At 33.0% G+C, this 71766-nt stretch overlaps 7 protein-coding genes and 1 long non-coding RNA gene across 13 annotated transcripts; 2 read left to right on the top strand and 6 right to left on the bottom strand.

The window, feature by feature from the left end:
- Positions 1 to 426: 426 nt before the first annotated feature.
- LOC123684134 lies at positions 427 to 4541 on the bottom strand. Of its 2 annotated transcripts, none has more exons than XM_045623276.1 (2): positions 4376 to 4541; positions 427 to 1374 (listed from the first exon to the last, which is right to left on the bottom strand). In XM_045623276.1, the coding sequence occupies exons 1-2, from the start codon at positions 4506 to 4508 to the stop codon at positions 494 to 496; spliced, it is 1014 nt and encodes a 337-aa protein (XP_045479232.1). In that variant the 5' UTR covers positions 4509 to 4541; the 3' UTR covers positions 427 to 493. The 2 variants fall into 2 exon arrangements, with proteins under 2 accessions (XP_045479232.1, XP_045479233.1); XM_045623277.1 differs by lacking the exon at positions 4376 to 4541 and adding an exon at positions 1426 to 1584.
- A 6436-nt stretch (positions 4542 to 10977) lies between these two features.
- On the bottom strand, positions 10978 to 25225 carry LOC123684577. Of its 4 annotated transcripts, none has more exons than XM_045623872.1 (6): positions 25095 to 25225; positions 19070 to 19358; positions 16198 to 16424; positions 14966 to 15049; positions 14439 to 14689; positions 10978 to 12257 (listed from the first exon to the last, which is right to left on the bottom strand). In XM_045623872.1, exons 2-6 carry the CDS (start codon positions 19356 to 19358, stop codon positions 12131 to 12133), a joined length of 978 nt encoding a protein of 325 aa, XP_045479828.1. In that variant the 5' UTR covers positions 25095 to 25225; the 3' UTR covers positions 10978 to 12130. The 4 variants fall into 4 exon arrangements, with proteins under 4 accessions (XP_045479828.1, XP_045479829.1, XP_045479830.1 ...); XM_045623873.1 differs by having other exon boundaries at positions 16198 to 16397; XM_045623874.1 differs by lacking the exon at positions 14966 to 15049.
- Positions 25226 to 27190: 1965 nt separating this feature from the next.
- Positions 27191 to 28465, bottom strand: LOC123684418. 2 transcript variants are annotated; one of them, XR_006748146.1, is made up of 2 exons: positions 27826 to 28465; positions 27191 to 27385 (listed from the first exon to the last, which is right to left on the bottom strand). It is a non-coding gene; the product is annotated as an uncharacterized LOC123684418 (long non-coding RNA). The 2 variants fall into 2 exon arrangements; XR_006748147.1 differs by having other exon boundaries at positions 27191 to 27377.
- A 10800-nt stretch (positions 28466 to 39265) lies between these two features.
- Positions 39266 to 50803, bottom strand: LOC123684633 (ETS-related transcription factor Elf-5-like). The gene is made up of 8 exons (XM_045623953.1): positions 50502 to 50803; positions 50364 to 50442; positions 49713 to 49781; positions 46047 to 46355; positions 45005 to 45079; positions 44509 to 44577; positions 40869 to 41064; positions 39266 to 39869 (listed from the first exon to the last, which is right to left on the bottom strand). The coding sequence occupies exons 1-8, from the start codon at positions 50547 to 50549 to the stop codon at positions 39764 to 39766; spliced, it is 951 nt and encodes a 316-aa protein (XP_045479909.1). The 5' UTR covers positions 50550 to 50803; the 3' UTR covers positions 39266 to 39763.
- A 1373-nt stretch (positions 50804 to 52176) lies between these two features.
- On the top strand, positions 52177 to 53087 carry LOC123683783 (ribose-5-phosphate isomerase). The gene has a single exon (XM_045622674.1). The coding sequence runs from the start codon at positions 52294 to 52296 to the stop codon at positions 53041 to 53043; it is 750 nt and encodes a 249-aa protein (XP_045478630.1). The 5' UTR covers positions 52177 to 52293; the 3' UTR covers positions 53044 to 53087.
- Positions 53088 to 53158: 71 nt separating this feature from the next.
- LOC123683784 (caltractin-like) lies at positions 53159 to 54286 on the bottom strand. The gene is made up of 2 exons (XM_045622675.1): positions 54112 to 54286; positions 53159 to 54044 (listed from the first exon to the last, which is right to left on the bottom strand). Exons 1-2 carry the CDS (start codon positions 54112 to 54114, stop codon positions 53523 to 53525), a joined length of 525 nt encoding a protein of 174 aa, XP_045478631.1. The 5' UTR covers positions 54115 to 54286; the 3' UTR covers positions 53159 to 53522.
- A 1902-nt stretch (positions 54287 to 56188) lies between these two features.
- LOC123683781 (chromatin-remodeling complex ATPase chain Iswi) lies at positions 56189 to 64026 on the top strand. Its single transcript, XM_045622672.1, has 8 exons — positions 56189 to 56445; positions 56514 to 56707; positions 56793 to 57174; positions 57231 to 58004; positions 60259 to 60500; positions 60830 to 61064; positions 62349 to 62591; positions 62955 to 64026. Exons 1-8 carry the CDS (start codon positions 56392 to 56394, stop codon positions 63867 to 63869), a joined length of 3039 nt encoding a protein of 1012 aa, XP_045478628.1. The 5' UTR covers positions 56189 to 56391; the 3' UTR covers positions 63870 to 64026.
- Positions 64027 to 66512: 2486 nt separating this feature from the next.
- LOC123683782 (protein cornichon homolog 4) lies at positions 66513 to 67631 on the bottom strand. Its single transcript, XM_045622673.1, has 4 exons — positions 67493 to 67631; positions 67250 to 67441; positions 66849 to 67171; positions 66513 to 66795 (listed from the first exon to the last, which is right to left on the bottom strand). The coding sequence occupies exons 2-4, from the start codon at positions 67325 to 67327 to the stop codon at positions 66729 to 66731; spliced, it is 468 nt and encodes a 155-aa protein (XP_045478629.1). The 5' UTR covers positions 67328 to 67441; positions 67493 to 67631; the 3' UTR covers positions 66513 to 66728.
- Positions 67632 to 71766: the final 4135 nt, after the last annotated feature.

The raw sequence follows: 71766 nt of genomic DNA, 5'->3' as shown, positions 1-71766 counted from the left end.
TTTCCTTATGAGGTGATAAAGAAAAAAATTAAGAATTCAAAAATGTATCACACTTTACAAAAATATGGAGTCTACCGAGTAAATTTAAATTTCCTTTTTATTTTTCTGTTTAAGTAGTAGGCTGGTGCCAGAATTGTCAAATAATTTGTTACTTCGTTCAGTTGTTATGTGAAACCATCACTAAACCCTGTTTGATAAGTAACGTCCTTTTAATTACATAATCATACTGATACCAACATTCTACATAGCGTACAACTGGCAATGAGATATTTCGGAGCTTTCAACACCAACACACTAATCCAAAAATAACTTTTTTGTAATTTAAGCAACCGTGTATCTCTAAAGGTTTTCGATATCCCTGTAGTGCCCCTCTGAATAGTTCTAACCCTGATGTATATTTAAATATTTTCAGAGATGAACACTGAATCTCCTGAGGAAGCTGTAATTTTTCATGTATATTCGATCGGATTGATACAATTAAAAAAAACATCCCTCAATCTTGCATAATATCAAGATATCTCTTTAGAGATTCAGGTAGTGGTAGTTCTCGTATTCCTGCAGGCAATTGATGATTATACCATAAGTTCTTTCGAATTTCACATCTGCAAAAATGTTTCAATTCAGGAGGTATCAAACCTGATCTTCCAATTGGTATCAAGCCATCCTCCATAAGTGAATAATATCTCTCAACCAGAATTTTCCTCTGTTGTTCATCTGAGCAATTCAACAAATTATTGAAGTGGGGGGGTATCAATGAAGGTATTACCCTAAGAATGAGTTGTAAAATACATACGTAATTGAAGGGGTACTTTCGATCTGATTCAGATAATTTTGAAATTATAGTCTGGACAACACCAACATTTTCTTCTTTTTCACTTGCTCGAAGTAGAGCACCAAATCGGAGAAAAATATGTACCTTATCGGCAAATCCTAATTGCACACAGACCATCAAGGGTGTTGAAAATCCACAATTTTCTAAAGGAACATCAATCATCCTCATGAGGCCTGTATTACTCTGAAAATCTAAACTTGCTGTGCATGCATGATCCAAGAAATAAACAACAGCTCTCAAATTTTCTTCAGGGTCGTAGAAGTCACTCTTCCAACCAGCTATCAAATAGGGTGCTTTCACTCCAAATATAGCACCTAGGAATAAACGTTCAAATGTTTTCTCGCAGGAATAAATCTGCTCCAGAAGAGTTGCAATAGTTCCTGAATCTTGAACCTGCCAGTCGAAGGCCAACTTCATTGCCACGTAAAGTACGTTGTGGAATTTGCCCATGAGACAAATTGAGTTGTTAGTTTCCTTCATAATATCATGGTAGCGCAAAATACAGGTGACAGCTTCTTTCGCTGTTTTTTGTCTTGATCTACCTGAAAACAAAACGATGAAAAATATTATATTATTTCGGAATATTTATAAACCTCTGTTTGATTTTTCAATAATATTGGTGATATAGTTGACAATCTCATTACGTTTCTGACGATCATGTATGTTATTTTTTGAATAAAATATTAATTTATCGAGGGAACTTTGTATAATTACATCCATCACCTAAATGACATTCACCAGTTGTCAAAATATAATCGAACAAATAATTAAAGGATTTTAATATTTCTATGCAAAGTGAAAAATCATACGGCGAATGAATGACGAGCGCTCAAAGCTCCTGACTTCAAATCACGGCTTTTCTCGCTCTTTTATTCTGTTTTGATATTCGCGCAAAGGATGGAGATAGATTAATCGTGAATCATCAAATTCTGGTTAATTCCTTTTTCGGCAACCATCCGGAAAGTACGTACTTCCCGGACTAGGCCGGAAAAGAATCATAGAATCCATAGCAACCGAGATAACGGCTGACAGTTCATATGAAATTAGTTGTCAAAAATTTGCATGTTTTTTGATCGCAATCGCAATAAAATATGGAAAGCAGAAGCGATAGTGTTATTCTACACGGTTGCCTAAAAAATATTGTACGCAACACGCCCGAAAATGTTTTTTTTTGACTCACAGACTTCCAGGACTCGCTTACGCTCGTCCTGGAACTTTGTCTATTCGTCCAAAAAAAACCTATTTTCCGGACTTGTTACGTAATAGTAATTTACGTAACAAGTCCGGAAAATAGGGTTTTTTTGGACGAATAGACAAAATTCCAGGACGAGCGTAAGCGAGTCCTGGAAGTCTGTGAGTCCAAAAAAACCATTTTCGGGCGTGTTGCGTACAATATTTTTTCGGCAACCATGTAAAATAACACTATCGCTGCTGCTTTCCATATTTTATTGCGATTGCGATCAAAAAACATGCAAATTTTTGACAACTAATTTCATATGAACTGTCAGCCGTTATCTCGGTTGCTATGGATTCTATGATTCTTTTCCGGCCTAGTCCGGGAAGTACGTACTTTCCGGACTAGGCCGGGAAATGCTACTTTCTCAGAGACAAAGCGTCCGGGAAGTGAGCACTTCCCGGATGGTTGCCGAAAAATTACTATTTTCCGCAGTAAACTCAAAAAAACTGTTGGATTTAAAGAAAAACAAATCCGCTAAAGTTCGAATAGTTGAGTTGAATCGAATAATCCTCACCTAAACTGAACATCAATCAACATCGAATGATGCGAGCAACATGTCGCTGTGATCGTTATTGTCGAGATAATATTAATATTTATAGTTTAGGAATAAGCAAAATTGTATGCATCAAGCAGAGTGGTCACAGTCAAATATTTTTGATTAAGTTAAAGGTTTGATAGAGTATGGTTATGTTATCTTTTTGGTTATGCAAAACAGAGTGGTTTCGAATCTCTTGTCCAAGTACAAAAATTTTGATTTGAGGTTTAACTTCGTAAAATCGACCTAAATATAAATTGGTAGCCCCATAGAGTAAAACTCACACCTAACACAACTGATCTACAGGGTGGCCACTTTTTCAATGGGATTGTATTGGTAACTTTTAAACTATAAGAGTTAGAAGGTCCGTCAAATGGAGAAAAAGTTGCATGCATATGCATAGAAGCATTATCAAGCAGTTCAAACAAATTGTGTTTATCAGGGCCGGTTATTGAGATATCATAAAAAAAAGTAAATTCTGTCATTTTGATTTTTCTTTTTTTCCCACTTTATTTCAAATATTATCAAAAAATGTTACAGGAATTATTTATTCGACAATGAATTGTTCTCAATTTGACGTAATCAGATTTCGTATCCAACGTTTCGTGCTCTCTGGGGCCACCCTCAACCTCATTTTTTTCAATACGGACCTGTATATTTTATGACACTTTTCGAAATAACTTTTAACGCTAAATTCAACGATATATCATACAATGTCATTCAAAGTTGATTTTCAGACCCTTATCCAATTTTCTTTGGGTCGGATCTGTAGTGAATGCAATTTATCAAAAACTGCTGTTAATAAAATAGTCAAGAGACGCGAATACAATGGTTTTAAATTTGAATACCAAGCCTTGCAAAACTTATATCGTAATGATATCAAAATAAAGTTCGATTCTGGAACAAATGACAAATCCAACAAAAGTGATTTCTCGCGAGAAGATTGAGAATGTATTGGAAGGTATTCAAGAAGACGAAATAAGCAAATGTATAAGAAGTATGGGTTCCAGAACCGTTAAGTGCATTTTACAAAATGGTGGAAATTTTGAACACTTACTTCATTCATTTTCATTTACTTTCGAATAATCATTCGATTTTTCTTTCATTAAGTGATAATTCGTTTAATTATTATGAATTGAAATACGTAAATAATTATTACTTGTTTCTTGATTTGATTCTGATATGTTTCATATAGTTCAAGATGAGTAAGTTGATTTTCTCATCGAAATGTATTGCTTGTTGTTAATTAAACTAAAGGTACCGAAATGTAAAACAGATCCGACCCAAAGAAATTTGGATATATCGTTGAATTCAGCGTTAAAAATTATTTCGAAAAGTGTCATAAAATATACAGGTCCGTATTGAAAAAAATGAGGTTGAGGGTGGTCCAGAGAGCACGAAACGTTGGATACGAACTCTGACTACGTCAAATTGAGAACAATACACTGTCGAATAAAAAATTCCTATAACATTTTTTGATAATATTTGAAATAAAGTGGGAAAGAAAGAAAAATCAAAATGACAGAATTTACTTTTCTTATGATATCTCAATAACCGGCCCTGATAATCTCGATTTGTTTGAACTGCTTGATAATGCTTCTATGCATGCAACTTTTTCTCCATTTGACCGACCTTCTAACTCTTATGGTTTAAAAGTTACCAATACAATCCCATTGAAAAAGTGGCCACCCTGTATATCCTGAGCCCTTCAGAAGTCTCTCAGAGTGAAACTATGGAAAACATAATGATAATTGGCTCAGAGCAATACTACCTTGATTGCATCCTTCCACAATTGTATTGAAATATTCGATTATTTCACACCTTTTTCTACGGTCATTCAAACCGTCCCTAGCTAATTTTCCAAAATCATTTTCGAAATAACACTTCAGAAATGTATCAATCATAACTTTTGCTGTGAACAACGCAAATATGAAATAGAACTGATATAATATGCTAACTGAATTGATACATAATCAGGCTTCCTAATAGGATCAATTTGAAAGGCTTCCCTAATTAGTTTCATGAATCGTTGAAGGAAATTATTGAAATTGTCTTTTCTTATGTCAAATGAAATAATTTCAATCATCATATGAGAAGACAATTGGAAATTAGAATTGAAATTGAAAAGTTCAAAAAGGAATTAAAATTATTACATATTTTCCTCCAGAATTTTTTTTACGAAATCGTCTTCTTCTTCTTCTGATGTAATGCCTTAGGCCTATTTTTAATCGATCTTTATATTTCTTAGTTCCATAATAGATTAGATTAGATTTAATTAAGGAGGTTATGTTTCACTGCGACCTAATGGTCTATTGTGCACCCCATCAGAGCTATTCTCTCAATAACGTGATCTACAACTCGCCTTCCAGTTCCAGAGTTCTGATGGACTCCAATATCTGGGATGGATTCAAGGAGGCTAATTCCTCACTTCTATAAGTTTCGTGTCCAAGTCAGGTTTTGTAGTTCCATAATAAACAATTATTATTATTATCGAGACAAAATATAATAGATCTTATGAATCTTGAAAATTGAAATATTCTAATTGAAAGCAGGAAAATAATATAAGACTTAGTTCCATAATAAGTCTTATATCATTTTCCTGCTTTCAATTAGAATATTTCAACTTTCAAGGTTCATAAGATCTATAGTATTTTGTCTCAATAATAATAATAATTTATTGTGACATAAACATGAATCGCAGAGGCGGAAGCCTGTAGGCGATGAAGTATTATATTTAGGTACATATTAGTTGTAGACAAAAATATAAAAAACGTGTCCATGATGTTAGCACCCACTTTTTCGGAAATGAAGAATTTTTTTTGCATTCGTTAGTAACTCGTTAATTTTTTCTGCATTTTGTGTTGGCAGGCTGAATAAGTATCTCCACGTGAGTTTGGGTGAAATTTACAAAGAATCGCTTTTGAATTTGAGTTTTTCCTTTTTCTATATTTATTTCTGATTGAATATAATATCTGTTTTTGCATCAATTAGAAATCAGTAAACATACGTTTTCATTGCATGTTCTGATAAGCACATTCAATCACTATTCCCTGAAGAGAAGCACACACGTTAAGATATCATGCAATTTCATAAAGGGAAGTATAAACATTGATATTTCATTGTACGTTTTGTAAAAACTATAGAGTTGAAGGTACCATCCTCTGTAGGGTATTCCTCGTTTTTTCTTAGGCCTACCTGTTTGCGTCTATTGCGGAGTCTTTCTGGTCGGCCTCAGAAAGTGAAGAGTGTTGATCCTTTGTTCTAATTATCATTATTTCATATTGATTTTGCTTCACTGTTCAAGGATGCCTTCTTATAGCTCAGTTTGCTTAAAGAATGTTGGAGCTGAAGATAATAAGATACCGTGTACTGTTTGCTGCCGTACGTGTCATGGACAATGTGTCAACTTAAAATCTGAAGATATAGAATTAATGTCAGAGCATAATGAAAAATTTGCATGTCCCTCGTGGCAGGCAAATATCAGAAAACTGCGTAGCAACTCATGTGGTGATGGCTCGATTCTAAGATGGTATTGGAGTGCTGAAGAAAACTTAATGAAATGGGTAAAACTTAGATATTTCGTATTCAACACCAGTAACTATACTTTCTTTTTAACAAGATTTTTCGAAAAACACGTGAGTTACATCCACCACTTTCAGTCATCGAATGCAGCATGGAATTCACGTAACGGTCGTCAACCGTTCCTTTAACTCCCTTGACCACCAGATGGACTAATTGTCCTCTATATGAGTTTCTCTATAGGCGGCTAGAAGGACTGATCGTCCTTCATACGCGAGTTCGTCTATTCACCGCTAGATGAACCAATTGTCCTCTATAATCAAGTTGCACAGGATGAACTCTAACAGTAAGAATAACATGGTCTTTTTGGTCTGGGTTCCCGGCCACTCGGAAATCAGAGGGATTGAGGAGGACAACACACTTGCCAGTAAAGGAGCACAAACTCCTTTCATCGGCCCGGAACCTTTATGTGGTGTAGACAAATGCACCTACAAGAAAGAGTTTCAGGAAAAAGAGGTAACCGAAAAAGAAAAACTCTGGCGGAATTTTCCTGGTCTGGATCACTCCAAAAAGTTTCTTCGAAACTTTGACTCTACAAGATCCAAGAAGTACTTGGATCTTAGTAAGAATATGCTACACCTCCGCACTGGATTCTTCACAGGACATTGCCGCCTTAGGAAACACCGCATGAGAATGGGTCTAACAGAAAATGACGAGTGCAGATTCTGTGGGGAGGAGGAAGAAACTCCTAATCACTTGGTGACGGAATGCCGCGCCATCGCTAGCCAACGCAAAACCTGCCTTGGACACGAAATTTATAGAAGTGAGGAATGAGCCTCCTTGAAGCCATCCCAGAAATTGGGGTTCATCAAAACTCTGGAACTGGAAGGCGAGCTGTAGATCACGTTATGGAGAGAATAGCTCTGATGGAGGGCACAATAGACCATTAGGTCGCAGTGAAATGTGACCTCCTTAATTAAATCTAAATCTAATGTGGTGATGGCAGTTTTCAGTCCGCTGGAGTTGAGAGAACAACTGGTACCTTGGCACTTTCTAGAAAAACTGTCTTAACTTGACAAAATTGCGCGGAATATTGAATTGATCAAATATACTCAGTCATACTTATGTGAACAGCTATAAAGTGCTCAGAAAAAATCGAACATCATTCTGAGCTGCCTCATGCGCAGGGACTTGCGATTGCTGAGTGTCAGTGTAACATTATGGACTTGAGAACTGCTCAAGAATCCGTAGCGGATGATGTGATGGAGCTTCGTAAGAAAGCCTATGACATTGAAAGTCAGGTGGCTGTTTCCGTTGTAGTTGCCGGCGCTATGGATGTGGGCCATCCCGAACCATGTACAGTACACGGAAGATGATGGAGAGGATAAAGGGGTCATACAATATTACTGTAAGGAACAAACCGGAGGTAAATGATATAGAGGATGCATTAATCGTTGAAAAACTTGTGAACGAGGTTTAAAAATCTGCCTTTTAATAACATCACAGCTATATCTAGAGTGGTACGGTGAAGAAATTTGCTGTTCCCAGTCCAGTAAAGATTTGTTTCAACAATTTGAATACCTCTCTCAACATTCTGAAAAATAAGAAGGTAATCGGCCGCAATCCTGTGCTGAAGGGTTTCGGTATTATTGAGGATTAATCACACGAACAGCTTGAAACTCTCAATCGCATGCGAGATGAACTCAAGAACAGAATTGCTGGGGGTGAGAAAAATTTTACTATCAGGTATATGGGAGGCGAGCCTACCATTTTTTCCTCTACTGTACTTGATAATTCTCCTCCAAAAAACTAACATTAACTGAAAAATGGAAAATAATGTATACAAACCTAGCTTCTCTATCCGCAAAGCAGAATGAATTGATGTTAGATAGTCTATTGGGCTAATTCCATCATCTGTTCTCACAAATTCGTATTATGTTAGCCTTGTTGAACCGGTGATAGTTGAGCTTTTCTCTTATAAGTGCTTGGCATGCTCTATTGGAGATTATGTCTGCCCTTCTGCCTCTTATTGGGAGTTTTACTCTAAGACCCCCAGAAACAAGGTTACGGTCTCTGGCAAGGTGTAAAACCTTAGGTGGTTAGTTTCTTTGGCAAGTTCAATTGATGTTTTCTCATATTTCCTGACCTGTTTATATACACTGCTCAACAATTGATAGGGATCACTTACTTGTTCTGAATTTATTTCTGAAATATTCGCTCCAAGATTATAAATTTAGTCAGATATCAGAGTATTTTCAGTTGATAATATGGTTCACTTGAGAAAAGAATGAAAAAATGGAAAGTTGGAGAGAAAAAAAGACTTTATTAGGAACACTCAAAATTCTGTGTTTGAATAACATAAACATTTTATGATGAAACCACAAGAAGGCTGAAGTTTCGGTTAAGCTAGCACCTAGTTGGTCCCCCACGAGCTCGTCTCAAGCATTCTACCCTACGAGGCATACTTTCGATCAAACGATTTATAAAATTTTGGGGCAAATTCGTCCAAATATCCCGTAAAGCGTTAGAAAGGTCCTCCAGGTTATTGATCGGTTGTTCTAAGGTTGACAATTGTCTAGACATCTCAGACCAGACATGTTCGATGCAATTCATGTCTGGAGAGCGAGCTGGTCAGTCCATCCTATCAATAGCTTGAGTTTCTAGCGCTTCATTAACCAGACGACTACGGTGTGGACGGGCATTATCGTCAATTAAAATGAAATTCTCGCCCACGGCAGCCGCAAACGGAACAATTATGAGTTCAATAATCATATAGTGATATTTCTGGCTGGTCATGGTGGTGTTCTGCAGAACAACCAACTCTGTGCGTTGGTTCAAACAAATGCCTCCCCATACACATATAGAACCTCCGCCAAAAGCTGTTGTGGGTATCATAAACTGTTCTGCACGCCTTCGACCTCTTTCCCTCCAAGCAAGAATACGTCCATCGGAGTTGACCAAACGAAATCTAGACTCATCCGTAAATAAACATCGGCTCCAATCTTCAAGTGTCCAATTGCGGTGCTCCTCAGCCCATTGCCGTCGATGAACCCGGTGTTCCCTATTCAAACGGGGATGTTGTACCCTCCTACGTGCTCTCAAACCACGAACAAGTAGTCGTCGTCTTACAGTCTGGTTCGAAATTAGAACTCCTGTTGCAACTCTCAGTGATCTATTGAGCCGCGACGCCGGGTAAGTGGGATTTCTCCTAGCATTGAGGATCAAAAGACGATCTTGGGCAGCTGTTGTACTGCGCTGCCGACCTCCCCCATGGACATAAGCTACTGAGTCGTTCTGGATGAACCTATTCCAAGCCCGACTCACGACACTTTGCGAAACATTCAACCGCCGGGACACTTCTCGCTGGGACAAACCTTCCTGTATCCACCGTATGATTTGGTCCAGTTGCACAGGAGGCAAACGTCTTCTCGGCATGACTGATAAGCTGATATTGTTCTCATTTCTTCAATTATTGTCACCTTATGTGTTTGAACGAGAGAAAAAAACAGATTTAATAACAAATACCACATTGCTTTTCACTCCACCTGTAACAGCCTACAGATAATAATCGATTTTGTGAACAAGAGCCGATGAAGTGAGGAAGACTTTGATATAATCAACTCAAAACATCTTACTTTTTCCTTAGAGAACATATAATGTACAGATATTCATGAGATAACTTGAAAAAAATACAAATGAAGAGAAGTTCATAAGTGATCCCTAGCAATTGTTGATCAGTGTATTTCAGGCCCATACCGAATTTCTAATTGTTGTCTAGATATTGATGATGGACTATTTGTTATCATCATCTGTAATAATGGAAATAACCCAATAAACTATCTAACTCCGTTCCATATGTGGCTAGAGCAACTCGAACATTTATTAACAATACTTTCCGCGTAGGTACATGCAAAAATTTTGTTGCATATACATCTTTATTGTTATATTTTTGTTTAAAATGATAATTTGAATTCTTTTCTTGAGATCAGGCTTATATTAGTTGGGTTTTCATTTAATTTCTCAATTAAGCTATCTCGATTAATAGGTTCTGCATTTATAATTCTTTAGATCTTTGAGTAGTTTATTTTTCCCCACGATACATTAGCAACACAATTCAATTTTTTTTTTATGAATTGTTGGTTTATGCACAAATAATAAATAGTATTCAATATTGGGATTCCTCGTTAAACTCAATAATATTTGATTTCAACTGTAGGCATAAATGTAAATGAAAGCCGGCATTCATACTAAACAAGGTACCTGTGCAAAGTTAATTGAATATCTTATTTCTGAGAATAACAACCCTAATTAATATATATAATAATTAAAGCGCTTCAATCTTCGTTAGAAGGGTGTTAAACTCTCCGTATGAAAGAATCTGCTCCCCTATAGCTTTGAGGAGAAATTTTCTCATACTTTTAATGTTGCTTTCTCACAAACCGCCCATATGTGGAGAGAGAGGCGCATCGAATTTCCAACTAATATGTGCGTTCAATAACTCTTTCTTGAGAGCATCACTATATTCTGACGAAACTATAAATTTTTCTAACTCGTTGAGAAATCTAGAGGCGCCAATAAAATTGGATCCTTCATCAGCATTCACTGGACCTCTACGACTGATAAATCTCTTTAAAGCACCTAAAAAGGTGTCAGTTGTTAAGTCAGAAGCTAATTTTAAATTAATACATTTTGTTGCTAGGCATATGAATAGACATACTTTGTGTTTTGACTCCTTTATGTCTAGTTAAAGAGATCTTGAAGGGTTCCACATAATCAACACCAACAATGTTAATTTTGTTGATATGCTTTCTACTTCTTGAGATAACTTTCAAGACAAATAAAACAAAATAGAGATACACTCGTCATTTTTCATTTTTTCCAAATAAAATTTCTTACTTTCTACTATAGTTTAGCTGTTAATATTATACAGTATTGTGTAGGTTCAAATTCATCACAGAACGACAAAAATTATTTTATTCATATTCAGTATATAAAAATGTATTACATATACTCATTTTCAAAAAAAAAAAAAAAATCGTCCCATTCTCCATGACATTACCAAACGGTAGGAATACAACAAGCAACATTTTTTCTTTCTTTCTTCGCATTTCAAAATTTTTGGTTTATATTTTTAAACACTCATAAAAAATATAAATTTCTTTTTTACTCCATTGACATTTGTCCAATTATCAAAAATAAAAAACATGTCATATCCTAATGAATGAATACAATAGTATATTTTATTAACAAGAAGGGTAAGCATGTGTCACCGATCGAAGAAAATTTTTTAAACAACTTATCATTATTATCTGAGGTCGGTAATTCTTAACGTTTGTAATGCTTCTTGTGTTTTTTGCACGATCCCATTATTTTTTCTCGAATTAAATATAATAATGTCCATCTGATTACTGCGAAGTCAAATGTTACATTTATATTTATATAGAAGTGATATCAATTTCTGCTACAATAATTGTAGTACCAATTCTACTAATATGTTCACGAGACATAACCCTATAGGATTGTACAATTAACGTTTATAGTCGATATATCTAAATTACATAATTGTGTTAATGAATCCTTATATCAAAAATTCCTTATCTTCCACTTTTGTGGAACCATATAAATTATTATGGGATGTCGGTAAGTAATAAAACCATCGGGCTATTTACTTAGTGACAATTTTGGCTTGAAATCAATTGATGGATGAGTGATCCAGAAGGCTGGATCGTGCAAAAATGCATTTAAAAATCCAAAAACCAATATAACAGAATCAAATATAAACCAAAGCATATCTCGTTCAGTACATAACTCTTATTTTAATTTCATTGACTAGCTAGATATTCGTGATGGTACAATTACACCAAAAAAATGTTTTGATAAAAACGATTTCAGAAGGAAGGCATTCATTTTATCGCCAACCAAATGTGTGGTATTGGAATTGCTGTCTTTCAATAAATAGAGGTATTATAATACAAATAAATTAAAATTTTCGGGTTTTCTCAACTCTTTAGGGTTCGAGGCATTCTAGATAGGTTTTGTGGCAGTTGTCTCCTGCTCTCCCTCTTCTACCGGCTTCATATAACACACTGAAACCTGATGCACTTGTTCTATCGATCATGTAGCTGGCAGCATAGCTGGAAATAGACAAATTGCATATTATTTCATATACATTTTTTTTTAGCAACCTTAAATATTTACGAAGCCCGGGGAGGTACAATGGACTAGTTTAGTGATGTTGATAATACTATATTTGATACAATAGAATCAAAATATAGAGCAAAACTGATAAATTAGTGAAAAAATTTTGAAAATCCATCAATAAATGACTGAGAAATAGATTATTTAAATTTACGTATTTTAGCGTCTTTGGTCTGTGACGTCACGGCTCTTGCCCGTGATCGCTACACCATAAATTACGTTTAAATAATTAGCCGCGCCAAGGCTCTCGCGCCGTTTGTAGTTGTATAGTGTAGTTTTAACTTGAGTTTTGTTTTTATGTCACCATAATGGAAGAAGGCTTCGTGAAAGGACAAAGTGACAATTTGCCTAAAATAGATATATTCGCAGTGATGGAGTTTTTTTCTTCGAATCCATCTTATGTCAGTGCAGAAATAAAAGGAGTTAAACTTTTCGAGTAAGTATCTACTTTTGAGTTTGCTTCATCATAGTTCAACTTATAACGATGATTTATTTAAAAAACGTTTCATAAACAGTTTGTAGTTGAGTACTGGTTGTTGAAGTCTATCAATGGCAAAACATATTTATGTGAGGAGTAAAAAGAGAAAAACGTAATTTATATGTATGTATATAGTAAGTTATTTCAGCCATCGTGTAACGAACAAAACACGACACGAACGGCACAAGTGATTGTACACCAATGAATTCGTAAGCACTCTGCGAATACCAGTCGTCTAGTGTGTGACGTCACGCCACTTACACGTACTATGAAATTATTCTTCCAAGCGCAACTTCAAAGTCCCATAACTTTTTCATTTCTAGAGATATTTCAATGATTCTTCCACATTTTTGTTTCATTTTACTTAAATTTTTAGAATTGATCCTTAACAAAAAAAATGAAAACTAGTCCATTGTTTTATTTATTAATTAAATAATACTTGTTGATGTTTATACTTTATATTCAAGATCTCGGAGTTTCAACATTGCGGTCGTTACTGCGACATAACCTCACATGCTCTACGTCTAAGATTCCTAGTGTCAACTTATACCTAGACTTTTAGATAAAACGGGAGATTCATGCCTACTTGATTTTGAGAGATCGCTAAAGTGTTTCAAATGGCGCATACAACGTTAATCGTAAACTATAACCACACTACGCAAGGTATTTGTGGTTAATCTAAATAAATCTGAAATTCTAGTGCGTTAGGGCTGCACGCTCCCCCCTAAAATACCAACAATTCATAGAAAGAAATATAGACAGAATTTCTTGGGGGTCGCTTCTCAAAGATAACCATATAATTCGAATATTATCCCCACCAAATAGTAGTTCAGTAGTTGAACACTTCGTACAAAGAGAATTCCTAAAGCCGACGAAGTTGATGCCGAAGGGTTGCTAGGTGATGAAAAATATGCACCTATGCTACTCGCAAGAGATTCCGGTGTGTCCGTGAAGTTAGCAAACACTTTTTCGAAAATGAAGATTTTTTTTTGCATTCGTCAGTAACTCATTAGTAACTATTTGTAGGACAAAAATTTTCGTTTGTAACTCAAGGATACTGGTAGAGAAATATCGAATTCCGCTAGGTTGCCACCTTCACGCTTATTTTCGGTTTTTCAGATTAAAAAAAAAATCAGTTTGAAAGTCCATCATTAGAAACTGTTTCTAACACAAAAAATTTGTTTGTAAATTAACCAATAATGAAAAAATATCACTCCTGATATGCGAAGTTAGCTGCTATCTTCGCATAACTAAATACTTCAATTTTTTCTCAAAAACCTTCACTTTCCACAAAATTCTACCTATATAATTATTTTAAATACTTAAATTATTTTTAGTAATTTCCTATTTTTATCGGCTTTTTTTTACTATAGGCAATTTCAATAACAAACTCATCATAAATACCATATATTATCTATGTTGGGGACTCCCAAATATAATCCTGCTGGGAGCCTCCCAATTTTGCGATTCACCACTGAGTGTGAGTAATGAATAAGAGTGCGTACTGGACTTAATGTTATGTAGCAGATCATCTGCGACAGCAATTTATGATACCTAGTCCAATAAATACGTAGAAATATGGTTATAAACATCGTCTGTAATATGCATACTATGTAATCTAGTTTTTCATGATACTCACTTTCCTAAATGACAGAAGAGTGAGGATCGTCCTATATCCATAGCACATTCTCTGTTAGCCTCGCAGATGGTCTTTTGTTGACACGGGATACTCAAAGAGTTCACAGATTTAACGTATCCTTTCATCATGGTTATACCGGCTACTGCTGCTTCACTCATAGAATCTCTTCTACCGATGTTCCTAGCCATTATGGATCTATGTGAGAATGAGGTTTTCAGCGCATTGAGTAGGGTCATCAGAATGTTAACGAACTGAAAATAATTATTAAATCTGAAGAAAAAATGAAATTGAAGAGAAGATAAAGAAAATGACAAAACTAATGCTATACATACTCATATTGAAAAGTAAAAATAGTTTGTTACAATGATTGCCTCTTTGTGTTCATTTAATAACTAAAGGGTATTTTCTCATATGTAAATAACTGTTTTACTATAGAATTGAAGTACAAATTACATTTTTTTTGTCCTCGCTCAATAAAACGGGAGAGCTTTACCTTAAAATTAATTTTTAATTAATTATATACATACCTCACCAGCTTGTTTAGCGATATTGTTGACCTGTTGTGGGTCCCTGCCTCCCAAAACTGCGGTTAGCACTCCAGCCAGAATACCCTGTGCAATGCAAGCATCTACTAGTGCTATTATTCCTTCTTTATATACAATAATAATGCTACTAAGCCAAAGCATCATGAAATATTTCGGATAACTATCATAATTGAACGAATGCAATGAAATAGTTCATGACTATTTCTCAAGAGATCAAAATTGGAGAAGAATCTTATAGAGGAAGTATTAAAATACAACGAAAACTACAAAAAATTTTCAGTACATGAATGTAAATCATATTTAGGATTTTCCTCATATTATATATACATATATTTAGATATTTGGTTCAATGTTATTTACCTGCTTTCTAATAGTGACTATGGTTTTCTTTATTTGGATGTATCAGGTTTTTAATGATGATGTTTGTTTCATACAAGAATATTTAATTAGAGATTTCGGAGGGTCTCTCCTTCTTCAGTAAGAAAAAAAATAAAAATTTGATAGTTCACAACTATCAAGCTTTTCTTTTTTGGACTCGAAGTAAGTTTGAAATATTTAGATTTTCATTGGTTAGTTAAGAAGTCATCACTAAATACATCCATAATAAAACATAGCACTGTATAATATGAACACATGCCAAAAAAAAATCTTTGATTTTTATTCAGCATATCTCAATTTCAAATGACATTTCAATTTCAAATAACATGGAGAAATCAACAGAAGGTTATTATTATATTTACAATTTAGTTACCAAAGCCCATAGGACCCAAGACAAATAGCTAGATAGCGAAGACCAAATTAATATATCATTATATATGTATTATAATATCATTATTTTTTCAAAATTTTTTAAAGATTTGGCGAATGAAATTTGGTTAATTCATCCCAATTCTCTTCTGGAATTTACTTTGTGGAGGAGTACTTTGAATGATGAATAATAAACCAAACAAGAGAAATTGTAATATTGTAAAATTTTCACTGTAGAAAAACTCGAGAAAAGTAGGTACCTATATTGTAATTACATGGAGAAACGTCAAGATAAACTATTTTGTTCACATTTATCTACATACATTGTTGATATTGGCAGGTTTAGGCTAACTAGATATTCGCTGAATCCAATTTTCCCGAAAGACTTAGTTCCGATAATGTATGTACTAAAACTCTCAAATCAATGAAACTAATGGTAATAAATCAGATAAAAACTTCTTACTAACCTGCATTGGTGATCCACCATTATCTACTTTATCAATGCCCTCGGAGGTAGCACCTCCACCCAAAATAGCAGTTAGAATTTTGAGACCAGCAGCCAAGAGGTTTGCCCAAGGGGAGGGTGCAATGCTGTTATCATCCAAACCATCGGATTTATTCGGACCAGTCGCTGTACCAGGATTGAAAATCATCTGCATTACCATGCCTGTAAGAGGGGAACTGTTGATAAGACCTTTACCAACAGAAATATAATTTAAAATGGCATATTTTGTATTACGGAATAAAACGCTATGGTTAAGTATTTCCAATATTGGACCTGACAAATAATAATAAATATAAATCAATATCATACATTTTCAGTATTTGATCATGGATTTAACAAAACAAAATCGATCGATCAATTTCATTTTGAAATCCACTGAAAAATAAACTGAATTCGACATTTGTGACAACTGTGAAAAATGAACTACTTGCATCGAAATGATTCTCACCATTTAATGAATTATCAACAAAACATAATGCATTGAAATAATTAGATACAGTAAGAATATAATATGCTCTCTAAGAACTGCGTCCTCAACAGGATGACTCAAATCTTCCTTATTATAAATTCTGGATCTATTAATATTCTCATCGATCTTGCGGCTTTAGATTTTTATTTGTAGGATTTTATATCTGAATGCGCATGATCACATTTTCTTCTCCACAGATTTATTCAAAAATTTAAATCCTTTTGACTTTATCAGTTTCGGCAGCGATAGCGAAATGGTCATTTTCGAAATTAAAATTAAAACTCGAAGGTATATATAGATTGTTATTTCATAAAAGAAGTACTCAGTTAAATAAGAATGTCAAAGTCACTGCACAATTATTATGTAGAGGCAATTTTTCATTTACCATCATTTAAATTTGAATTTGAGTCACCAAGAGTAAAACCAAGATGGGGCGCAATCAGGGCCGGCGCGAGCAATTTTGGCGCCTAAAGCAAAGCATTTTTGGAGCCCCTACTGAAAAAGTATCATTATTTTCAATACGGACCTGCATTTTTTATGACACTTTTCGAAATAACTTTTAACGCTGAATTCAACGATATATCATACGATGTCATTCAAAGTTGATTTTCAGGTGATTTTGACCTTTATCCAAATTTCTTTGGGTCGGATCTGTATTACATTTAGGTACTTTTAGTTTAATTTACAAAACGCAATACATTTCGATAAGAAAATCAACTAACTCATCTTGAACTAAATGGATCATATATTAGAATCAAAGCAAGAAACAAGTAAAAATTATTAACATATTTCAGTTCATACTAATTAAACGGAACTATCATTTAATAAAAAATAATTCCAATTTTTATTCGAAAGTAACTACCTGAATGAAAATTAATGATATCTCAAAAATAAAATTTATGATACTACGAACCCGAGATTCTTCGCGAGAAGATTGAGAATGTATTGGAAGGTATTCAAGGGGATGAAATAAGCAAATGTATAAGAAGTATGGGTTCCAGAACCTTAAAGTGCATTTTACAAAATGATGGGCATTTCGAACAATTACTTCATTAATTTTCATTTACTTCCGAAAAATCATTTGATTTTTCTTTGATTAAATGATAGCTCCGTTTAATTAGTATGAACTGAAATATGTAAATAATTTTTACTTGTTTCTTGCTTTGGTTCTAATATGTTCCATTTAGTTCAAGATGAGTTAGTTGATTTTCTTATCGAAATGTATTGCATGTTGTTAATTAAACTAAAAGTACCTGAATGTAATACAGATCCGACCCAAAGAAATTTGGATAAAGGTCAAAACCACCTGAAAATCAACTTTGAATGACATCGTATGATATATCGTTGAATTCAGCTTCAAAAGTTATTTCGAAAAGTGTCATAAAATATGCAGGTCCGTATTGAAAATAATGAGGTTGAGGGTGGCCCAGGGAGTACGAAACGTTGGATACGAAATCTGATTACGTCAAATTGAGGATAATTTACTGTCGAATAAAAAATTCCTGTAACATTTTTTGATAATATTTGAAATGAAGTGGGAAAAAAAGAAAAATCAAAATGACAGAATTTACTTTTCCTATGATATCTCAATAACCGGCCCTGATAATCTCGATTTGTTTGAACTGCTTGATAATGCTTCTATGCATGCAACTTTTTGTCCATTTGACCGACCTTCTTACTCTTATGGTTTAAAAGTTACCAATACAATCCCATTGAAAAAGTGGCCACCCTGTATATTCATGAAAGGAGCAGTAAATAACTTGGCAAGAAATCATTATCATGATGCATGATTGACAAAGTCCCTTTGGCAACTGCCAAACTGAAATTCGTATCAAATAAAATTGAAAGTAACCACCTTCATGTTATCGAATTCTCATTGGAATAGTTATTTATAATACAAGTGCAGAAGGCATTGATATTCTTCCACGAGTTCAAAATTCAAAAACGAGCCACGAAGTGGCGAGTTTTGGAATGAACGAGTGGTAGAATGAGCCTTCTGTACGAGTATTATACATTATTTTCTCTAATTCATTGCATTTTTAATGAAATTAATGAAATATTTCCATAAATATCATTTAGTGATTTTTGCATTGAAAAATGTTGGTTGGCAGAACTGATTTCTTTAAGGCAAATTGATGAATTGACAGATAAAGCCGTGGCGGAAAGTTCGGAGTACTAACATATAATAATAAAATATAACCATGAAAACTGTGCGTTTCTGATATATTCTCGCACGATTTTGTTCTACAAGATGTGGAAGAATGAACGGAATGACCACAGAATTAGAGAAATAATTATAGTTGACTGATATCATTCAAGCTCTGAATTTTCAAACGTGCACGAGACTGTAAAATACCCCACTCACTCAACAAACTAGACCAGGAGAATCCTTCTCCTGTACCATCAGAGATCTGGTTCGTTTCTAAATCGTTGCTAAGGTCATCTAAGGCTACTTTCTTGATTGCGTTCGGCTTCTCTGAGAATTTTCTCTCTTGTCTCTGTGATGGTAGTTGCGGAATACCTGATGGTATATTCGAAGGAAGGAGATTGCTGTGGATATCATGTTCGGAAGAAACATGATAGCAGAATATATCTATTGTGGTACTCGAAATTATTAGGGTGAATAGTAACCATCCTCTCGTTTGTTGGTACATCTAGAAAAAATAAATAAATATTAATAAGTTTTGTAGGGAGTGCTTCTTCAAATTATTGAAAGTAAATATAAAATCCAAACTTTTCTTTACTGTTTAAAATGTTTAGTTCAATGAAATTGGATTTTTTGAATACGATTGTAATTCAATTAAAATTCACAAGATTCACTATGATACATCAAAGGATTTCTTAACAGCGAAATTTTTATAACTGAATGAATGTAGTTCAATAGTGAATTTTTCTCTTTCCCTCTATTCTCTTAATGACCTGGTAGCTTGCCCATGTGGTCAAGATCAAATTGGTGGATAGAGTTGAGTCCACCCTAAAAAATCTCAACAATCACAAACTATTTTAACAATTTAAACTTGAAAAACGCTTCAATATTATCTTCAATAAGACTTTCTCAAATTATGGAGCTCCAAAATGGAACGTGAGGAAAAGTAGTCATCTCACCGTGACGACCATTTTGGAACACCCTTGGAAATTTTTAACGGTGTATAAAATCACCGAACACATAATTTTTAAAGCAGAACTGAGGCATTCTCATCTGTGAATGATTTCAACAAAACTCATCAGCAAAGAAGAAATTATTTGAAAACAGTTATGATATTAACGGTAAAGATATGACCCACTTATTGAAACTGTGTGAGCCAAATAGAGATGAGAGTGGACCCAGGTGCCGTATAATTGCGAATAGTCTGGTTTAAATTGAGTTTTTGAAGAAATTCATATCTGGATAGTTTTTGGTTTCCTTGGCAAGTACCAAGTTGATGTCGGATATGTCGTATACAAGTTTTCTTTTGAAGTATTTCATTGTTGGTATTCAAGACATTATTTTCTGAACAAAGTAAATTGGGGTCAAAGGGGTCAAATAACGGAATCTTCACTGTTGCCAAGACAAGGATATTAACTTAATGCGATTCACTCAACGCATTATACACTGTGTCCGTAAAGTATGGAACAAATTCATTTTTAGCTAAACAGACCATTTTAAGAAATAATCCTGACACACGTCGATTTTTTATTTTGATTAACCGTATTTTAAAATAATAATATTATATACAGGGTGAATTACTTTCGAGTAATGAAGTCACCGTCCTTTTTTTTTAATGGAACACCCCCATTTTGTCTCAATTTTCGGATTACTCTAGCTGAGCTGATTCTAAAAATGTATCACATATTGATTCCAATTGGAACAGGGTGGACAAAAATGCAATAGTTTTGTGTGTGCTCATAAAGTAAAGCGTAACATTCTTTATTAGTTAAATTAACAATATTATCAAAAATACTCATTGTCTAGCGGCAATTGGTTTGAATGTAACACCCTGTAGTTTGTTACATTTTCAGATTAATAAAAATGAACTGCTTCCAAACATGTTTGGTACTTGTGGTCTAGCAGACAGAATATGATAGAAATTATTTCTTATCAATTTAAAAACATGTAATGAATGTAACAAACTACAGGGTGTTACATTCAAATCAATCGCCGCTAGACAATAAGTATTTTTGATAATATTGTTAATTTAACGAATGAAGAATGTTACTCGTTACTTTATGAGTACACACATAACTATTGTATTTTTATCCACCCTGTACCAATTGGAATCAACATGTGATACATTTTTGGAATCAGTTCAGCTAGAGAGAATTGAGACAAAATGGGGCTGTTCCATTTAAAAAAATTACGGTGACGTCTTTACTCGAAAGTAATTCACCCTGTATATTAGATTATTATTTTAAAATACGGTAAATCAAAATTAAAAATTGACGTGTTTCAGGATTATTTCTTAAAATGGTCTGTTTAGCTGAAACTGAATTTGTTCCATACTTTTTTTATTTGTTTTCTCGGTAGTTTTCAGTATGTCATATTTATATCATAGATATTCGAAAAGAGTATAAGGTTTAATTGATTTCTCTCATCTTTCTCCTCAAAAAAACACATCGATTTGAAATAATTTTATATCCTTGCTTTATTTTTCTGCACTCATCCGTAGTCATATAAATATTGCTTCCTTCTTTTGAACAATGAATAATCATTGTTCAAAAGAAGTTCTGCTTATTAATCGACGAGCACAATGCATTTCAGTTAGACAATTGAAATTATAGGAAACAACAGAATTGTCACAATTTGTGAAATTTTCTGCTTCGAAAATATCAATGAGTTTTGTAATTCTTAAGAATGCAATTCACGGTTGCCTGATAGTTATGAAGGTACTCATATTGTTTACCTATAACTGTCTTAGGTCAGCGGGGCACCTCAGTGGAATTCAATGTTGTCTTAGTCACGGTTCCCAGTCACCAATTTGTGAAGAACTGTTGTTTCCCCAAAGCGAAAAGTAAATTTCTCGAATTTCAATATTGTTTCTTTCACAAGAATAAAAATGAACGTTTTTCTATTCCTTTTTCTTTTACTTATATTTATTAATGATTTATTTAGATTTCTTAATTGAGATGTATAATTTTTTCAACGTATTCACCCTTTACCATGAAAGATGTGTATTTTGATACTCAATTCATCATGACAATCTATGTATATAGATTCAAAGGCATATAGGTATCTCAAATTTAGATCATTCTATTTTGTGTTTTGTCATTATTTTCCTTCGCTGAATTATTCCTCACACCATCATCCCAATATAGTTCAATGACCAATCTGGCCGTGAAGAGTACCTGTTCACTTCCTCCTTATTGCTATTCAAAACAATTAGTTGATTCCCGTTTGAAAATCGGTGTAGCTGAAGAACCTTAATAATTACTCTTTAAGATCGTTGACCATTTCTTGTCCTAGTATACAATAAATGACCTGGTTCTTCATTCCAAGAGTTTGTCGACACGCAAGCGTCTCATTCACTTCTTGCAAAGAAGCAGATGAGGCTCAATACCGAACTTATTATGAATTTGACCTAAAGAATATATATGCCGATAAAGAATTACTCACTTCATTCAGGATTAATAATATATTTCCAAATTAAATTTCACTCACAAAATATTGGGTAGACTCTGAATAAATAGAAAGATAATGAATAGTCTTATTTTATTGTGTTGAGTAGTAATCCATATTTTTGATTTATATGGAAAATGAGTAATATAGTTGGATTGTTTTGGGACGGATTTTGTCATCGGAATACTGTGCATAACAGGTTAAAACAGGGCTGAATCTTGCCTTTTCCTACCTTATTCATTTGAATGAGGTTCTGAAATTATATTTGTAACTTTTAAAGTTTTGTAGTTATAAAGCAAATAGAGAATACAAAACAAGGGTAGTAGATATATGATGAAGAGACTTAAAGACTGAATTGGAAATGACGTCGATTCATTCAAAAATATCAATTGGATAGACAAAATTCAGTAACGAAGGTCTATATGATTGAAAAAATTGCCATTTTTGACAAACAGAAAATCTTTATGTAATTTTCAGAAGAAGTTTTGTTAAAATGTGTTTGAGCTTTAAATGGACAATTAATAGAAAAGACAATTTCTTGCAACTGTTGTTTCCGATTTTCTTGATGAACTACTTTCAAGTAAGTTGAGTACAGCATATAGCAATTGGGTGGAGCTCCAGCACATATTTTGCTCGTGGTTTTTGAGGAGCTTTAAGAATATTTTCCATGATTGTTGAATTGGACAGACTTTGTTCCCAATATCTTCTAATGCTACAAGCTACACCCTTCAGTTTTTATTTGAAACTTAAATAAAAAAGTTTATGAACAAGATTTGATTCGTCGTTACGAGAACGCTTTCCAATCAGTGTACAGGCAGGAAAATCAAATGTGCAACCAATTCTAGTGTTTAAAAATGATTTTGGTTTCAATTATTTCAATTTCAAAAAGTTATTTTGTTTTCTCAAATAGTATCCACTTTTTTGTTATTCGTTCAAAGTAATGTATTGTTTGCTTCATAATTCGATAAACTGAATCAGTTATCAATTGCTCAAATCAATTCAACTTACTTCTTCACATCGGTTTGTTGAATTCTAATTCGCTTTGGAATAGATAAATACACCAATTTCATCGTCTACTATCGTTATTTTGTATTCTCTCTGTACTTTTACACTTTCAAAACAAAAGTTTCAAACATATTTTTTCGGAATATCATCAATCTTCTCTAGCCTTCTCAAGGTTAAATGAGGATACCTATTTCTCGTTGAAAGCTCGACAGGTTCTACTAACATGTTATTTTCACAGTGAAAAAAATAGATCTATAATTTCGTCATTTGAATATAAATGATTCATTTTATGATATCGATTATTCTACGGTTGGTTATATCAAATCAAATTAAGTTTATTCACACACATATATGCATTTCCCAATTTTTTTTTGAAATAATAAATGAATAATCCCCCTCAAGAGGCGGAGCAATTAACTCAAAGGTGAAATCTATCATTATCATCCGACTAATTTATAAAAATAATTATGAACATAATAAGGCCGAGAAAATGAGGAGAGCAACAAAACTAACAGCGGCACGTAACGAAAAACATTTTTCCTAAGCGAAAAAAACATTAAAGAGGCATTTACAATAAAGGACCAATATGCCCTGTTACTTGTGAATTAATTGAAGAATTTATCTTTTAAGGTCATAAGATCTACTTATGAGACTTATTCAATAATTTTGTCACTAAGTAAAACATTAGTTAATCAAGGAAATCTCAAATGACTCAGAAATTATTAAATTTAGGAGTATCATACTAAAGCACTTTCATTATTTTTTTATAGAATTTTTATAGAATAATTTTCGACACAGTATTTGAAGTTATAATGATAGATATTTCTCGAATTCGAAATTTGCACAACATTCCCACATTTTTCTTCTTTGAAAATGACATGACGATTCACGCTTAAAACAATCAAAATAATGGAAAATGACTGATTATACATATACTCGTCTTTTTTCTGATATTTTAAAAACTATTTCAGCTAATGCAATAGTTCTGAAATAGTTATTTATAATACAAGTGCAGAAGGCATTGGTATTCTTCCACGAGTTCAAAATTCAAAAACGAGCCACGAAGTGGCGAGTTTTGGAATGAACGAGTGGTAGAATGAGCCTTCTGTACGAGTATTATACATTATTTTCTCTAATTCATTGCATTTTCATTGAAATTAATGGAATATTTCCATAAATATAATTTAGTGATTTTTGCATTGAAAAATGTTGGTTGGCAGAACTAATTCCTTTAAGGCAAATTGATGAATTGACAGATAAAGCCGTGGCGGAAAGTTCGGAGTACCAACATAGAATAATAAAATATAACCATGAAAACTGTGCGTTTCTGATATATTCTCGCACGATTTTGTTCTACAAGATGTGGAAGAATGAACGGAATAACCACAGAATTAGAGAAAAGAATAATCCAAAACGGTATAGGTACTCAATTATATCAGAGAAGAAAAAATCTTAGAAATGTCTCTTCATTTCCTGTATAAGCGGAAGTGCTCAGATTGAAAAAATATTTTCTCTTGTTTGAATTGATTCAGAACTATGCCAATGAATCAACTCATTTATATCAATGAATTTAAATATATACTAAGCTTTGTACCTTTGTAGTTTATCGTTAATGAAATGAAAATTTTCAAATGATTTATATTGAACCAGTAGCGGTCATGCTGAATCTAATTTCATTTGAGGAGTGTTGTTTTTTCATTGATTTTTTCTGCTATCAAAAATTCCAATTTTTATTGAAAACCGTATATTATCAAATGGCTATTCCACCTTCACCGAAAAATATTCCGCTTACCTTGCAAAGTATTTTCAACACTATAACGGAACCTACAATCTAACAGGTAATAAAGCACAAAGATATACTTCTTCTCTTGAGGCACTACGTAGAGTGGTTTCTCGAATCCTTGAACTTGGGCTTATATACGGTGACCCACTTACCTCTGCAGACCTGAGGTTTGGTATGGAAGTTGTTGGAAATTCTTGATCACTAGTTAACACATCAAAATTTTCGTTATGATGAATCACAGGTGAATGGATGAGCGATCAGACATAGGGTTTTTCTTATGACGATTAGATGATTTTATTCTTCCATAATAACATTTCAAAAAATTGAAAACATGTACACAGTGGAGGATTAAGACAACTGGGACGCCAAAGGCGAATCTGAAGTCCTCTTGATAAAAATCAAAGATTTTTCAGATACTGCAAAACATGTTCGAATATAAGGATAAAAAGGTTCCTATTCATGCATAATAATCAAAATGAAATGAATTCATCAACATGAAATATTCAAAAAATTTAAAAATATAACTTTGAAACACAATGATCAAAAACACTTTCATCAGATACTAAAAAATTTAAAAGGAAAACTATCGGTAAAGGTAATTCATAAAGAGATTTTTTTCAGTTTTAAATTAGGCAAATTCGACTATCATAGAAAATTTGAACAATTTCTTCAACTAATTCAGATTCGATGAACAATATTGTCAAAACATTGCAGCTATTTGCTTCAGACAAACTATACCTCTGAAAATTTTTTATCCTTTCCAGTAGCGCAAGACATCTTTCACCATTGGCATCACAGATGGGAATACCTCGTTAAAAAATTTCAGGATTCTACATTTGAAAACGTGTGAATTGTAAACCATCATCAAAGAGTTTATAAATCTCTACAGGATCTGTCACATTATTTTCTTTCGTGAATTGACAGAAATGAAAAACTTCATCCTTGAACGAAACTAAGATGCATCTATGCATCTTAAACGAAACTAACGCTGGCACGTAAAGAAAACATTTTTCCTAAGCGAAAAATATCATTAAAGAGGCATTTACTATCAAGGACCAATATGCCCTGTTACTTGTGAATTAATTGAAGAATTTATCTTTAATTTATTTTTTTACACGTGTTTCGGGCTTTTGGCCCTCATCAGTACGGTGAAAAAGTGTTAGATGAACAACACTTTTTCAAGTACTGATGAGGGCAAAAAGCCCGAAACACGTGTCTACGGTTAGCACTTCTTCTGAGGGCATATCCAATTTTTTTTTTCTTTGTTCTATAATTTGACCCTCGATAACCTTCTTCACATATTATCAGGACTAGGTTTTCACGCAGGTAGCTATAGCTTCCTACGTGGTGATGTTGGTTGTTGCCCGAAAACCTATTGGGTCTTCCTGCGGAAACCACAAATGGACGGCTGGCTTCTGTTGTGAACTCCGTTTGTTTGTTGTATTTCTTCAAGTGTTGTTCATCTAACATCTAACACTTTTTCACCGTACTGATGAGGGCCAAAAGCCCGAAACACGTGTCTACGATTAGCAATTCTCCTGAGGGCATATCCAATATTTTTTTCTTAGTTCTATATATACAATATATATAATATATTGTATATATACAATAAGTGTTAGGATAAGCAACACTTGAAAGAAACAACAAACAAACAGAGTCAACAACAGTAGCCAGCAGTCCATTTGTGGTTTCAGCAGGAAGACCCAAAGTTTTTTGGGCAACAACCGACATCACCACGCGGAAAGCTATAGCTTACTGCGTGACATCCGAATCCAGGAATAATAACATGTGGAAAGGATAATGAGGGTAATTGTTCATAAAACAAAGTATAAGGATAAGGACAGTCCCTCTCAGAGAGATATCGTTTTCACTGATATCTCAATAGTTTTTTTTTTACAGAAGCAAATGTTTGTAAAATTTCGCAGCGGAACATTCAACCCCGCTTTGGGGCGAGTTGCTCCACCTTTGAGCCAAATTGTTCCTCTTAGATTCTGATAATATTTTGTTGAAATAATGAAGGTTGTTTTGAATGAACAAAACATTTTCAATAACTTAATAACTAAATTATTTTATGGAGAACTAAACTAAAAAACAACAACAAAATATTGTGTTACTGGTTTGTATGAATTTTTTTATTCAGTTAAAATAAGTCCTTCTTCTTTATGTGCCATATCAGAGTTATTCGACGTTGGCGATCATCATAGCAAAGGCTTCTCGATCTTCTGCCATATGGAAATGTTGACCTGCATTTCGAATGCCTGTCCAGGCTCGGATGTTTCTCAGCTATAAAATCTATAAATCTTATCTAATGTGTAAATATACTCTCAAAATAAAAAACATAACTAGTTTTCCATATAAACTTTTTATTCTAGTTAATTAAGTCTAATCATCAATCAGCAGTCTTTTTTTTATCAATTGTGACTAACTTTGTCAATCTCCATTTTAATTCTTCAGCAATCTTATTCATCAATCTTCTCTTCATCTGACTCGCAATAATCAAGATATACACATAAGAGTGACTTTATCATTTTCATTTAAATATTTGGTAGAAGCCTAATTTTTAAACAAAGTACATTCTCTCCACAATCCAATTATTCCCTTGGTCGAGAATTTTAATTTGAACCATAACAAATTAGGCAGTAGGTACCATTCCAGATCCTTACCGCTGTCACTCTCGGTATCTTGCGTTTTGCTCTTTCCTAATCCTGATATTTTTCTTCACTTTCCTCCTTGCATTTACCATTTACTTTTCATGTTTCTTTGATTTTTCTGCTCCAGTCCTTGTGATGCCTTCATCAGTTTGTCTTTTTTTCTGTCTGTTTTTTAGCCATTCCTTTTTTTCTGGCTTGTATGTTTAAATAGTCGTCTGTCGTAAACATCATTTTCTAGAAGTCAATGTAAGGTCATGCGGAAAATTCAATTTCTCTTGCCACAGTTTTAACAGATTTTCCGTCGTTGGTAACAGCAGGGGAAGCTTGACGTAACAATTGTCCAAGAGGTCTTACCTCTATCTGTCTTGTAGTTTCGCATACTTAGAATAAAAAAAAATGTGTCATGATAATTTTAAATACGATTGAAAGTCGATTTGGTTCAGTTTTTCCGCGGAACAACCAGCCCTGCCAGAAAGGAACATACGACCCTAAATCACTTTAATATACGAACATTCTGGCAAACTAACAAAATCAATTGAAACATTACTAAAGCAATAAGATTCCTTTCTTATGTAACTACAATTTGGGAAATTTACGTATGAATAGGTTCATAATTAACAAAGATAGACCAAATAGTTCAAACATGAAAACTGACACTTACGTGACGTTTCGAGAGCACGTGCACACAACACCGTCACCAGAGTAATAAAAATTACTGCCAAATTGACGCTCCACTTGGTGCTTTAGAAGCATATTTTACATATCTTGCTGAAGAGGGGCTTACTGTCAACCCCTCGAAAACATCAATAATCCCGTTCACTAGAAGAAGGAATCTCGACCTCAGAGCTCTGGTCTTAAATGGTCAGACTCTGCACTTCTCTAGTGAGTGTAAATATCTAGGTGTTATCCTGGACAGTAAACTGAACTGGGGGAAACATATAGATAAGACTCTTTCCAGAGCCACGGCGGCTATGTGGGCATGCAAAAGACTCTTTGGAAAGACATGGGGAGTGAAACCGAAAATGGTACTGTGGTTATACACAGCGGTGGTACGCCCTATTGTCACCTATGCATCTCTAGCATGGTGGACAAAAACCGAGGAGGTCACCACACGCATCAGGTAGCACAAACTGCAAAGGCTGGCATTGCTGTCACAAGAGCTATGCGCACAGCTCCCACGGCAGCGCTGGAGGTCATACTAGACTTGCCTCCATTACACCTGCATATGAGGAAATGTAGCCTGCTCGAAGCAATAAGAATTTCCCATAATGGAAAGCTCCTTCCTGGGAACTGGGTTGGACATATGAGGATACTGAATCAACTAGATTCAAACCTCCTCGCAAAACCATCAGATATTATGCCAACCACCTACGATTTTGAAACGCCCTTTGAAACGGTTATAAATGACCATCATACTGCAATAAGTTTCATAAATCGTCTGGACAAAAAGTCATCCATATGGTATACAGATGGATCAAAAACAGAGAAGGGCACCGGCATTGGGATATATGGACCTAGACTGAGGATCTCTAAAGCCCTGGGAAGTGAGCCCTCGATTTTACAGACCAAGATAATGGCTGTTTATGTATGCGCCCAGGAGTGTCTCTAAATGAACCTCAAAGGGGCGCATATCTACATCACCACGGACAGCCAAACCACGCTGAGATCCCTGGAATCGTGCTGTCAGGGGTCTCTGCTGACTTGGGAGTGCCGTAACACCATAAAGCAACTGGCCAGAGGAAATAAGGTGACTCTACTATGGGTACCAGGGCACTGTGGGGTTGAAGGAAATGAGAGCGCGGATGAGCTTGCAAAAAGTGCATCAAGGTTAATACCTGCTGGACCTGAGCCTTTCTATGGGATAGGAAAAGACCAATACAAAGCTGTGGTCCAGCTATGGGAGTTGAACAGTGAGACAATCCACTGGACTAACACTCCTAGACTTGCTCAGGCAAAGAAATTCATGAAGTTTTCACCTGCTCACACCAGAAAGCTCCTGAAGCTGTCGCGAGCAGAGCTTCGGGTGATGGTGGGACTGCTGACGGGGCACTGTCGGTACAAACATCATTTGTACCGTATGGGTAAGTCAGCAGACGAGATTTGCAGGCTCTGTGGATCGGAAGTAGAAACGGCTGAACACTTGATATGCAAGTGTCCAGAGCTGGCTGGCCTAAGAACCATTCACATGGGCAAGCCGGCCCTGGATACCAGAGAGGTAATGGCCAAGGCCCCTAGGGAGGTTGTCAATTTTATTAACGTCGTTGACGACCTCCCTGGGTTTCTATGAATGAGTAGGGTAATGAACAAAAGACCTGCATTAGTGTTTTATAAAAGTGGAAAATAAATTAATTTGTATAAATTTATATTGGGCGAGGATGGTAGTTGGCCATGCGACAAACCTGCATTTCATTATGTTGTCATTGAAATGTCTTGAAGACCTTATGTCTGGCTGCATGATTTTGTCCTCATAACAAGAAAAATGTAAAAAAAAATAATTAAAATTCAACATTTACCGTTAACATCCAACTTGTGAATGTTGTGCCAAAAAAAGTGAAGAAACATCTAACTTGTCATTTTCCGTTTTCCTACCGAAGACGGCTGAACTACAACGTTTAAATGAAAAATTCAAAAAAATCCGTAAAGTACAAGGCTTACCGAAGCAAAACGACCCAGTTCAAATAATAATAATAATACATATCTTGCTATCTTTTTTCGTTACAAAGTTAATTCCATCGGAACACCTTACCCCGGGAACTTCCAGCCCCGCTCTCCCCTACTTGAAAATAATTCCCTCTCAGGTGGGTTCAGAGAAAAATTTATAGAATTAATTTTTTTTTAATCAAACAACAAACCTAACTAACTACCTATCTATTGAAACACTTATCTAAGAAAATTTTCTTTTCAATTCAGTCAGCGCTGTATTTTCTTCTTTGAAAACTGAAAATCCTATTCCATTACTACTTCCAATTTCGACTCTTTATGATTATAATCTTCACTTCTTTATATATTTTCCTTTCAAACTCCTTACGAAAGTAAGGAGAATTGAAGAAATTCAATTCTATCGATATCAAATTCAAACCCCTCAAAAATAATCTCCTTCAAAGGACCCCGCACGTTTAGTAGGGAAAATGGCTTTCCGTGAATTTGGCTGAATTTTTGATATGTTGTAGTTCTTGATGAACTGATCAGAAAAGTCCTCAGCCATAAAGCTCAAAAATGGACAGTTTTCGAGATATGGAGCTTTGAAAATGGATTTTTTGCAATTTTCGGCGTTTTTGCTCATCAATCAGGGAGCTCTCATTTCTGGTTTTTATGGAATTTGGATGTTCGGCGGCCAGAACCCGACTGAGAAATGATCTTCCTTGGTTATATTAGGCACCGCCATCGATAATTTTTTATACACTGCTCCACATTGGCTATGAAATGAGATACAAAATCCTAGATGTTCCATACATCTTTCCATGCCACAAGATGACGCCAGAATAATTCACATGATCGAGAAACGACATATTGTGAGATTTTTTTAAGAGAGACCATAATAACTGAATCCTCATATATCTGATGTCCAATAATATCAAATATGTTAGCCGAAATGTTCATAACCAGGCATCGCGAGCTGTAATGGGGGAAAATGGGAAAATCATAATCATATATCCTCAGGGATAACAATTGTGATCACTATTGATGTCATTTACATATGATATGTGATTTGTTTCTCACAAATCTCGATAATCTGACAATGGGGTACCAAGACATTTTCCTCCGAATGTCTCGAAATTGATGATAGCATCTCACAGACAAACGAATCCGTGAAAATGTCTGCAGTTTTGATACAATATAGTACTATCCTGGTAGAATATAGAAATCCAAGTGTTGGAAGCAAACTATGAATGGAACTTCCGATATTAACCCACGAATTCTTGAAAATATTTTTTTTTTCTATGAACTTTTTGAACTTCACACATACGAATGAATACTATCTAATAATATGATCGTTGGCAAAATGAATGAGTAGATCAATCAAAAACAATATAATAATGAGAGTAACATTCATAATAATAATAACAATAATGATAATAAACAAAAAACTTTTAAAATTATATTAGCAATCGCAAGAAATCATTTAGATTATTATGAATCGAATCGGGGGCAGAATTAATGATTTGATAACATAAAACTATATCAACGAACGTAACACAATCACAAATCATCTCAAAAATAAGAAGAAAAATCAAGCCTTTCACGCCATGTAAACTCCTATCTAACTACTCGATCTTTGGTTGGGTGGATACTACCTCATCAAATCATAATATCATTGATTCATTCTGTTGGCAGCATCGATCACATAGTTCAATAAATCGGAATTTGGATACTTGACTCCTTGGTTATGGCGAGCATAACCAAGGAACCATAAAACGCTAGCAATGTGAGCACAGCATCCTACGGTCCGGGCACCCGATTTGCATGTGCAATAATAGCCCTGTATTGACTCTTCATTTTCGTCGTTAGTATACACAATCCCGAGCTGATATTTTGCTGCGTTCCGGAATCTGGAATAAACTCATTATTATATTGTTTTTGATTGATCTACTCATTCATTTTGCCAACGATCATATTATTAGATAGTATTCATTCGTATGTGTGAAGTTCAAAAAGTTCATAGAAAAAAAAAATATTTTCAAGAATTCGTGGGTTAATATCGGAAGTTCCATTCATAGTTTGCTTCCAACACTTGGATTTCTATATTCTACCAGGATAGTACTATATTGTATCAAAACTGCAGACATTTTCACGGATTCGTTTGTCTGTGAGATGCTATCATCAATTTCGAGACATTCTGAGGAAAATGTCTTGGTACCCCATTGTCAGATTATCGAGATTTGTGAGAAACAAATCACATATCATATGTAAATGACATCAATAGTGATCACAATTGTTATCCCTGAGGATATATGATTATGATTTTCCCATTTTCCCCCATTACAGCTCGCGATGCCTGGTTATGAACATTTCGGCTAACATATTTGATATTATTGGACATCAGATATATGAGGATTCAGTTATTATGGTCTCTCTTAAAAAAATCTCACAATATGTCGTTTCTCAATCATGTGAATTATTCTGGCGTCATCTTGTGGCATGAAAAGATATATGGAAGATCTTGGATTTTGTATATCATTTCATAGCCAATGTGGAGCAGTGTATGAAAAATTATCGATGGCGGTGCCTAATATAACCAAGGAAGATCATTTCTCAGTCGGGTTCTGGCCGCCGAACATCCAAATTCCATGAAAACCAGAAATGAGAGCTCCCTGATTGATGAGCAAAAACCCCGAAAATTGCAAAAAATCCATTTTCAAAGCTCCATATCTCGAAAACTGTCCATTTTTGAGCTTTATGGCTGAGGACTTTTCTGATCAGTTCATCAAGAACTACAACATATCAAAAATTCAGCCAAATTCACGGAAAGCCATTTTCCCTACTAAACGTGCGGGGTCCTTTCTCTAATAATTTCCGCTTGACATCTCTCTTCAATTCTTTTTCTGGCTATCTTGGAATTTCAGTTTTCATTCCTCTCTTCGATGTTCCATATTTCGTCTATGAATTGTCTATGGCTGTCACTCAATTGTGAATTTTCTTTGTCCTACCTAAGATGCATCTTAGTCCTACCTAACTTAATTATCTTCAATAATAAACATCACCTATTATATCTAAACTTTATTATTATGTATAGAACCAAATGTTTATCTATGAAACGAACTGAGATATTTGAATTATTGCAATTATTACTTGAATTTTAATGACTCTGAAATTTTTGATTAATAAAACCATATCAAATCCCCCAAAATTTGTTGATATCTGAAGAAAAATATAATTTTTTGCAAATAGAAACTAATTTTATCTTCTTTCTTTTCAATTGGAAACTTTTCTATCTTTGATTTTCTTCTTCCCCCTTCCTTTCCTATTGCTACCATTCGTTTCAATCTATAAGACTTATTTCACTTGTTTTTGTTTGTCCGAAATATTTGCTCATATATAAACGATATATTATTTCTTTTTTCTTCATCTGTATTTCCAAAAATTTTCAATGCTTGAAGATCTCTTTGTATAATCACTCATGAATTTTTTTAAATTATCAAATTGCCGCAAAAATAATTCTTTAACAATGTTTGTCAGATTTATATCCTCCCAAAAATAATTTAGAAACTTCAATTTGAATTCTTCAATGTTAGTCATTTGTTCATCACTGTAAAACCATGAATTAGAACTGGACATTAAATAATATTTTATTACTTCTTTTTCATCTGGCCGATTCTTGATATCACTAATTTTGTCTTCTGCATCATTCATAAACACTTTGAAATAGATATGCTTTTAATTCAACGTACTTATTCGTTGAATCGATTCGCTGGCTTGATGCAATACCATCCTAGTCCGTTTTGCAAAAAAAATTAGAAAATCGACGTCTACGGTTCATACTCCTTTCAAGAGAGTATAAGTTTTTCATATGCCCACGGATTTAAACAATTTGCGTATACATGAAAAACTATGATTTTATCCAAAATAGACCCCTTGCAAAGGGGACTAAGGATAGTCATAGAACATACAATACATGCCCAATACATAACGCAAAAATGTATCACATGTTGATTCCAATTGGTACAGGGTGGACAAAAATACAATAGTTTTGTGTGTGCTCAAAAAGTAACGTGTAACATTCTTCATTAGTTAAATTAACAATATTATTAAAAATTTTTGACCACAAGTACCAAACATGTTTGGAAAAAGCTCATTTTTATTAATCTAAAAATGTAACAAACTACAGGGTGACAATTTAATTAATGAAGAATGTTACGCGTGACTTTATGAGCACACACAAAACTATTGTATTTTTGTCCATCCTGTACCAATTGGAATCAACATGTGAATCATTTTTGCGTTATGTATTGGACATGTATTGCATGTTCTATGACTATTCTTCCTCTTTGTAAGGGGTCTATTTTGGATAAAATTATAGTTTTTCATGTATACGCAAATTGTTTCAATCCGTGGGCATATGAAAAACTTATACTCTCTTGAAAGGATTATGAACCTAGACGGTGACGTCATTACTCGAAAGTAATTCACCCTGTATATTAGAGTATTATTTTAAAATACTGTAAATTAAAATAAAAAATCGACGTGTTTCAAGATTATTCCTTAAAAGGGTCTGTTTAGCTGAAAATGAATTTGTTTCATACTGTACGGACACAGTGTAGGGTATATACAAATATTAGGTAAAAGTATGTTCGAATGAAATCATGATTTTTTTTATAATTTTTACTATAATTAATCGAATCAATTACATACCTATTATTTCTTTGGAAAACATAAATTGATATTATCAAGCAAAATTATTACATCTCGTATGGCTACTATTTACATTTATTTTGCAGAATTGTTGAACTCTAGAGTTCAACAATTCTCCAGGGTGAAAAGATTCGAAAATACTATTATGTACAATCCACACATTAGTATTTATATATTTAATAACTGCATTGGATATCCAAAAGGATTGAAATAACCAGAAATATTTTTGATGAAGAATATTGTTTACAATGTTTTCTTTACGGATAAGTTATCGAAAAGCATTGATGAAATATATTGTAGTATAACTAACCTAACAATTTTAGCAGATATATCATTAGTGTTCAGAATAAATAATTGAGAGAATTATAATTCTCATCAACAATATAGGTACTATACTAAAGAAGAAATACTGCAATTGTGCTAATATGTGATTTTATGAAAATAAATGAGATTTGTTTTGATATATTCTATTCATTCTATAATAATTTGAAGATTGAATGAACTCTCAGTCCATATTTTTGAAAGTACAATTATTGAAAACTTTGATTGTTACATTTTACATTAGAATGCATAATACATCCCTGCATTGAATGATAATCCAGGTATGAAGTGGTTACGTTTATTATATTATATGTTATAATGGGAACGTTCAAAATTTGACTACTCGATGCAGGAATATAGCTAGCCAAAATTTTAGCAATATCCAGTTTTTTCTGTGCTGCAGTTCTACATAACTTTCAGCAACAGAAGAGCTCTTCCATCCTCCATGTCATTTCAAGGATATTATATTTTCTCCTTCATTTAGCAGGTGAGAGGTAGATAATTATTTATTGTTATGCTGCTCAACTCGATTCTTCTGAATGCACCAGAATATCTGATAATTAGTAGTACCTGTAATTTGGTCCCAAAATTATGGTCATGTCCTGCCAAAATTCAGATGAGATGTGATAATATTAGGGATGATATACATATCTTGACATCGAGGAATTCAAAAACTTTTCAATGTCTTCAAATTCTAAAACCTCAGATTATTTTGGAATATATTATTTTCTTGACAAAGATTTTAATGAAGGTTGTCATTTCAAATAATTCGATTTCGAAAATCAATATTATGTTATCGGTTGAGTACCTATACAACAATACATCGAATAGGTTTTCTCTTCCACAAATTTGACCACATTGAGCCATCAAGTTTTGAACATAATTCTAACCGTCCATCACTAAATGGTTTCAATTTTCATAATGCAACATTAATCAATTGTACAATATAACTTTGGTCAATAAAAATGACGTTTGAATTAGAATTATTCATTCTTGTCCTTGGTAACTAATTAATCGTTTCCGTAGCAACGCTCGAAAAAACGCTCGAAAAGCTCGTGAGTGGCGGGCATAAGGGAGAAACAGTGAAGCGACAGTTTCAGGCGTCTCTATTAGAGGGCGGCAAATTAGCCCAGTTTTGTGCCGCCGTTTCATATTTATAAATATTGTTCTTAAAAACAACATGAGGTTGGTCCGCTCCGCTGTGTTCATCATTATTCCCTTTAAACCGATTTACTAAGCCGCCTGTTCAATAAATAACACATGGCAATCCAACCAATATACACACCATTGCCTATTAGGTACCCTAATTGAAAGAGGGATGAAAAGTATTTCACAAAGACGAAAAACAACACTACTTTCGCTTTCGAATTATGTGGAAGTTGTTTACACATTCAACATGAAAAATTCCTACGATTTTGCATTCAGAACTAGTTTCTGTAAAATGCCAAATGTTTTCAGCGGAACATGTTTTTAATTCCATTCAATTTCCGAAGCTATGCATGCCCTACCGCCCTTTGTATCTTGTGGTATGATAGGTAATTTTTCAACGATCGTACCCAGTGTCTTGTGAATGTGAAAATGAGATATATTACTTACGCATTGTTCATCGGCGTCGAAGAAATCCAGGAAAAAATCAAAATACATACAGCTTAAAAAACATAAGGTAAATAGACACGTAGACATACTTTTTGTTGTATTCGATTTGACTTTTCTGCAAAAGCAGGCACGTGAAGTATTATTATTAATCTTAATGAAAACCCGGAAGCTTTCTTCGTTTCTTGTTCTTGTCATTCGCTGAATTTAGTAATTATGCAGCTTGTGAATCTGGTGAAGTATAAAATTTTTTCTCAATTGTTCAAGAACTTTTTGTATTTTTCTCAAGTTCAACTTGGGGGTTTTAAAAAAATACAATTTTCCTACAACTGCTATGGAAAATAGCGTATTCTTCATAGCTTACTCAATTTCAAAACTGTGTATTGCTCATACTGTGGGAAATATTATTTCCCACGGCACTTTGCCCCCACCTCGCTTGGTAGATCAATGGAATTGGGCTTTTGAGTCGTTTCTATGGATACGCAATAAATTAGGACATATTGTCAACGAAGGTCATTTTGATTTGAATCAAGTCCATTACTTGAGTTATTGAAATTTGTGCAGTTGTAGGAAAAGTATAGTGTGCAACATGTGGAGAAAGTCCTTTTCTCGCTCGTGTGTTTGCGGCACTTGCCTTTCAGGCACGTGCCAAAAACTTCCACACTCGCGAGAAAAGTTGGAGTTTCCCCACTTGTTGCACAATATACTATTTCCACTTACTCTCAAAGGTCTTTTCCTACAACTGCTATGAAAAGTAACGTATTCTTCATAGCTTACTCAATTTCAAAAATATGTATTGCTCATACTGTGGGAAATGTTATTTCTCACGGCACTTTGCCCCCACCTCGCTTGGTAGACCAATGAAATTGGGCTTTTGAGTCTTTTCTTCGGAAATGCAATAAATTGACACATACTGGTAACGAAGGCCATTTTGATTTGAATCAAGTCCATTAGTTGAATTATTGAAATTTGTGCAGTTGTAGGAAAAGTATAGTGTGCAACATGTGGAGAGAGTCCTTTTCTCCCTCGTGTGTTTGCACACTCTTCCACACTCGCGAGAAAAGTTGGACTTTCCCCACTTGTTGCACAGTAAACTATAGTACCACTAGATGGGAACGTATCATTAACGCCATGAAGGTATCAATTTAAAGGAATATATGATATCTACTCTTTGTGATATCGAACAGAATGATGAGAACGAAGGAATACTAGAAGTAAAAGCAAAAATTTAGCTTTGAAAATTTCATGCTTCAAATTCATTTGTTCTTTAGTACCTTGGTATGAGGTTTTAGTTCACATCAATAACGTTTCTAAGCAGTTGCAAGTCCCGGTATAATAATTGATGTGTGTGTTAGTGAGCTGAGAAATGTGTCAGAATATTTGGCAAATTTGGGAACTAATGGTTTCGATCAAATGCTTTGCTCTGCTGAAGAAATGGCAGCAAATATGGAAATAAAACCTGAATTCCAATCTGAGCGAGAAGTACGCATCCGTAAATAAACAAGGCTCTTTTAATATGAAGGAAGGAATTACTCATCCTAAAAAAAAACAAATTGATTTTTCATTTATTTATTGGGCATTTGCCTTAATTTTTTGAATGAACGCTTCCTCCAATTGTAAGAACATGTCTCATTATTTGAATTCACTCACGACGTAAAGACGACAATTTCGACAATATGCCATACCTTGGGTAAAAACTCAACAGTTCTTAGTAGGTATTATGAGACTGTTAGCGATTTGGAGCAAAATCCTTTTTTTCCTATTTTTTTTTGAGTCAATTTACTTTTTTTCCTTTTCACATCCTCTGTTTATTATTTTTACCTATACCTACACTACTACTACACTAATTCAGGGGCTTTTGAGTTCTCGTTCATTTATGCGCCAATTGCAACTTTGAGCGTAATTCACACACTTATATGAAATAGAGTTCAAAAATCTTTTTTTTTTCTATTTGAATTTACCATTTTCTCTATGTTTACCTACACTAAAAAATCTTTATATATTATTTCGCATGTACATATAGGACAGTAGTGCTAACTTAAATGACAGAACATTCTAAACTAAATCATATCATGGTACTCTCTTGACCGTAAGTAAGGAATATCTACCTACATGAAATTCAGAATAATATCTTCGTTTTTATTAATATTTCATTTTAGTCTTGCTCTATGAAGTAGCAGCTTTTATTTGAAAAATCTTGTTTTAATTTTTATTCCATCTATTATTCTTTTTTTTCAAAGGTACATATGTCGAATTAAAAAAAAATTTAAATTAACACATGAGTATATTTCCATCTGCAAATCGTCAACATTAAAAAACAAATACCTAATTACAGATAAACACCTATGACTACTATTCAAAGATAATCTAGCTCAAATATTAATCAAACATGATATAAATATAAGATTCGATTTAATCAGATGAAACTGAGATATGGAATCCAAGAAATACCTTCCAACAGTCTTGGCTTAAAGCTAAATTGCCGAGCTATCTAAAATACATTCACATCGTCAATAAAATAAATAGTCATTATCACCTACATTTTTATCCAGTCCGGATGAGAACGTTTATTGAGTCAATAAATTAGATTGCGAGGATTTAAAAAAGGACTTCTGTTTAATTAATGACTGAAATTGATCCTTTTAAGAGAATGAAGATCTCCGAAGTGTATCGAAGAGAATTTTCAGCTGTGATCTCGCCTTTCTAACTTTTGATGAATCTCTTGAGTTGCATTTATTGTTTGTTATTGTATTATTATTTTTTTCAATATAATGGTGTCGCTATTCTCCAACCTTTTGCTTGTGGACCAAATTTGTACACTAGCCTTTTTCCAGGAACAGCTTGGAGAATTTTGCTCTTGTAATAATATCTGGAAAAAAATTAATTTGAATCAATCATATATGGCGTCCAAAATCTATATACATATACAGGGTGTTAGCGAATCAGTGCGACAAGCTTCAGAGTGTGATTCTACATGAAAAAATAATTACAGGTTGCTATATAATTTTTGTTGTGTTTGTGTTTGTTTTGTTAATTTTATGTCTAATTATTTTATTGCTCGGAAACTGATTGAAATATCCAGATGAAATTTGATGGGTTTCAAGAGGTGGTTATTGCATATTTATTGACATGCAGTTGAGAGTTTTCTCTTCATCATTTTCGTGCACACGGGTAAGCTAAAAATCAGTTTCGAATTCTTCGTTCAATTTTTGAAAAAAAAAGTCTGATGCCTTTTTTCATTCCTTAAATGAATTTTCTATTATAGGATAATTCTTGATAATGTATCGAAGTTAATATACGAAAAGGAGGCATTAGAGTTTTTTTGTCGCAAATTGAAGTAGTAAAAATATTTTTTAGTTCGAAATATTTTAGTGGTGGACCATTTTTTTTTTAAGAAATAAATAGAAGAGAGGAAATAGAAAGAAATAAAGAGAAATAGCCAGTTTTTAAGAAAAACTTTAACACGAATACGAAGTATATGTATAACAAAAGTAATATATAAAACTGTAATTTTTCTCCCGCAATTTTCACTCCCTGAAGTTTGTCATACTAACACCCTGTATAAAATAAAGTTTGGTTAGTTGCACAATTTAGCTCAAGTACGGCTGGACCAATTTTTATGATCTTCGATTTGTTGGATTTGTGTCTATCCCGATTGCAGAATAACCTTAAATATACAAATCTGATAAATCCACGAAAAAATATTTAAATTAAAGGAATAGGAGCCTTCAGAGAAGGTAGAATATTTTCCAGAAATTCTGATAAATTCAAAAACGAAAGAATTTATCATCAATTTTTCATGTTTCTTTATATTTTTTATATATCATTATTTTTATATATTTTTATAGAACGACAACAATCTACTTACCGAAGAGCCCTGCTGAATTTCTCGTAGTTCATGTTGCCATTCTTTTTTCTTGCACCCCAAAGTTGAGCCACTTTCTCACTCTGCACGAATTTGAATGTGCCTTCCTCAAAATCTTCCCATTTGATGAGATCTGGGCAAGTTTTGGAGTTTTTGAGGAGGTTTATTATGAATTCCCACAATTTTTCAGATCTCTTCTCTGCAAAAGATACATATTTGAAATTATCCGATTTGAACGGTTATAGAAAAATTTACTATTTTTTTACCTAACAGAAATTTTTGCGAGTAATTTTGTTAATGAAAGATGTATGTCAAAATTTCGAAATATAGAGTTAAGTCACGATATAAGGTTGAGTGATGCTACATATGTTGCTGCTTGAAAAATTGATAAGAAGTTTTATATATTGATTGAAAAACTGTTTTTTTATGAAAACAATGCTGAGCAAGCAGAGCAATGGCTTGATAAACGTTTTTCAGACTCTGCTCCATCCAAAACAACAGTTAAAAGGTGCTCCAATGAAAGAAATTCGGCTCTAAAGCTACGTTTACGCTAGGCGCTATTTCCTCGCGAACTTATTTCGCGATATAATTCGTGAGGAAGTTTCACTAACGTAAACGCAGCTTGCAGTCCATTTCGAAAGCTAAGACGAATCTTTCTACAGGAAAGATATTCAAAAGTTAGAGGAGCATTGCAGTAGTAGTATCACTCTTGAAGATGACTATGTTAACGAATAAATTCGAGTTTTTAAGAAAAAATGGGTTTACACTGGTTAGGTCCGGGTGTTATTGAGTGAAGTGTTATTATAGCTGGGCCGCCGCCAGGACCGGCAAACCGAACATTTTGCCGGGGCGCCAAATTTTAGGGGCGCAGTCGGTTAATAAAACAAGACATATTATGTGACACTAAAATGTTTTCTTAGTCAAAATACCACTCTTTGTAGTAAAATATCAAATTACCAAGAGCCAATTTTTTTCAAATCAAATAGGCGCTTTCAACTATAGTTCTGAAAATTCAAATAGGTATTATAATGCATTTTTAAGAATAACTTCGTTTTTCTACTATATACTTATAGAGCGACATACTTTCAAACAATGCAGGACGTTCTTTTTAAGAAATCGACAAAACGTCCTTTTATAAATTTGACAAGGTGATTTAAAGTAAAAAAATACGATTTAAAATGAAATTGAAAAAATGCCTGAGGAGAATCACAGAGGCTCCTTCGAAGAAAATTCAGATGAAATAGGCGAGGCAAAGCATCGAAATTTTATTTTGCCGGGGCGCCAAAATGTCTGGCGGACGCCCTATATTATGAAACCCTATAGGCAGGTTTTATAAAAAAAATTATATTGAATCAAAATCTGAAGGTATGTTGTTCGATTCTTAGTTCTTATATTGAAGACTTGAGGAGGTAGTTTTTGATATTTTCGATAAAATAAACTCAGAAATCATTTGTCATAATGTTGAATATATTTGATGAATTGATTTCATATAGAGAAAATCCAAAATATCACAATTAATGAAAAAAATTATCTTCGAAAGAAAATAACTCAAGAATTATATTCTGGTCAGACTGATCATGATGATTCCTAGTCGCTTGTCTTTAAAAAGATGATGATTCAATTATATAAGTTTTCCATCCACAACCCATTCCTATTGCGTAATCTAGCGGTTATCACTGACAGGCGTTCAAAAGGTTTTGACGACGCGCTATCTATTCTATACAGGAAGTAAAACCAAATGTAAGAAATGGAAGAAGAATTAGTAAATTCTTTAAATGTGGCGAATGTAAAGATAACGCGGAAATGACTGATAATTTAACAGATACTGATATTTAATTGATCAGCCAGGTCGAAATAACCAAATCGGAAATGAATTGATTGAATTGCATTATTGTATTATTATTGTTCACGTTTGTTCAGATGAAATATTCATTCAGGGTATTGGAAGCGATATAAGTGGGCACCTAATGTATAAACATGACCTTCTTCTTAATCGTTAATTGTAAATAAGAAGTATTAAATCGTCTGGTCCACGAGGGCGTAGATCTTTTTTTTTTCTTGTGGGGGGGGTTAATCGAAAAAAAATTTTTGACTACATTGTTTACTTATATCTATAATGTGAGAAAAAGAGGTTCGATAAAGAAATTTGAACCAAATTACTCGAAATAATTTTTTTTATTACCAATTCGATCGTTCTTATCTTATACTGGGTGTCCCTGAATTGAAGTTACGAAAAAAAAAGAGAGAGTCCTTGGATAATTCAAGAAATAAAGTAAACATGAACCCGCAAACGCTTTGTTTTCGAGATACAGCGTGTTTCTTGTAGTCCTACTTTTTTGTCATGCTCAACCAGTTTATCGAATCTTTATTAATCTTTGCTACAGAGTTGGTAAATAAGTACCAAAACTTTTTTTTCTCGAAATCGATTGCAGATACGAAAAAACTACAACAAACCAAAAAATGTAGGTAGTACTGAACCAGAGTTTCTTTTTGAATTCTTCTGAAATACCAGTGGTTCACCAAAAAAAAAAAATTCATATGGAAAGATGAGGGCTGTCTTCCAGAAAGAATATCACCCTGTATATTTGTATTCAAAATTATCATATCACATGATGAAAACTTTAAATTGGATTATCTATGCCAAATTTAAGTTAATTACCCATAGTACCCCTCATTTCTACGCCCTTGGAATTTACTGTCGATTGCTTCATCAGAACCATAGAAAATTTAAATAGGATATCGAAAAAGTATACCTAAAATTTTAGAATATCGAAAAAAACAATTATTTTCATAACAATCGATCGATCTAGATTGAAATTCAGTCATATGTATTTATATTATGTAAAATAATCCCTCAAAATATTCATACCAAATATTTTGCACAAGGTATGAAGAAGGGTCAATCTGCATTCTTCAATTTTATTGAGAATCAGAATTTTTTTGAACAACTCGTATATAATCTAACGATTACTTTTCTCTTATATTAACATGTCGATTATTAATGACTTAAACTAGCTGATTGAATTAATTTTAAATTGGTGAAACACCGAAGCTATATTGTAGAAATGAATTGTGTTGTGGTTGTAAATACGGAGGTTGAAATAAAAAATAATCTCGTGGAAAAATTCTGAGCCTCTGCAAACTTGCTAGACATTCTGGAACCGTGTCATCATAGTTCAAGATCAGGGTGAAAAAATGCTAGTAAAATATTTGTATGCAAACACAGGAGTAAGCATCCTTGAAAGATATATATTTACACCAAGGTTAAGTTCACGCTAGCTCGAAATTCGAGGAACAAACATTCAAAATGCATATTAATAATATTTCATAGATAAAACGATAGATTCCTAGTAACCCAAATATGCGTGGAATACCAGGAAAAGGTATTTTGATCTGTGAGAGGAGTTATCCCTATTAAAATCAAGTCAGAAAATTTCAGCATTCATTTTTTGTTTTGAAATCTCACTTCTGAATTATTGGAATCAATTAATTCAATGTTAAAAGAAGGATGATCAATACTAAATAGCTATTAATTGTTCTATTAGTTTTCTGAAAATTGTCGTATGAGGTAAAACATATTTCAGTTATTCAGTCTGAAGAACTTATACAATGTATGTATAGGTATCTAGAAAAGTGAACTTACGTGTTTTTCTTCTTATTGTATTCACTGATCTTGGTCTTCCAGGCCTTCTTGCTTGACTTGCATCATTTTCTGTGAATTGTATAGAAAACTTACTGTAATATGTTCGAAGAAATTGGTTAATATAATTGTAAAAATAATTTTTCCGAAGATAGAAAACTTGTAACTTACATGAGTGAAATAAAAAAATCAGAAATAATCTTGAAAACAATAAATGTGACCGCTACAGTACAAAAAAAGTAATTCCTCATCTTTATAGTTGTTCGAAATATAAATTAAATAATAACAACACAAACCGTTGCAAACTTCAAATAATCAATGAAATGCATTTTCAAATCTATATCCGTCATAGATAAGCATTCACAGTTCAGACTATGAATACAAAAAGTATCTCGAATAATAAATGCTATGAAGGTTTATATGCCAATAAAAACTTTCAAGTGTTTAGATCACTTCATGGGAGATGAAATATCTATCAACAATATAAAAAAGTAATTACCTAATTTAACTGGATAAGATATGATGCAGTTGTTCTCATGATTCCAGTGATTTGTGCAAGTTTCAAATCTATTTCCTGCGAAAAACGGGTAAAAATAAACTTCCAAACTAAAATGAGTAACACAAAATATATCAAATCTGTTTTTGAATAACAAATACTTTTTCACTTGTTAAAATGAAACAAAGCCTTAGTGTTGACCCAAGCTGAACCTAATCTTTATAAGACTGGAAGTGCTGGTCAGCCAGGCCGTGTGCCATTTATCAAAACAGGTGATAGTCCGAGGGTTGGGTAGCACTTCTCATTTCAACGTTTCCAAGTATGTCTTGACCACTTTCGCAGCATGGGATCGAGCATTGTCATGGTGTAAAATCACTTTACGAGTATTATGACTTTCGTTGTATTGTGGCAGTTTGTCTTTCAATGCTCGGCTCAAACGCATTAGTTGACCTTGGAACCGTGAATATTCGGTTTGGTCGTCGACGTGGAAGCATGGCCGGGATATTCCCATGATTTTCTGCACTTGGGATTATCGTAATGACCCCTTTTTCTGTCTCCAGTCACAATGCAATGCAGAAATCCCTTCCGTCTTTGCCTTGCAAACAGCTGTTCACAAACAAACAAACGCCGTTCAACATCTCTCGGCTTCAACTCGTACAGCACCCAATTTCCTCGTTTCTGAATTATTCCCATTACTTTCATGACCCTTCAATCAATAATATGTTTCTTGTCACAAATCGATAGAAACCATGGTCGAATTGACCGAATTGCACTTCCAACGGCATGATCAGCTAACTTATTCTCCAGATCTAGCCCCAATGATTACTGACCTTTTGCAGAGCTCAAAAGAACATTCTAGGGAAAGAATTTTTGCTCTAGAAGAAGAGATTGCTGAAGTTAATGCCTATGTAGAAAATAAAGACAAATATTTCTTCAGAAAAGTAGATATTGAAAAGTTATACGAGCTTTGGAGTACATTTATCACACTTAAAGGCTGACGAATAATAATATGCCACATTCTATGCCTTCTATGTTAACCACCTACCTATTTGCTGTGTGAGATACATATTCTTCGCCCTATAAATAAGTTCTCCAACATCCTTCGATCCTGATAACTCCTTGCAGTGTTCCTCTGTGAGCTGTTGAAAGATGTATCCAGAAATACATCTGAACCTTTGCGATCTTTCTGGAGAATTCTCATAACATTCCAGGAGCAACTCCGATGTGATGAAATCTAGTACTTCATCGTTTGTCCAATCTTCCATAGGTTTTCCTTGCCATGTTCTTTGGATGGTGGTGTTGGTGTTGTCGATATAGTTTGGTTTTTCGCTAACTGGGTTGTCGTTTAAAAGATCTGAAATAATTTATCAATTCAAATCATGTCGGAACTAGTTCATAGAGAGCACTTCAAGGCAAACATTTTTCAGCACTCGTTGTTAATTCCCTTGAATTCAATTCTGTCCGTCCGGACAGTTATAAACAAGATTACTTCCTAACTGATTTTCAGGACAGGATCTATAATGATCCGGTTAAGTTAGAAAGTGCGACTGTTTCAAATTTTTTGCTATTTCTTGGTTTCTGTTCGAGGTCTTCTAAAAATTCTTAAACGTTTTTCCAGTTATTTTTATGGTTTATTTGATACTCATAACAGATCGTAGACATTAATTACCGTTTTAGAGATATAGAGGAGGCTGGGTGTTTTTTTTCAAATGAGACACCCTATATTTTTCAACGTAGTTTTTCAGCCACAGATTTGACGAAAAGCTTCTTTTTAACCGTTTTCTCAAAAATATCATCTGTTTCAAAGATATTGAGTTTTTCGACTTAATTTTTTTGATTTGACACTTTGTATATAAATATTTTTTCTAATTTTGACATATTAAGTGATACTTTTCAAAACTCGTCGACGTTTTGAAACGTTTTACTTTTCACAACTGGTTACGAAAAGTAAAATATTTCGCAACTGGTGATGAAGAGTAAATTTCGTCATTAATTGTGAAAAATACAGAACACTTAACTACTTGAATTATGTACTTGTTCACCTATATTTCATTAAATTTGATGTACTTCATATTATGAAAATCCATAAATTCATTAATTAAATAACTTCAACACTTTATATTATTATTTATAACTATTAATAACACCATTTGAGCAATTAGTGATATTGACCCCCCAGCTGACAACGTAGTTTTCTGTGTAGCATTAATTTGCGAATTGTCCATATGATGTGAGGTTATAAGAGAAAATTTTCTCTTATAACTCTTATGAGAGAAAATTTTCTCTTATCAAAATATCTTTTGAGAGAAAATTTTCTCTTATAACTCTTATAAGAGAAAATTCAACTTTCTTTAAGTTATAAGAGAAAACAGTTGAATTTATTTATTTTTTTGGTTTTCACGAAACTAATTCTCTCAAAAATCGAGCCCGAAAATGTGCCATTCATTTTTTTCTAGCTAAAAGGGCTTCTGAGATCCTCTCACTAGACAACGAATTTGGAACACCCTACATACTCTCTCAGAATCGCGCCTCCAGATCATAGATCGGCCTTTAAATTATGCAATAATTACGAAAGACAGCAACAAAATCCTGGTGACATCTCTAGAGTCGTCGCACCGGATACCGATACCGAAATTAGATACAGGCACAGATAAAGCTGTTAAAACCGAAACCGCAAGAAGTTCTTATTCGAAACGATTGTCTTTCTGATAGATAAAATAACCTTTCAATATACGGACCGACTAATGACGGAGTCGACAACGAAAATCGAACCTCGTATAGGGAAAAATCGGCGAACGCAGTTTATCAGCGATTTCCGATATTATTTATTATTGTTGAAAACCGCAACGCTTTTGAGCGCGCATGAGAACGATTTATAATATGGGAACATCGAGCGTTTCCCATGGGTGTCAATTGACAGATATTTCGCCTCGATCTTGACGTATGGTACGTAGGACGAAGAAATTCTGTGGTTTCCGGAATATGCTACCATATCAAAACGCTGCAAATTTCACATTATGGCTTATTACTTATGAGTTTCTTCTTTAACGCTCGATATCCCAACACCTTGAAAATCGACATAAAAATATAACAAATTTCAATGGCTATTTCTCTCGCTTTATTTCTACTAATCATAAACGATCAATTTTGAAATACAAATGGTTTCTAGGTGGAAAAACTGTATGGCAGCACCTGTCAGCAGTTTTTTCGAGTCTTTCCTCGGCAAAACTTGACAGATGTTGTCACCAAAAATTACATTACCTTTGAAAACAAGTAATTATGGTTTCATGCTCAAAATAATAAACATATAGAGAGGGAGCATATGTCATTTTCAGTAAGCAAGTTTTGTCCCCAACGTGAACTATCAAATTTGACATGAAGCGCGCGCGGAGATGAAAACATATCAGTAATACTATATTTAACTCAATTCGCGAGTTTCTCCACCAAAAAAGCACTTCCTATGTTCCATAGTACGAAAATTCCATATCCTTGTATCTTTTTGGATCCTAACATTTATTTGACTTTCTCAACAAATAATCATCAAAATTCTAAACAAATCACTTCGTTCTTCAAAAGGTATTATATGTATATGGTTCAGAGGGTTATCAAATCAGAAAAGATTATTTTTTTCTTTGTGAAAGCTACATAGCTAAATTTTTGTATAACTCATAATATAGTGGTACACAAACTTTCAATGATATCTGATGGATATAGATACCGAAATTTCAAGATTAAACAAAACTTTTTTCATCTCCGAATTATACTCACAAAATTCAACATGAACATTTGTTTTACTATTTTATACCCGATTTCCAAATTTCAGTTTGATCGGATCGAAATTTGTTAAATTATTGAGGAAACAAGTTTTCATAAGATCATAACTCCAGTAACCATTAAACGCATTTTGCCCATTAAATTATAAGTCTTTGGCACCCGTTGGAGAATTATTGTATACTCGCAAATTTATTATTGTGGGTCAAGTATCCATCAGTTTGCTTTTAAATAATCCGATCCCTTTTGACAAATTATGTAACATTTCCAAGAGAAATTTACATTAACAATGCAAAATTCAAGAGAGATCTTCCGATATTTTATCAATTGCAAAAATTACATAACACACTAAAGAAGCATTGCCAAAATGAGTCACTATTAACAAACTATCTGACAAATTCCGTACAAACTTAATTGTAAAAAATGTAACTTGACAAATAGCAAGAAGTCTTTTATCAATTATAAAAATTACAAAACACACTAAAGAAGCACTGACAAAAGGAGGCACTGTTAAAAAACTAAATGACAAATGACGCTTAAACTTAATTGTGAAAAATGTAACTGTAAGTGTACCTAATAACAAGAACGCTTGTAATTATCACTGGATACATTAAGCACGTCAAATTTGGTTTAGGACATGTTGTCATAACACAACCTTATTTTAATTCATTCTAGTGGTGATTCAGTATCAATGAACGAAACTTCGAAATATTATCGGATTTGGATGATAATTTGACAAGACAAAATGCAACATCCCATTTTCTAACGCCGTAATGGAATTATTGGGAGAAAATTTTGATCAATCTGGTCTCCAAAAAGTTTTTTCTTTACAACAAAACTAAAAAATTATAAAATTACAAAGGAAATCTAGAATATAACTAAACTGAAATGTACTAAAATTAGAAATTATTGTGAAAAAGGACAGAAATCAAATACTTACTCATATGTTCTACATGAGTTATCCAATCCGGTATTGTATCTGATCTTGACTTTGACATATAATTGTTACCTGCAATGTAAATTCTCAAATCAGTGAATAATTCATTAAAATTTCATGACTAATTTTACCCACATGTCTAATTAAATGACAGTATAGGCTATACAACAGACATTTATTAGTAATTTTTTTATTTATAAAACGCAATTAAAATAAAAGACCATATTGAATGCAATATCGAATCTATTCGAAAAAAAAAGAAGTTGATATTGTTCATTTTCTGAGAATCCAAGTATAGGTTGATCGAAAATTACTGAATGTATTAATATTTTTGAATAAACATAAGATATGTGTTCATTTTTTAAATTATTGAAAATAGATTCCAGTATGTATGTCTAAATATAATAAAAATTTCATATTTGATTTCAATTTGAAAATTAATGTTTAGAAAAAGAATTTATGTGAAAACTTCAATTAAATTGATAAGCATTATCAAAAAAAACATGAAATATTCAGAGTTTAAAGTAAGTTAAGTATTATTGCGTTCCCATTTTTTTCTGTATAAAATTAAATCAAAGCATTCATAGTAAAAATAATGTGAAATAAAGATAATTATAAAAATAGAACTTTCAGTAGAAAATTTTTGAAACTTACCTATATCACCAAGATAAGACCAATCACTATTCATATTCGCTTGAAAATCTTCATTATAGTAAAAATAATTATCGAAACACTGCAACAAAAAAAAAATAAATGAAAAGCACGAATAAAAAAAAACTCAAATTTTCTCACATTTGTATCCGCCTCGTAATAATTATTAGCGCCCATCAAAGAATACATTTTTTTATCGAAAAATATACGAAATGTGTCAGCACGAAATTTCACGTGTTCTTCTTTCCCTGGCCTGTCACTCTATGCATCGGCAAATACAAACAATTATTATATGTTCTTTCTTTTCAAAAAGTAATGATAACTCTTATCAATGACATCACGTCTAGATAGGTGTCATAAATGGGAATCTTCTTGGGAATAGACCTCAAAACCGTGATTCTCACTTATCTAGACTTTTTGGCGGATAGAGAGATAGATAATAGATCGGACCTATAGGAGTTATTATGAGAAAAAACACCCCTAGATGTTTGATTGCATTTTGAATCGGAGTTATTCTCTCTTTGTCTAATAGTAATTAGAAACCGCAAATAGATAATGTACATAGTTTGATTTACAATATTTTCCATTAACCACAATTCCACATTTCGATTTTAAATACACCAGGAAATTAATATCGAAACTTATCATTAAGAACTTTTGCTTTTCTATCGATAAATAACTAAGTTTCTAAATTGTTCATTCCATGTTTTGATACTTTCAATTCAATTTCAAACTATGGAATATTTCTTTTTTTCGAAGATTTCAAAGATAATTTAGCAGTTGCATATTCAAAACTTTTCATCAAATTTCATTGTAATTGATGAAAAAGTCGAAAAAGGAATAACTGGAAATCAGGAGTCATATTGCTTTATTCCATAGCCCTTTTACACTTAAAATTAGATGTGTACCTAATATATTGTGGTCACACATCGAGATACTGAAGCCGGCCAATTAGCTTGACTTCTAAATAAGAGACAGAAAGCTATTTATTACCTGTACTACATGTGAATATCTAGTTGATATTTTCATAAGTCATTTGATTATTTACAACATTTCAACAAAAAGGAATTGTAGCTAAAAGATTGAAATTTTCAATAACAAAAATTTTGCATATAATATAGATAACAATTCTCATCTCAAATTTCAAATCGGCCATTTATTGCATCTTTCACTACATTTTCAATTTGATCTAATCACAATTTTCATCCAACCATTCTGAAAACATTATCGAAATGTAACAATTTGTAGGGTTATTACGTTTATGAATTCAGAATTGTCTACGAACGTCTAACTTAATCGTTCTTGAAAGCGTTGTAACCCAAGAGTTATATGTACTTCACGTATCACGTATTTTTCTTCTAGAAGAGCGCACAAATTACGGATCCGTAATGTGTGTGTGTATGTACCCCTTTAGATGCTATGGGATTCCCCTACTCTTGAAAGGGTAAGGATTCATAGAAATTAATTCGGTTAAAGTATTTTATGGTTCCGAATGGTTTTATAGATATTAAATTTTTTAGACTTGAATAAGAGTAATTCTTCACTGTTTCTCAATAAATTCTATCAAAATATAATCAGTAATAATTCAATCATTTATTGAATTGAAAATTCAATTATTAACGAAATTTATTCGGAGGAGTATGGTGGATGCGCTTATTTAATGATATATAACTGTAGAAACACATAAAAGATTCAACGCTCAAAACATTCTTATTAATCATATTTGCCTGAATTCTCTAATTACAGAACGAAATTTGTGTATTGTTTCATTTTTGATTTAATTAACAAATATCGACAAAAACAATGTGGCATCCCTACTTAGTTCTTATTAACCTTATTCTGTTGTATTTAAAATCCGATAAGAAATTAAATTGGAAAACGCTACGTAATATAGGTTCTTAATTGTTCAAACGATTTCGTGAGTAATTCATGTATGTTTTTCTCAAAAAAAATTGTTACAATGAGTTTAGAGAGCGCAAAGAAAATAGCTAGTCGACAAGCAGTTGAGGATTATTTGGCAAATAATACAATAGTAGGCATTGGGAGTGGATCCACAATCGTTTATGCAGTTGAGAAGATATCAGAAATTGTTAAGAACCTAAACTGGAACATAAAATGCGTCCCAACCTCATTCCAGGCAAAACAACTAATCCATAAACACAATTTAGATCTCACCGATCTTGAAACAAATCCTGAGTTAGATATCTGTTTCGATGGTGCTGATGAAGTTGACGAAAATTTAAATCTAATCAAAGGAGGTGGAGGATGTTTACTACAAGAAAAAATTGTTGCAAGTTGTGCAAAGACATTAGTTATTGTAGCTGATTACTCAAAGGATTCAACTTACCTTGGAGAGAAATACAAAAAAGGGATTCCTTTAGAGGTTGTTCCAATGTGCTATTCTCCTATTCTGAAAAAAATTCAGAAACGGTTTGGAGGGACTGTGTCGCTCAGAATGGCTCAAGCTAAAGCTGGACCAGTAGTTACAGATAATGGTAACTTCATATTAGATTGGTTCGTTTTCGATAAAAAACTGGATTGGGAGAAGATAAATTTAGAAATCATACAAATGCCTGGAATTGTTGAGACCGGATTGTTTATCAATATGGCAGCAAAAGCCTATTTTGGATTAGTAGATGGTTCTGTAAAAACCAGAAAAAAACCTGAACTCACATTTAAGTGAAATCTGATTAATATTTCTGAACAATAAAAAATTTTTACTTTCAATGAAATTTTTCTATATTGAATTTTCATTTAATTGTTTTGAAGTTAACATAAAGAAAGAAATTGAACTGGACAGCTTATACAAACTGAATTTATTGAAAAATAACTCAGTTACAAAATAATACAGAATTGTACTTTAAACTGTTTATGTAGTACAAAAAATAGATTTTAATGAGAGCAGTGTAAAGTATATTTGCTATCAAAAACTCAAATATAAACTAGGACACATTTTCAGTGAATTACATTACTATCATTTAAAGTTAACACAATATACTCCTAAAAAGTGTACTGTATTACACTCAAGTTATGAAGTAGAACATCAACAGTTGTTTTACACTCAAAGAAATCAATAGGTTGCTGAGTGTGTCAATAAACATCTCATAAACTTAAAATATTCTGAGGTAGAAAAACAAAACATAAATGAAAACATCAAAAATTTCAATACAAACTGGTCTTCTTCATAACTCTCAGAAATTCTTCTTGACTTATTTCACCGTCACCATTCAAATCAGCTTCATCTAACATTTCTTGTAATTCTTCATCTGTCAGATTTTCTCCCAATTCTTTAGCCACACGTTTCAAATTTTTGAAAGTTATTTTGCCTGTGTCATCATCATCAAATAATCTAAATGCTTTCAATATTTCTTCTTTTGAATCTTTTTCTGACATCTTTACTGCCATAAGCTCAAGGAAATCATCAAAAGAAATTCTACCAGTGCAATCTTTATCAATCTCTGATATCATTTTTTTTATTTCTTCTTTCTTAGGCTCAAAACCTAAAGCCCTCATTGCAACTTTCAAGTCTTTACTATCTATTTTACCACAATTCTCATTATCAAAGAGATCAAAAGCTTCTTTTATATCATTTTTTTGTTCATCATTCAATTCAAATTTTAAAGCTCCTGTTTTCTTATAAGCACCACTACCTGGCTTCTTCTTGAAATTTGCTGATCCAGAAGACTGAAATGAACATAATGAAATTCTTCCTTATGAGAAATGAAATACTCAGCTTAACAGCTGTACTAACCATGATTTTTGTTTTACCACCCACTCAATAGTTCGAAGTAATTAAAATTGAATATTTGTTACCAATCTGAATGATAATTTACTCAATAATTATTGATAATTTTTAATTGGTTTCCATGGTTTCTGTACCTTATTTCGATTGATCAAATTTAAATCAATCAAAACAAACCTGACGTCAATAGAGAGTTATTGCAACGCACAAATAAGCGATCTTTTATTAAAGGATCCTGTAATAAAGGATCCTCTATCGTGGACGTTAAAAGTGAACTATTGCAAGGTGCTTTTAACGAAAGTCAGTAAAGTGACAGATCTTTAAATTTGACATATTTATATTTTGTCACCTTTATTTTGTATTCTGATAAATAAAATAATTCATTTGGTAAAAGTTCAAAATCGAAAATGAAAGAACAAATAGCGTTAGCAATTTCAGCTGGGACCATTATTGAGGAATTGATTTTTCATAATAGATACAGTTGGTGTAGAAAATATATCAAAACCAATTCAAACAAATCGACTAGTTGACTTGGAAAATTTTTACTACAAGTATCGCAATCATTATCGAAGTTTATTTTTATAACTGCAATCTTCATTGTGGAAAATCATGGACACTTCTAAGATAATTTGAATGCACATAAGTGGCTTTATAGAAATAGTTATCAGCTATATGTACAGGTAAGCTATTAGCTGAATTAAACTTAAATTATTATATATTATATTACCTTAATTCGTTTTTAGTCTACCAATTCGTAATATGGGAGGAGCTGTACCAAACTACTGGGGTTTTATCGATGGAACTATTAGAGAAATTTGTTGACGAAGGATCATCAAGTTTGAATGGAAGTCAATCAAGTATTTCTTTTTATGTGAAACCACCAGTATTGGAAGATTATTTTGTTTAACAGAATTATGTTATGTATTTTTGTACTTTTTCCTACAATAATTTTGAAAAAAGTGTACGTAACGTATAATTTAATAATAACATTACTGATAATTAATTTGGTTTTGCATTGTGATTTGCTTTTTTTATGCTATGTTGATTCAATATATAAAAAAGTACTTAGGTAACAAGTTTATTATTTTTCTTTCAAAACAATCCCATTGGTGTGTCCATATTACAGAATGAATTATTTATATTCAATATAAAAAAAATAATATTCAGTATGCAGTAGCATTCTTTAACCATAGTAGAAAGAATTCCTTATACTATGCTTTAACAATACTACATTACACATATAGGAAAATTCTTATTTCTAATAAAATTCAGGATTTATCAGTATTATTTTTAATTCTTTTAATATGTAGGTTCAAATTAAATATGTTTCGTTGGGAATCGTATAAGTTCTTGAAAAATTCGTTATTGAGAGCACATTTTTTTTCTCGAATGAAATTTCCACAGATGCCCAAAATCAAGAAATAAAATGCAAATTTCTCAAAAAGTTCACTTCATTACTTTGTTTACCTAAACAGCTACAAATATTTATAGGTTAGTTCTTGCTGAATAACGACGGTAAATATTCGGCATAAACAGATATCTGTCAAAATAAAAGATCCTTAAATAAAAGTTGGTCGCCTGTATTTAAATAAAGTAAGGGAGGCCTGTATTTGGATTTAAACAATCCTTAATATCTGACTCAATGCGCATGAGTACATGTCAAAATAAGAGATCCTGTAATAAAAGATCGCTTATTTGTGCGTTGCAATAACTCTCTATTATTAGCAACATAAAGTTTTAAATTAAATGACACATATCACAGAAATTTCCATTTTTTTTAGTTTGAGAAAAATATATATTATTTTTCAACTTTTAATTATTCAACTACTAGAATACGAGTTTTCATACAGATATTACCAGATTTAGCTGATTTTTATTATTGCTGAAAAAATAAATTCATCCTTCGATTTGAATCAAGAAAATTCCAAAAAGCAATTTCTTTGATTGAGGATGCGAAGAAAAAAATCTTCAAAAGATTTTTTTTAATAAAAAGTGGTAAGGCCAAAAAATTAATCAAGATAAACCATAAAGTACTCTAAGAGATTAACGCATGCTCTTTCGAGAAACGCGCCAAAATGACATCCGTTAGGAGCACAGAAATTAGTCTATTACTAGCGAAGCCATTGTATTAATTGTTCCGGTTATTTTGCATTGTCTTCGCGCAAAATTTTTTGCTAGTTCTTATTTAGAGTAAGAGATGAAATTGGTTTAATTTGCATAGTGAAATATAGAATATATTTATTGCACTAACCATCTTTCCATATATATGTGTGACAAAAACCAGTAAGAATGTCTACTGCAGAAGAACCTATTGAAAACAACCCTGAAATGGGAGAAAATTCCGTATGTTTATATTTAATTCTGAAATACGCAAATTTGCGAATGGTTTTCTCATTATGTTTTGTTTTTAGAGCGCCTCTTCATCTGACACGGCATCTAAAGGTGAAGATTTTGATACCAAAATTGAAACTGATCGTGGCAGAAGATTTGATTATTTGTTGAAACAAACGGAGATTTTTTCTCACTTTATGAATCAAAACAAGACACCCTCCAAAGTAAAATCTGGTCGTCCCAAGAAAATTAAGGAAACTGATACAGTTAATGAGTTAGTATGATTACATGTTTATGTTGAGTATTGCTTTAGATATATTGTGGCTGTCATATATTAACTCTTGAGTTTGGTTTTCCAGTCATCGTCACCGTAAAACAGAGCAGGAAGAAGATGAAGAACTCCTTGCTGAAACAAATGTCAAAGCGAAACCTACAGTTCGTTTTGATGCTTCACCATTTTATATCAAAAATGGAGAAATGAGGGACTATCAAGTTAGAGGTTTGAACTGGATGGTTTCTTTGTACGAAAATGGAATTAATGGAATATTGGCTGATGAGATGGGTCTGGGTAAAACATTACAGACCATCTCCCTTCTGGGTTTTATGAAACATTATAAGAATCTTCCTGGACCTCATATTGTTATTGTTCCAAAATCCACATTACAGAATTGGATAAATGAGTTTGCGAAGTGGTGTCCTTCTCTCAGAACGGTTTGCCTTATTGGTCTCCAAGAAGAAAGGGTAAATATTAAATTTTTGGAATGAAAACAATGTTCTATTATTAATTATGTTTTTAGAATGCTTTAATCAGAGATGTAATGATGCCTGGTGAATGGGATGTGTGTGTAACATCATATGAAATGGTGTTGAAAGAAAAATCGGTGTTCAAGAAGTTCAATTGGAGATACATGGTTATTGATGAAGCTCATCGTATTAAAAACGAAAAATCCAAACTTTCAGAATATCTCAGGGAATTTAAAACTACAAATAGATTATTATTAACAGGTACACCCTTACAAAACAACTTGCACGAGTTGTGGGCCCTATTAAATTTCTTACTGCCAGATGTATTCAACTCATCCGAAGATTTTGATGCTTGGTTTAACACCAACCAATGTCTTGGAGATAATGAACTAATTGAGCGTTTGCATGCTGTTCTTAAGCCTTTCCTACTCAGGAGGTTGAAATCAGAGGTGGAGAAAAGGTTAAAACCAAAGAAAGAGATTAAAGTTTATGTAGGTCTGAGCAAAATGCAGAGAGAATGGTACACAAAGGTACTGATGAAAGATATTGATGTTGTCAATGGTGCAGGTAAAGTTGAAAAAATGAGGCTTCAAAACATTCTTATGCAACTGAGAAAATGTACCAACCACCCATATCTGTTTGACGGGGCCGAACCTGGCCCACCATACACAACAGATGAACATTTGGTGTATAATTGTGGTAAAATGGCAATATTGGATAAATTGTTGCCAAAGTTGCAAGAACAGGAGTCTCGTGTTCTGATATTTTCCCAGATGACCAGAATGTTGGATATCTTGGAGGATTATTGTCATTGGAGGCAATACCAGGTAAATCACTTAATTAATTTATTTTTTCCCTGGTTTTTGTACGCTTGCTTCAAGGTTACAAATAATAGCTATCTTTTCGCCCAAATATCTATAATTGACCTGTAAATGCTGTTAAATTATTGAGTTTGATTGACTTTCCAAAATATTCAAGGTCCAAATCAATTCTTTCCAACCACCAACTTTGTGCGAAATAACTGAAACAGAATGTGCTAGAGACTTGAAGTTTCAGGGTCCAAATATAACAATTGAGTTTGTTATTGAGTTAAATCCGTTTCATGGTTCCAGAGTAGACCGTTTCAAAATTTGGTTTTCTTAAAAATTGAAAAAAACCATTATGATTGAACTAAAATTTAAAAATCAGTTGCCAATAGTGAAATGAATGTTAAAGCAAAATTTCGTGAGGATCATATAATTGGAAGATCAAAACAAACATTTTTTATGAAATTTTGATATCAGGATTTATCTGCAAGATATCACTAACATTTTGTATGTATACACTAGCAACTCTTGAATTTTTTTTAATTGTAGCTTGATTTCGTAGGAACATAATTGTTCATATGCCGTCTTCAGTTTTGTTTTTGTTATATACAGGGGTGAACAAAAAAAATTAAACAAATTTTTATTGAGAACACTTGTGGAGTTCTGAGAGAAATTCCAGCAATTTGTAGAGCCCTTATTCATTATTTCAAATTTGGAAAATTCTGCAAATTTTCATTTATAAAATTTTGGGAGTCGTTTTTATACCCTGGATGCGGTTAATTTCAAGTATACTGTTCCAGGTAGAAACTCACGTGTAATACAGGGTTGAATATTCAATGACTAGTTTTCTATTCATGAATAATCAGTGAATAGTTGAGTATTTACTGATATTCAGTGAATAGTTTTCTGTTCAGTGAGTAGTAGGATATTTATGAATATTCGTTACTATTCATAAATATTCACTGGTGATGAGTAATTAATTCTGAAGTTACGAATGTAAGTTTGAATGATCACTTGACTTACTATTCAGGAATAATTTACACAAGGTTTTGTAATTTACTATGGACAAATCATTTTATTATTATTGAAATTAATGGAAAAATACATATATTGAAATTGATAGATACAACTGAATTAAAATTATTCATTTAATAGTCGAAACTAGCATTCATTCAAAGAAACATTAATAGATTTTGGATTTCATCAATGAAAAAATATAAAAATTGAATATTAGATTCTAACATGAATATAGCAATGAAGTCTTTTTAATCGATTGCAGAATTTTTTCATTTGAAACCTTGCTTGAATTGAGAACAGACGAATCTTTCTATTCTTTCAAATCGGGGATCTAAAAATGTACATACATCAACGGAGTTACATCCTTCCCTAACAAAACTGAATCAGAAAAATGAAGTTTTTTTGAATCTTTCATAAAATTGAACACGAAGTGTAGTCTTGATTGTTCTCAGAATCCGTTTGATCATTCTTTGGTACCTGTATACCTGTAATGGGCCTATGTAGTTTGTAGTGTCCCAGAAAAGGTTTTACTGCATCTTTTTAAGGATCTATTGTATTTTGTACGTTGTCATGAAATAAAAATAATTGCTGTATTTTTCAGACGACAATTTGATCATTAAAATATGACAATTTATTCGGTAAAACCAGGGTACCCCCGAATATCAAATGATTTACATTTATGCATCAGATAACAGTACACTGTGTTTAGTATTACCTGTTCGTTAAATAGTTCTGTTAAATAATTATGCATATTTTTTGCTAGATATCAACGAAGATTCAGCCCAGTCATTGGTGGATAGGTTTTTTTGATTGGAATATTCGAATAACTATTAACTGAATAATTATCGAATATTTACTTAATCATTGAATAATCAGTAATAATAGCATAAGAGTATAGACAATATTCGATTATACACCGAGTCAGGAGAGCACAACTCGAGTGGTGTTCGTTAAAACATGAGTTTAATCACTGAATATTCATTGATTAATCACTGAATATTTACTGAATAATCACTGAATACTCATTGAATATTCAATGAATAGTTGAATATTCATGATTACTCATGAACAATCAAGCATGGATATTTGCTTGAATGAGTTATTCAAATAATCGAATTAATTTAAGAATGAATATTCGAATACAAAAACGCGAAAATGTCCTAGCCCTAATCTAAACTAAGGTTTTCATTCTCATCACGATGTTCGAATGTTCATTTTATTGTGAGCTTTAGTGTAATCAGTTTTGTTTTCTCTTCAGTATTGTCGTTTGGATGGTCAAACACCTCACGAAGACAGACAAAGACAAATCAATGAGTATAACGAGCCTAATAGTAAAAAATTCATCTTCATGTTGTCAACAAGAGCCGGTGGTTTAGGTATAAATTTAGCAACTGCCGACGTGGTAATCATTTATGATTCCGATTGGAATCCTCAGATGGATTTACAGGCTATGGATCGTGCCCATCGTATTGGACAGCTGAAGCAAGTCAGGGTGTTCAGGTGAGTTTCCATTTTTTTTGAGAACCTGCTCTTTCGAAATCATTATTTTGCCAGAAAATCTATAATTTTCGAATCTTCGCCAAGTTTGGTCTCAAACTATTAGATTTGACTTGATGAGATGAAATTTGCATATAGATGTGAAGTAACAATTTCAAGCAAAGTATTAAAAAAAAAACACCCAACATTTCTGTTGTAGATTGAAATTTAGGTTATAAGTATATGTAAAGTCACAAATTGAATGATCATATCAAATTTGGGGCTTTTTTTGAATTTTGTATTTTATTTGTGTTATGATTTATGAGCGATATTTGTATACTTGGCTCTTTCAGATTCATAACGGAAAACACAGTGGAGGAAAAAATCGTAGAGAGGGCAGAAATTAAGCTACGTTTAGATAAACTTGTGATACAACAGGGAAGATTACAGGACTCGAAGGCTCAAAGTTTGAACAAAGATGAAATGTTAAATATGATAAGACATGGAGCAAATCATGTGTTTGCGTCAAAGGATTCAGAAATAACCGATGATGATATTGATACTATACTACAAAGAGGAGAAGAGAAGGTAAATACAGTTTAGATATTAACACATAGTTCACACTATTAACTACACATTACACTGTTAATATTTGATTTGGAATAACACATATTTGTTTCAATAATTCTTTTTACCTTTTGCCAATATTATTTCTTGCCTATTATTGTTATATTTTATTTTTTTACTACTGTATTTTTGTATCAAATCAAATGAACACCTAATTTTATTCCAGATATAACAAGTGTTCAATTAATTTGCTGCAATTAACATAACCTAACCTAACCTACAATATGTCTCAGATACTGTTCCCCTATTTGAGTACTGCTAATTTAGCATTTAATTGAAAATAGAAAGAGTTCGCTATGCGTTGGGAGAAAAATCCAAAGTAGCAATAGGTTGTTTGACAGATCTTTTTAATTATTCAGTGATGCATCTGGATGCAATTTCACGTAACGTAGCGTCAGTGACGTCACTTGGAAATATAAACAATCAATTGCCATTTATGAGAGAATTTATGAAGTTATGATGTTCATAGTGGACATAATATAATGAACTAAAAACCACAAAATCTTTATATGCGTTTAATTAACGTTTCGACAACAATGTTATCACCTTCAGTAAATGAAAGTTATTATTATATAGTTTTATGAAAGTTAATTAGAATTGGAATTTTATTCCAAGACAAATATATCATAAAGATATATTGTGAAGGGAAGGGTACACAATGTTGTCAATTTTTTGATATTTCTATTATTATCTGATCTGATCTGATTTCATTCTAGAGATTACATTCTTTCTATAGTAAAATGTTACAGGCTAGAATTTATTGTTGGGTTCAATGACCTTTCTATAGGAAAAATGATTCTGTTTAAACTGCCAAAATAATTGGCATATTTTATTGTAGAATACGTTGAAATTTGCAGCAAAAAGTTAAACGCAAAGGAGCAAAACTGCTAATGACAAGTGTTTACTTCAAATTGACGTCATACTAAGTTTGCCCAATCCAGTTCATTTGTCATCTCGTGGTAATAGGTATGCATTATTACAAATTTTGTAAATGTATGTGTATCATTCCAAAAAGTCTGTCAATAAGTAAGACAATATATTTTTATACTGTCAGATAGCCTACGAGCTGCTTTCTTTCAGTGAATCGAGTGTCTTAATTCATTATCCGAATGAATTGTCCGTTTGTTCATTTTGTGTGAAGTATCACGGTGAAAAAGGACCAAAGCAGTTAGGGGAAAGTCTGAACTAGACTGTTATTAAACAATTCTTGAAGAATATGGTTTTCACCATGGGTTTATTCTACAGACGCAGGAGATGAAGCAGAAGTTGGACTCTTTGGGAGAATCTACTTTGCGTAACTTCACAGTGGATACACCCAATGAGAATTCGACAGTATACCATTTCGAAGGGGAAGATTACAGGGAGAAACAGAAAACTATTGGTATGAACACTTGGATTGAACCTCCAAAACGTGAGAGGAAGGCCAATTATGCTGTAGATGCCTATTTTAGGGAAGCTCTAAGAGTTTCAGAACCTAAAGCCCCAAAGGTAAGGGAATTTTTTGAGTTTTCAATCTTTCACTTAATTTTTCATTTATTCTAGTTCTTTTCAGTTTTATTCAAATTTCAATCTTTCACTTGATTTTTCATCTTTTCTAGTTCTTTTTAGATTTATTCAATCTTTCACTTTTTATTATCTTTTCTAACTATTCTTAGTTTTTTATTTTTCTATATTGTGCATGTAAGTTATCTTGTGTTGAGTTTTATTTCAAAGTGAAGTTGGTAAGTTCAATTTCACATTACCAAAAATCGGTCAACACAAATTGAAAAAAGGTTTTAATTTCTTCTTTTAGTTTTTGTTTCAAATTTCTTTTACTTATACCTCAATATTAATCTTCCAAATTTGTCGTAGGCACCCAGACCACCGAAACAACCTATTGTTCAAGACTTCCAATTCTTCCCACCTCGTTTGTTTGAGCTTCTCGATCAGGAGATATACTTCTATAGGAAATCACTGGGATATAAAGTTCCTAAAAATTTTGAACTTGGACCAGAAGCTACCAAACAGCAGAAGGAGGAACAAAGGAAAATAGACGATTCAGAACCACTAACAGAAGAAGAGCAACAAGAGAAAGAGCAATTGTTAACTCAAGGTTTTACCAATTGGAGCAAAAGAGATTTCAACCAGTTCATAAAGGCCAATGAAAAGTATGGGAGAGACGACATTGAAAATATCGGTAAGGAGGTGGAAGGTAAGACTCCGGAAGAAGTTATGGAGTATTCAGCAGTATTTTGGGAGCGTTGTCACGAACTCCAGGACATCGAGAAAATCATGGCTCAAATCGAGAGGGGCGAGGCCAAAATTCAAAGACGGGCCAGTATTAAGAGAGCGTTGGATGCTAAAATGGCCAGGTATAGGGCCCCCTTCCACCAACTCCGCATTTCTTATGGTACCAACAAAGGGAAGAACTACATGGAGGAGGAAGATCGTTTCTTGATTTGCATGTTACACAAGCTGGGCTTTGACAGAGAAAATGTCTATGAAGAATTACGCGCAGCCCTACGGGGCTCACCTCAATTCAGGTTCGATTGGTTCTTAAAGTCCCGTACTGCAATGGAGCTACAGAGGAGATGTAACACTTTGATTACGTTGATAGAAAGGGAAAATGTAGAGTTGGAGGAGAGGGAAAAGAACGACAAGAAGAAGAAAAATCCAAAAGTTGCTTCTTCTTCAGGCGTTCCCATGCAGGTTCAGGCTAAGACTGGACAGAAAAGGAAAAATGATTCGTTGGGAAGTGCGCCTGAAAAGAAGAAGAAGAAAAAGTGATTGTTTGATGACTGATGGAATAGACAGGCTTTAAATTGATTTTTGTGCAACTCTAGGTTGAAATTTATTTATTTTATGATTCCCCTCCGAATGGGTTAGATTTATTCGCTGTGCGGTACGTTTATTATGTTTTTTAATAAATGAAAAGTCTCAGGAATTTTTTTTCTTTTGTTTATTCCCTTCTGATACCATTGAAATTGGTTTACACACACCCTTGTCTTTGGCAATTTAAATAGGGGTTAAGACATTATTGAGCTAATTGTTTGTCTTCTAATAAATTTCATTACCTTCTATTCTATTAAAAATACTTATTTATGCAACAAGTGCAAAAAGTGAATGTTTATTGCACTCGACGTGAAACTGTCCGACGAGGCCGTTAGGCCGAGTTGTGTTGTCCAACTCGGCCTAATAACTTGTGCAATAAACAATTTTTGCACGAGTTGCATACAACATTTTTTCTACGTTCATGCAAAAAGCAAAAAATGATTTATTGAGGTGCGGCACTAGGTGTAGGAAAATGAAAAGCGCAACTTGAGAACTTTATTATTAATATCGATTTGCATTGAAACAGGAACTAATACGTTACGAACAATTTAACTCAAACTTTATTTTTACCCTCAATGTTAAAAGTGAATGAACAATTGGTGCAATTTTCAATATGAATATTTTGTAGTGAATTACTTTTTAAATCCACTTCTTGATTTGTTACTGCTGTAAACGTACTAGTACTTGGTAACTGTACATCGTTATTTCCTTCAGGCTGAAATATTTGTTTGTCATGATGACAGCACGTTGAAGTAGAATGACAGATGAGTGCAATAAAAACTTTATTGCACTAGTGCAATAAAGAACTTCTTTTTCCACTAAATATAGTTCAATAAAGTTTTGCTTTTTGCATGAATGTAGAAAAAGTTTATTTACAATATTTTAAGTTTTAATGACTTAAGAAATAGCATGCCCAGTTGTGAAAAGTTTATTAGCTATGTCTGATTTATCTGTATGTTCTTTATAGGATTGATTATATTATATTATTTCTTATTGAATCCAGTTACTTACCCAATCTTGTTCTTGGTTATCTAGAAATGGATTTGAAAATTTGATGTAGATAATTTGGAATAGTAAATATTCTTTTACAGACTTCACTTATGAATTAGAAGTAGAGGGATATTTACCTTTCTTCGTTCTGAATATAGATACATGAAAAAATAATAATAATCTTCCCTATTTACAAATGAGCTTTCATTCCCAACAATGAAAACAAAATTAAAAAGAAGCGTTTTGAAAAAAAAACAAATTATTTCATTATGGTCAGGATTGGCGCGAGTAATTTTGGCGCCTGCAGCAAGAAAATTATCGATACCCCTGCTGAAAAAGCATCAATAACAACTGACCTATCTGAGGTAGTGTTGTTTTTCGTCTTTGTGGAATACATAATGTTTTTATCCTTCTTTCAATGAGGGTAATAGGGAATTATGTTTATATTGGTTGGGCTGCCATGTGCTGTTTACAAATACAGTCGGTTTGGACATTTTTATTGCAGGGAATGTTGATAAACGCAGCGGAGCAGAACAACTTCATGTTGTTTGCAAGAATCAAGGATGAATTATGAAAAGGCGGCCAGCAAACTGAGCCGAATTGCCGCTCATCAAATGGTTGCTCCACTGTTTCACCCCTAATTCCGGAGTAGGCGGATACGTTTTTGAAATAGTATTGTAATGTATGAAAAGAGAAAGATAATTTGTTCAATAATGACTAAACCTCTATAATTAACCCTTTATTTACTCTGCTTTATTCAAGGATAGGCAAGTAATAGTGGGTAGATTAGAGGGTAGCATCCAACCTTTTTGTCGTTCATTTAGTAGTCTGTAACTGTAATTATGATAACTTTTTCGTCGAAACTGGCGTAAAACGCTAATTCAAAGATCCCACGGAGAAGAGTGTGGTTACTTCAGGTTTTAAGTATTGCTTTCTAGTTCCCACTACTTTTCTTCATGTCCTATTCAAAATAATTCCTATATTTATTTAGCAGGCAAAATAATGGCATGACAAAGATTTATCAGTGTTGATGTTAAATCCAAATTGAAGTTACATGTAATATTTTTTTAATCGTTAAAACATCGACTCACTGAATGAATCATGTATGTTTACAGCCAACAGGTGATTCCAGGATGTCTACAAATAATCTCCGGGAGAACTCTAACAATACTCCTATATTAAACAAGAATTCAGACATGAATAAGCATTTCACACCTATTTTCTATGAAGAGAATAGCCCCTTATTTTTAGATTCATCTAAAAAAAGGAGAAGCATGAGAATTTGGTTGCGAAAGGACCAGACAACAGTTGAAGATTATTTTATTAATGGAGGCAAAAGACCAAGAAGCCCTTATTCTTCAGATATAGAAGAGGTGGATAGCAAGCGAAAGAAACTTGAGCATTTGAGAGTGGCCTGAAATATGTTACAAAAGTATTAATTCAGTTCCTTACTTGTTTTTTTGTTATGAAATTTGTATTATTTTCAAGAAGTTTCCATAAAATGTTACCAGTTTGTTTTATAAATTACTTTTCTTAGAGATTTATTTTATTTATTTCCAAATCAATATAGTGCTAATAGGATATTGGGACAAAACAAGTTGACAAACACAATTAGTAAATTTTTATTATTCAAGCTAGTTGTTCATGGAAGTAATACTTATTTTGATAATTACAAATGGAATAACTTTGGTTTAGAATTGTTGCGAAGTTACTTAGAATGTACATAGATCTTTAACAAAGTATAAATATAACAAAATGACTTAGACGATTGATATAATTGAAGAATAAATTAAATTTATTATATACATATCGGAGGAGGAATTTTCAGAATATCACGTCATCTTCTTCATCTCTATTTAGAGGGTCATCTTTCAAAAAAGAAATGATGAGGCTGTAAAAAAATCAATAAGAATACTTTTACAATATTTACAGTATTCTACAAACCAGTAAAGATAGAGGAAGAAGAATAATAGATAATATCCTAAGTGTATCATACAGTCTCTCATGTGGTTTTTTAGTTGTCCTCTATTGTGGATTTCAGTTGGATCAAAAACACCAAGATTTCCACTAGGTATCGATAATATCTCATAGCCACACCAAAGTGCCATAGGGAAATTTATCATAACTAATAACCAATGCCCATGTACAAGTAATAGGCATGATAATATAGTATGTGCTATAAGTTTTGGCAGCATCCATTGGTTTAGTTTTGAACAGCATTGTTGAGCATTCAAATAGTCACATTCTAAATCTGAAAGTGTTATCACCTACAAGCGGTTAAGGAAAAAAAATATCCACCTCATCAATATTTAAATATCGATTATTAGAAGATAATGAAAGGATACAAAGTATATCAAAAGGAAGAGTATTGCTCCAGTATCTAATAAAGCTAAAATAAATAGAAAAGAATCCGAAAAAAACATTTTGAATTGATTTGTTTATATTTTGTTGATTGAGGTTAACTTCTTTTAAGTTTTATCGATTTTCTATGGTCGTTTTATGTTTTTGCTTGGTCTTCATTTTAGGGCTTTGATTATCTGAAAATAATGATTCTATATTAATTGAAGATTAAAACGATAATATCAAACCTTCTTGAATCGGTAAAATCATAGGAATGAATGAAAACATTGGGGTTTACTTTCAAGTAGTCGATCATTTGAAAAGAAATCCCACGTTCTGACCAAGTCCAATCAATAAATAAAACATTTCTTGTCCGCGTTTGCGTTTCAATTTATGAATTCTTTCAATGTAAATTCTACATTTGGTTGCGTTACGCATACACGCACGTTGCCACATACCAAAAAGTGTGTCTTCATAATTTTGTATAGTATGCCTACTACTATATAAAGTTGAGTTTCACAATATCTAATTCGTTTTCAATATGTATGTCGCCGCAAAACATATTGTGTAAGGAACCTTTTCGGGATACATCTCAATATTAACGCTTTTTTTCAAGACTCATAACAAATTTTGAGCATGTTCTCACCGTATACCAGGTTTATTATTGAAGACTGTTGGTGGTATATCAATAGAATTTGAAAAGAACAAGTTCGTTAAAAATTATGATAGACAGGAAATGAGGAATGAGAAATCGAGAATAAAATGACAGTTATTCTATTTCCACTTTTCATTTCTTCAGATTTCACATTTTTAATAACTAACAATTGTAAATTATAGATTTGAAAGTGGAAATAGAATAGGAAACTGTAAATTTATGTTGGACAAAATAGTTATTTATGCAACAACTGCAAAAAGTGAATGTTTATTGCACTCGACGTGAAATTGCCAACGAGGCCGCTAGGCCGAGTGGGACAACACGTCGAGTGCAATAAACAATTTTTGCACGAGTTGCATACAACATTTTTTTCTACGTTCATGCAAAAGCAAAAAAAAAAAAAAAAATATGTAACCGTTTGAAACGTATTGCCAATCTCACGGCATATCTGATAAATATGTAGTGGGTTTGAACGTTTATGTTTGTCATGATGACAGCACGTTGAAGTAGAATGGCAGATGAGTGCAATAAAAACTTTATTGCACTAGTGCAATAAAGAACTTCTTTTTCCATTAAATATAGTTCAATAAAGTTTGGCTTTTTGCATGAATGTAGAAAAAATGAATTTCCATCAAGTAAAGACCGGCGGGTCCATCCAATATTTTAATAAAATATTGTAAACTGTAATTTATAATATTTTTTATTATCATTTGTGAATTTTTGTTTTGATTTCTCTCAAAGTACCTACTCATTGGAAAGTTGAAATGTAAGTTTGGGTCAGATTTTCATTAACATCATAGATTTATTATGCTGTATTATTGAAAGAAGTTCTTCAATGCTTTCCACTGTGAAGAAAATGGAACTACAGTTGTAGTAACCTAAGATATCTAAAACATTATTTTAGTCATCTTATACTAATCACACTCTAATTCTCAGAATCTTTATAAGCATTCAATGTAACTGTAAGAAAATGATCCAATTCTACACTCCAGTAACTACTCAGTACTCACTACCTACTCGTGAATACACTTCTGTGTTCTTCAAAATTCCTGATCATTTTACATTTTAGTCCGTTCTCTGTACTTCTGGTTCATACAGACAAGTAACAAATACTAATAACGATACAAGACATGTCTCAGCTTGTATGTTGGAACTCATTATCATTGCAAGATATAGTAATATAATAATAATAGACTAAACCGAACTGCGTTGAATTGAAATGGACTGAACTGGATTGGACTGTACTGGACTGGATTGGATTGGACTAGACTGAACTGGATTAGATTGGATTGGAATGGATTGGATTGGACTGGACTGGACTGCACTGGACTGGGTTAGACTCGACTGGACTGTAGTATTGTACTGGATTAGAGTGGACTGGAGTGGACCTCCGAAAACATTTACAAAATACGTTGCAGAAACCACATCATACCAACTAAGTATATTCAGTCGATAGAAACATAAAAAATAATTCTTAAAATTTCAAAATGAAGCTTATAAAAACTTTAATTACCAAGTGTGGTTATATCATAGCAGGCCAATTAACAAGTCCCCGGTCAACCATAGTACAACACATTTTTTTGGCAAAATTTGATTTTTTTTTCAACATAGTTGTCTTAGAGAAACATAGTTGTCTGAGAACAGGAAATAGTCACTGGGGGTCAGATCTGGCGAATACGGTGGGATGCAGAAGCAATTCAAAGCCCAATTCATGCAATTTTGCCATTGTTTTCATTGATTTGTGACACGGCGCATTGTCTTGATTAAACAGCACCCTTTTTTTCAAATGGGGCCGTTTTTTAACGATTTCATCCTTTAAACGATATAATAACGCTATATAATAATCGCTGTTGAAGGTCTGGCCCTTTTGGAGGTAATCAATGAATATTATACCTTGCGCATCCCAGAATACTTATGCCATAACCTTGCCAGCTAACTGTTGTGTTTTTCCTCGCTTTGGATTGGGTTTATCGTGTGCATTCCACTCAGCTGACTGTCGATTGGACTCCGGAGTCAAATGATGGAGATGAATATTCATTATGTGATCACCAAATACATGAAATAAGTAGGTACATAATGGTGATATTATTACTAAGAGATTAATTTTTTTATTCCTCATATTATAAATAGTATCGGTATGTCTTACTAAAAAGTTTCAAGTTTGGATAATGAATGTTCCTATTTGATTAATCAGGGTGTCTACTTTTGAAAGGGCCAAAATTCAAGGAGAGATCATACAAGTAATTTGCAACAAAAAATCTCTTATAAAAAAATCTTGATGGATTATCGTCAATTTAACATTTCTTGATTTCACGAAATTTTTCAAATTTTTCCATAAAATCAATTATATTTCAGTTATTCTTGTAGCCAAATCAAATTTGACGGGGAACGGAGTTAAATTTTCTACAAGATAAGATTGTGCCCAAGAAATCTTATTGCAAGCTTGGTAAAGAGATGAATATCACAATTTGAAAATAAACAAAATTAGTCATATTTTTCCAATGGTTTTATCGATGAAAAATTACTAATTATGGATTATGGAATTTTCTGTGCAGCGAAAAATACCTCATTTATTGTCCTTAGAACGATATATCAACTTCTGTGCAGCTGCTTGTCCTTTCCCAGGATATCATGGCTAACATGATAACAACAATAAGTTGAAATATTCCAAACCTAAATTTGCTCTATCTTGAAGCTCTTTAATCTTCATGATTAAATATTAAACTAATTCTTTTGGAAATCATGAAGTTATCTGCTCGTTTATCTGCTAAATCAAAATAATTCAAACGGATAAACTAAATTATAATGATACATATTTTAAGAAAAAATGTGAAAAAAACACACTACTACTACTTATTACAATTGTTCGAAACTTTCACCGCATTGTTCAATACATTTTACACATCGTTAGATACTGTTTGTCCAAAAATTTATTAAATATAAATTCGGATGAATAGGTATTACATTTTTTTTTTGAATAATAGATCCTGGATCTTTTTTGACATTGTGTTTTCCCTGTATTGTATTGCATTGGTTTAAATACTTTTGTCTGAAAAATATTCCCAAGTACGCGTAAGTTCTGAAGAGTTGTTTTATGTTTAAGTACCCTTGAAATTCGGAATTTCCGTAAGAATTCAAGGTCACTCATAGTAGTTCCTTCCTCGTAAGCCAAACCCCACCCTCTTCTTCCCCTCACCCTACGAAATTATGAATGATTTTATTACTACTTCCTTTCCAAAAAATTACAGTAATTTCACCTGTGAAAATTACTATCTTCTAGCGCTTCACAACAATTTTTATTGCCCACTTCCTGTCTTGAAAGAAGATTCTCAAGTACCCCGTTTCCTCTTTCCTTTGAACCAACAATTTTTATAGCCCCCCCTGTAAATAATAGGTTAAAATCACTTGTATTTCACAATTCTGTGAATGGGTGTTCACAGGTATGCCGTCAAGTGATACTTGACAGATCTGATTTTCGGCCCTCTTGAGAACTATTGTGCTGTTATTCAGGACCCACTTGAAAATCATAAAGGCGGACAATAAAACCCACCCCGAGCATAATATCCATATTTATGGTTTCGTCACAGATCGTTTGACGCTTTCTATCGGGGTTTATTTGAACTTTGCCACTTCCGAAATGGGCTTCTTTAGCTGTTTTCGGTTTGTTATTGCAGATAATAAATTTTTTTACTCGTTCCAGGAAAAAATGAGTTTAAACTTTTGCCGAAATTGTTATAGTTTACGTTTTGGAATAAAAATATTGTTATTTATTATACAATGAACTCCCGTTAACTCGAAATCCTCGATAACTCAAATTATTTTCAATCCCCTTGGAAAAACCTGTCTAAGCCGAAAAAATTTCCATGC

The sequence above is a fragment of the Harmonia axyridis genome, chromosome 7 (assembly GCF_914767665.1).
Source record: "Harmonia axyridis chromosome 7, icHarAxyr1.1, whole genome shotgun sequence".
NCBI classification, from domain to species: Eukaryota; Metazoa; Arthropoda; class Insecta; order Coleoptera; family Coccinellidae; genus Harmonia; species Harmonia axyridis.
The sequence above is the reverse complement of the archived record's forward strand: the minus strand, read 5'-3'. Positions and strand labels throughout refer to the sequence as shown.

Bases quoted from the DNA above. Each gene is read 5' to 3' on its own strand.
- LOC123684134 (XM_045623276.1), bottom strand. From the start codon at position 4,508: ATGATTGATACATTTCTGAAGTGTTATTTCGAAAATGATTTTGGAAAA. The intron at 1,375-4,375 runs GTAGTATTGCTC...TTTTGTTTTCAG, and splicing joins TGTGGAAGGATGCAATCAAG to GTAGATCAAGACAAAAAACA.
- LOC123684577 (XM_045623872.1), bottom strand. From the start codon at position 19,358: ATGTACCAACAAACGAGAGGATGGTTACTATTCACCCTAATAATTTCG. The intron at 16,425-19,069 runs GTGAGTGGGGTA...CTGTTGGTAAAG, and splicing joins CTCCTGGTCTAGTTTGTTGA to GTCTTATCAACAGTTCCCCT. The intron at 14,690-14,965 runs GTATGTATATAA...AATTATTTTCAG, and splicing joins TCGCTAAACAAGCTGGTGAG to TTCGTTAACATTCTGATGAC.
- LOC123684633 (XM_045623953.1), bottom strand. From the start codon at position 50,549: ATGTATTCTTTGATGGGCGCTAATAATTATTACGAGGCGGATACAAAT. The intron at 50,443-50,501 runs GTGAGAAAATTT...TTTTTGTTGCAG, and splicing joins ATTACGAGGCGGATACAAAT to TGTTTCGATAATTATTTTTA. The intron at 44,578-45,004 runs GTAATTACTTTT...TACAATTCACAG, and splicing joins ATCTTATCCAGTTAAATTAG to AAAATGATGCAAGTCAAGCA.
- LOC123683783 (XM_045622674.1), top strand. From the start codon at position 52,294: ATGTTTTTCTCAAAAAAAATTGTTACAATGAGTTTAGAGAGCGCAAAG.
- LOC123683781 (XM_045622672.1), top strand. From the start codon at position 56,392: ATGTCTACTGCAGAAGAACCTATTGAAAACAACCCTGAAATGGGAGAA. The intron at 56,446-56,513 runs GTATGTTTATAT...TTTTGTTTTTAG, and splicing joins CTGAAATGGGAGAAAATTCC to AGCGCCTCTTCATCTGACAC. The intron at 57,175-57,230 runs GTAAATATTAAA...TTATGTTTTTAG, and splicing joins TTGGTCTCCAAGAAGAAAGG to AATGCTTTAATCAGAGATGT.
- LOC123683782 (XM_045622673.1), bottom strand. From the start codon at position 67,327: ATGTTTTTTTCGGATTCTTTTCTATTTATTTTAGCTTTATTAGATACT. The intron at 67,172-67,249 runs GTATCCTTTCAT...AACCGCTTGTAG, and splicing joins TCTTCCTTTTGATATACTTT to GTGATAACACTTTCAGATTT. The intron at 66,796-66,848 runs GTTTGTAGAATA...ATTTTTTTACAG, and splicing joins TTCTTCCTCTATCTTTACTG to CCTCATCATTTCTTTTTTGA.